The sequence below is a fragment of the Sus scrofa genome, unplaced genomic scaffold (assembly GCF_000003025.6).
Source record: "Sus scrofa isolate TJ Tabasco breed Duroc unplaced genomic scaffold, Sscrofa11.1 Contig77, whole genome shotgun sequence".
Taxonomy (NCBI): Eukaryota; Metazoa; Chordata; class Mammalia; order Artiodactyla; family Suidae; genus Sus; species Sus scrofa.
In genome coordinates this window covers 7442-79530 of record NW_018085307.1, presented here as the reverse complement: position 1 = coordinate 79530, position 72089 = coordinate 7442, and the positions used below count along the sequence as shown (strand labels likewise).

Genomic DNA, 72089 nt, shown 5'->3' with positions numbered 1-72089 from the left:
GCAAACCTACAAATAATGTATTTACTTTAACAACTTTATAGACATATATTTAACACTTAGAAATTGCATGTCGTGGAGTTCCCATTGTGGCGCAGTGGTTAATGAATCTGACTAGGAACCATGAGGTTGAGGGTTCGATCCCTGGCCTTGCTCAGTGGGTTAAGGATCCCGCATGGCTGTGAGCTGTGGTGTAGGTTGCAGATGGGCTCGGATCCCATGTTGCTGTGGCTGTGGCGAAGGCTGGTGGCTACAGGTCTGATTAGACTCCTAGCCTGGGAACCTCCATATGCCGTGGGAGTGGCCCTAGAAAAGACCAAAAAAAAAAAAAAAAAAAAAAAGACCTATCTTCTTAGACAACTTTCAAGTACACAGTAATGTTAACTCTTGTCACCAAGATTGTCGTTGGATTCTCCAGAACTTGTTCTACCAGAGTAACTGAAGCTTTGTACTTTTTGACCAATATCTCCCCATTCGCCCCACCCCATCCCAAACCCTGGCAACCATCATTTTACTCCCTACTTTTTTAAAAAAATCATTTATTTATATATATTTTTTTCTACTGTACGGCAAGGCTAACCTCAGCAAATTTAAGAGTATAGAAATTATTTAAAGTATCTTCTGTGACCACAATGGCATGAAACTAGAAATCAATCACAGGAAAAGAAGCGAGAAAAAACCTACTACATGGAGACTAAACAACATGTGACTAAAACACCAGGGGGTAGATACTCTCTACTTTTTAAAGTTTGACTTTTTAGGATTCCATGTATGGGTGAGGTCAGGCAGAATTTATTCTTCTGTGTCTGGCTTATTTTACTTTGCATAGCCCTCCATGTTCATCCATATTCTTGCAAATGACAAGATTTTTTCATTTTATGGCTGAATAATATTCCAGTGTCTATCATCTATCTATCTATCTATCTATCTATCTATCTATCTATCTATCTATCTATCTATCATCTATCTATCTATCTATCATCTATCTATCTATCTATCATCTATCTATCTATCTATCATCTATCTGTCTATCTATCTATCCTTCTATTTATCTATCTATTTATTTCAAGTTTTCTTTATCCATTCATCCTTCAGTGGACATTTAGGTTGTTTCCGTATCTTTACTACTGTGAATAATGCTGCAATGAACATAGTTAGTCCCAGTTTTAGTCTTTTTATGCATTTTATACAGTGACTTTTATAAAACCATTATATAATTAGAAAAATTCTAAGAATGCATGTGTAGGTATATAATATATATGTATACATACCGCATATATATTTTTCCCCTCTAGTTTTACTACCTAAAAGAATGGGTTGTTTTTATTATGGATTGAATTTTCTTCCTCAAAATGGAATATGTAAAATATAGCCTGTTGTATTTAGTTTCTTTTTTGATTCTCATATTAAAGTATATAAAATATAGGAAGAAATTCCTAAATTTATTGTAAACTTGGGTTTTAAAAATTTTTTTGTTTCTGTTTTTTTTCCTTTTTATGGCTGCACCTGTGGCATATGGAAGTTCCTAGCTAGGGGTCAAATTGGAGCTGCAGCTGCAAGCTTATGCCACAGCAACAGCAATGTTAGATCCAAGCCACATCTGCAAACTACACCACAGCTCATGGGAACGCCAGATCCCTGACCCACTGAGTGAGGCCAGGGATTGAACCTGCATCCTCATGGATACTAATCAGATTCATTTCCCCTGTGGCACAATGGGAACTCCGGGTTTATATTTTGAAGTTAAGAGATCTAAAAAGCTATAAGAAACCCAAAGTCCAAAGGAACCCTGAGACTCATCTGATTCAACCTTCCCATTTTTCAATTGAGAAAATGAGGATCCAAAGAGATGAAGTGAGTTTTTCACAGTCCTCTGGGGAGTTAGGAATGGAGCTGTGGGGAAAATTCAGATTACTGACTCCCACTCTCTTCTTTATGAGACTGATTCTCTTCTAGGGAACAAGTTATGCAGTGTGCAGATTTTAAATAGTGTCAAGAGATTATCAGAGGCTGAATCCCTCCCAGGAGACTGCCCAGCAGGTGGCTAAACTTGGTGTTAACTGTATGACCTTCTAGGAAATAACCACTCATAGAATAACAAAATCTGATTGAAAGATTGCCTCTTTCCTTTATGCAGGAAGCAGGTCTATGGCTGGAGGAAGGAATGACACAGTTGTGACAAAATTCATCCTCCTGGGATTTTCAGATCATCCGCAAATGAAGGTTTTCCTTTTTGTGTTATTCCTGGGGATTTACCTCCTGACCCTAGCCTGGAACCTGAGCCTCATTGCCCTCATCAGGATGGACTCCCACCTACACACGCCCATGTACTTCTTCCTCAGTAACCTGTCCTTCTTAGATATTGGCTATGTGTCCTCCACAGCCCCCAAAATGCTCTCTGACATCATCACAGAGCAGAAAAGCATTTCCTTTGTTGGCTGTGCCACGCAGTACTTTTTCTTCTGTGGAGCTGGGCTGACTGAGTGCTATCTTTTGGCAGCCATGGCATATGACCGGTATGCTGCAATTTGCAACCCATTGCTCTATACAGCCCTCATATCCCATACACTTTGTTTAAAGATGGTGGCTGGGGCCTATGTGGGTGGATTCCTCAGTTCTTTGATTGAAACATACTTACTCTATCGGCATGATTTCTGTGGGCCCAATACGATCAACCACTTCTTCTGTGACCTTCGTCCCATCCTAGTTCTGTCCTGCTCAGATACCTTCATCATCCAGGTGGTGATCTTCCTTGTAGCTGTTGTTGTTGGAGTGGTATCTGCCCTTGTGCTCCTCCTCTCTTATGGCTACATTGTTGCTACTGTCCTGAATATCAGCTCAGCTAAAGGCAGGAGCAAGGCCTTCAGTACCTGTACCTGCCATCTGACAGCTGTGACCCTCTTCTACGGTTCTGGTCTCTTCATGTACATGCGACCTAGTTCCAGCTACTCCCTGGACCGAGACAAGGTGGTGTCCGTATTCTATGCTCTGGTGATCCCTATGTTGAATCCCATCATCTACAGTCTTAGAAATAAGGAGATAAAAAGAGCCATGAGGAAAGTCATGGAAAGGGATTATGTACTTTCTCTTGGGTGCTGATTTTTTCCTACCCTGACGTAATGTTGACAATAAAGCTGTCCGTTGGGTCACTTGTTCAGACTTTCATGTAGGTTTGGACTAGTTGATTTGCATGATGATTTGTGCAGATCAACATTTTTTTTCTTTCCTCTTTCAATATTCCTCTAACCATTTTCTGTTGGTTACTGGAAAACAATTTGGCGGTTATTAGTTTCTAGAATGAATAGCATTGTGTAGATTTGAGATTATAAATGTTCCGTTGAGCAGAAAACTTCACCATGACAAAGACTGACCACCTGGAACATCACAGTAAGAGATTGTGTCTGGTGGGGAGGGATGGGCTGGGGGCTTGGGATTAGCATATGCATCCTGAGGTATATGGAAAGAGTGGCCAACAGGGACCTGCTGTGTAGCACAGGGAACTCTATCCAATATTCTGTGATGGTCCATGTGGGAAAAGAATCTGAAAAAGAATGGATGTGTGTACATCTAAAATGAAAAAAGGAAAAAAAAGAGAGTTTGTGTCTGTAGAAGAAAAATATTGAAAAAATGTTAGTCCAGCATTCAGCGTAGAGAATTAAAAAAATTTTTTTTAAAAGTTTTTTATTATTTAAAATATTTTAATTATAGTTGAGTTAACAATGTCCTGTCAATTTCTGATGTACCGCAAAGTGATCTAATTATACTTATATATACACATTCTTTTTCTCATATTATCTTCCATCATGTTCCATCACATGATTGGATAGAGTTCCCTGTGCTATACAGCAGGCTCTCATTGCTTATCCATTCCAATTGCAGTAGTTTGCGTCTACCAACCCCAAACTCCCAGTCCATCCCACTCTCTCCCTCTCCCCCTTGACAACCATAAGTCTGTTCTCCTTGTCCATGAGTTTGTTTCCTTTTTGTAGAGAGGTTCATTTGTGCCATATATTAGATTCCACATATAATGGAGAGTGGAGATTCTTAGGGTAGGTTAGGAATATATAGCATTATAATCTGGGGGGGGTACCTTTTCCTTAAAACAGTTGCCTTTCCTTCTTTTTTTTTTTTTTTTTTTTTTTTTTTTTTTTTTTTGTCTTTTTGCTATTCCTTGGGCCGCTCCCTCGGCATATGGAAGTTCCCAGGCTAAGGGTCCAATTGGAGGTGTAGCCACCAGCCTACGCCAGAGCTACAGCAACGCAGGATCCGAGCAGCTTCTGCAACCTACACCACAGCTCACGGCAACGCCGGATCGTTAACCCACTGAGCAAGGGCAGGGATCGAACCCACAACCTCATGGTTCCTAGTCGGATTCGTTAACCACTGCGCCACGATGGGAACTCCTGCCTTTCCTTCTTATGAGGTTAAACAAGTTAGAACACATGAGCACCACAAGGCAGACGCCCTGCCTTATTTGAGAATTGTGGCTGTTACACACCATGATTGATGGGGATATAGTACTGACTCTTTAGATGTTTAAGGCAGGAGAGAGATTAAAAACTTCCAATAGGATCTTAATGACTGAATAAATGGGACAACTTATGGCTAATTTAATCAAATATACAAAACGTAGTCACAGAGGTGATTTGAACAAAACCAGGGAATTGTCTTTTAAGTCCAAAGTAACAGTTTTCTAACCAACACTCCAAGATTCTTAGGAATCTATGTAAGAGGAGCTTACCTTCATCTGGGGTGAAATCTTTTCTTGTCTTTCTCTTCCTTCCTTCCTTCCTTCCTTCCTTCCTTCCTTCCTTCCTTCCTTCCTTCCTTTCTTTCTTTCTTTCTTTCTTTCTTTTTCTTTCTTTCTTTCTTTCTTTCTTTCTTTCTTTCTTTCTTTCTTTCTCTTTCCTTCCTTCTCTTTTCTCCTTACAAATTTTTTGATACGTTCTAGAAGAGAATTTGGCCAAAGAATTGAAGAGAGTGATTTTTCTCCTCCATATTTTCTGAACACATGTTTTGTGTCCTTGAACTGGCAGTAAGACTGGAATAAATTTTTCACCTGTGGCTTATTTTGGATAGGTCATAAATGAATAAATACTTACCTATGTGTCCTTGAACAAGATACTTGGGCCCTGTGTGCTTTAGTTTCTCATCTGTAAAACAGAGATAATAATAGTAATTATCCTATAGGCTTACTGTAAAGAATTAAATGAGTCCGTATATGTGAACTCTCATAATAGTGCCTGGTGTATAGCAAATGCTTAAGGGGTGATACTACTATTATTATGCTGTAATGATTTATCACCATCTGAGCCAAAGAATGGGAGATATTTCCTTAGTTTGGTAGGAAGTGTGATCTTTGTCATGGCTTTGCTGCTTTGGAAAGTGAGTCTGCGGAGACTCCAGCAAAGACTAGTTAAGAGTATTTTTAAGTGATTAGACCTGAGATTATTAACCTCATCTCTGCCATTTTGTAAGTGGTCTTATGCCAGTTGCTTACAAGCTCCATTTTTCTCACATGTAAAATGAGAATAATAATTGTATCTACCTCATAGAAATGGTGCGACAATTGAGACTATGCATGAAAAGGGCTTAACCTAGTGACCTATGCATATGGCAACAATAAATGTTAGCTCATAATATTATCCAATTCATTGATACTGTCAATCAACTTTGTATAAATCAGGAGAAATCCAGGTTAAGGTGCTAAAAACAGAAAAGGTAAATAGGTTTGTAATATCTACTCAATTGGGACAAAATAGTCTCAGTAAAAGTGTATGCCTACAAGATCTCACCTTTGCTACTTTTGTGTGCAGGAAGCAGTCCTTAGGGAAATAGAAACAACTCCAGTTCATAGAAATCCCCACAAGTGGAAACGCTACCACAGTGCCAACTCCGTCAGCTCCTAGAATACTTTCCTTTTTCCTTCTTCCCCTTTTCCTCCATCTTTCCTTATATGTACTTCAGTTCACTGAATTCCTATCCTTCATTTTACCTTTAGTAGTTTATCTTAAATTCTCCTCATGCCAGGAGTTCCCGTGGTGGCTCAGTGGTAATGAGCCCAACTAGTATCCATGAGGAGGCAGGTTTGATCCGTGGCCTTGTTCAGTGGGTTAAGGATCCAGTGTTGCCATGAGCTGTGATGTAGGTCACAGATGTGGCTTGGATCCCATGTTGCTGTGGGTGTGGCCTGCAGCTACAGCTCTGATTTGACCCCTAGCCTGGGAACTTCCACATGCCGTAGATATGGCCCCAAAGAGACCAAAAAAAAAAAAAAATTCTCCCTATGCCATTCTCCCTTCTCCCAGAAGCCATTGGGAAAAAAATAAGCCTTATGCTTTGGATTTACTGGGAGTGGTCACTGGATTATTATTATTTCTATTTTTTTTTCATGAGCAAAGATTCTTACTATAATGTCTTTATAAAAATCTCTTTTGTCTGGCTGCGTGTATGTTTGCTAGTACTGGAAACTTTCTCTTTTCATTGAGAAGATATAAGGTGCTTTTGCAGTTTGCCCAACTACCCAGGAGAAAGTAATGCTCATTCATTAATTATCATGAAATCTAGTGCTTAAAGTGGAGACGGGCACAAAGCCTGAATAAAGCTAAAATGATCTGGAGTTTATAGTAAAACACATGTTGAATGAAACCTCCCAAACAAGTGCATTTATTAAGGAGCATATACACAGAAGTACATCAAACAGAGTGTTTTTGGCACTCAGAGGATCAGGTATTTTACAGCTATTTGAAACAGGACGAGTTGTAGCTGTTTCCAGGGGGCGGCTAGGCCAGCTTGAAGATGAATTGATCTTAGTAAAATAACGGCCATCCAGGGTGTGGTGCTCATTTTGCCATGTCCGAGAATCTTTTCCAGATGGACTGAAGTTAACCAAGCTCAGAAGAGCTGGCTGCATAAACCAGAATGTCATTTTTAATTTTCAGTGAAGAACCAAGCCGCCAAGCGTGTACTTGTGCCAGTGGCACAATACTTTGTCTCGTTGAAGAAACCGCATGGAAAGGCAAATTTCAATCGAAAGTCTATTTGGAAAGAAAGGAATCAAAGCAAAGTGGATAATGTACACCTGTGCCAGATGGGCCTGGCTACAGGGTCCAGGCAGGCTGAGGCTCTGGGCCAGGACACCACTGAGTTTTCTCCCCAGGCACTCATTTTCCTCTCTTCCAAGTGACCATCTCCCCTGTTAATGAATATGCTCTTTACAGATCAACAGACAGCTTTCCCTTCTTCTGGTCTAAGAAATATTTTGTCTCTAAATGGCCTCTTTTAAACATTTTAATTATCTCTTATGATCTCATTTTGCGCTTTGATTTTTAGTGTTTACAGAAACTCAATTATTGTTCATATGGACCATCAACAGTCCCCTAATCTTTTGTAGATATATACGGTTACACACACACACACACACACACACACACACAAATTAGTGACTGATACATTAAACAAGCTTTTTTAAGCCTTTTTCTAAAGGTTAATAGTCTCACATTTCCAGTCTTAAATCTAGGCAAACCTAGAGTTGCCTCTTCTGTGATGATCCACATGAGTAAGGAAACATTTGCATTTCACTCCCCTGCATCCAGACAACTGATTTGGAGCACCCTGACCAACACATGAGCAGGGAGAGTCTGAATGTTTTGCATGGAAGGAGACAAACCATGAATCCCATCAGCTTGATCTAGGACTAGCTTCTCTGAATTCTTGGTGTTTCCTTGCCTGTAACATCTTCTGTATCATGAGGAAGAAAAACCAACTGCTTATATCGAAACTTTGCTGCATTTATTCCACTCTCACTCTTCATGCTTCTCTCTCCCTTTCTAATGCTGGCCAAAATCTCCTGTGTCCAATACTGCTTATGGTTCTGGTCAAAGATGAGAGTCCGTCCTTTCCTACAAGTAAAGAAATAGCCATAGCTGATGCCATCGTGGCTTGGAACTGATATAATGTGGATGTGGCAGTCTCTCTCATCAGTGTTGCCAGTCCAGAAGGCTGGCACCATCTGGTTGGAAGACAGACAAACCACATACTTTGGTGAGACGACACTCTAGAAATAAACAGACATCCGGGACCCAGGGAGACCTCATGAAAGAAAAGACATCTCATCATTCTCAAAACAAACTTCTTCTGAAATAGACTCATGATATCAGATGGGATGTATACACCAACATAAATAGAAAAACTGGCATGTGTGAAGTATCGTGTTGACATTGTGTGGCATGTTTTTGCTATTCTAATACAATCTTTATCTTTTCCTTATGCAAAAAGAAGCTGGGTTTTTTTCATTTTAAGAAATTCTTAAGGAGCCAAACCGACCTATATGGACCAGAGGGAGGAAGTCCGTGTGTCAGACACGCAGTGAAACTCATAGTTCCTTTTCCAACAACCTAGAGCTAAGGAAGTAGCCTCACGGGATCATCTTACCCCTCAATTTGAACCCAAGACTAGAACACAATTGGAAATAACACTCAATTTGGGGTTAAGATGCAGCTGGGTGGTATCCATGAGCCTAATCAAGAAGAGGTGGGTTCTGGAGATCCCGTTGTGGCTCAGCAGAAATGAATCTGACTAGTATCCATGAGCACTCAGGTTCAATCTTTGGCCTTGCTCAGTGGGTTAAGGATCTGGCATTGCTGTGAGCTATGGTATAGGTTGCAGATGCAGCTTGGATCTGACATTGCTGCAGCTGTGGTGTAGGCCAGCAGCTACAGCTCTGATTCGACCCCTAGTCTGGGAGCCTCCATATGCAGCAGGTGCAGCCCCAAAAAGACAAAAAAAAAAAAAAAAAAAGAAAAAAAAAGAAAAAAAAAGAAGTCCTGTATCTCTACACACCTTCCAGTCCAATAAGTATTAATTCATTAACTTATTTCATGCATGCTGTAACACATGCTGTTTATAATTTGCTGTATTTCTTTTTCTTTTTAGGTCTGTACTTGCAACATATGGAAGTTCCTAGGCTAGCAGGTCAATCAGAGCTGCAGCTGCTGGCCTACACCACAGCCTTAGCAATGCAGGATCCAAGTCTAGTCTGCCACCTACAACACAGCTCACAGCAACCTTGGATCCTTAACCCACTGAGCAAGACCAGGGATCAAACCTGTATCCACATGGATAATAGTCTGGTTTGTAACCTGCCGAGCCACAACGGGAACTCCTATAATTTTCTGTATTTTCTGCACTATCTGTCTGGGTGACACTCCTACCCACCCCCATGCAGTCCCTCTTTTTTCTAGAAGGCAAAGCAAGTATTTCTTCTTTCATGAACACTTTTGGTGTCAGTGGCTTTCAGATCTCTGAAGGTCCTGGAATTGTTTTTCATCATACATGCCATACCTAGTAGTTTTTCAACAGCACACCATACATGAGATGTTCCTGCTTTAGCTAGTATAAAAAGCTTTGATAAAGACCCTAGCCTTCTTTATTTACTTGATTTAATTTTATTTAACACTTACAATTAGATGTAACTCACCACGAAAGGGAAAATATCTGTTTGAAGGGAAAAAACCTTTTCTGTCCTCTGGCATCATTGCTTGAGTAGAATTAGTTTCAACCATGGCTTTCAAGGTTGAACCCTGATCAGTTTAAGACAATTAGAAAATATCCAACATGCAAATCAAACCCACAATGAAGTATCATCTCACACTAGTTAGAAAGGCTGTCATCAAAGGTCTACAAATAATAAATGCTAGAGGATGTGTGGAGAAAAGGGAACACTGTTACATTGTTGGGGGGGGCTTTAAACTGGTGCACCTTCTATGGAAAACTATGGAAGTTCCTTAAAAACTCAAAATGAGAACTACCATATGATCTGGCAATCCCATTCTTAGGGATGAAAACTAGACAAGACGAAAACTCTAATTTAAAAGATACCTGCACCCCAATGTTCATCGCAGCACTGTTTACAATAGCCAAGACACGGAAACGACCCAACTGCCCATTAACAGATGCTTGGTTTAAGAAGATGGAATGTTACTCAGCCATAAAAAACAATGAAATATTGCCATTTGGAGCAACATGGATGGACCTAGAGATGATCAAACTAAGTAAAGTAAGTCGGAGAAAGACAAATATCAAAAATATCATTTATATGTAGAGTCTAAAAATAACACAATGAATGTATATACAAAACAGAAATAGACTCACAGACATAGAAAACAAATTTATGGTTACCAAAGGGGGAAGGGGGAGATAAATTAGGAGCATGGGATTAGCAGATACGAACTACCGTACATAAAATGGATAAGCAATAAGGATTTACTGTATAGCACAGGGACCTATATTCAACATCACATAATAATTTATAATGGAAAATGATCTGAAAAACATAACTGAATCGCTTTGCTATACACAAGAAACTAACGCAATATCATAAATCAACTATACTTCAATTAAAAAAAGAAAATATCTGGGAGTCCCTGTTGTGGCTCAGAGGGTTAAGAACTCGGTATAGTGTCCATTAGGATGTGGATTCAATCCCTGGCCTTGCTCAGTGGGTTAGGGATCTGGCAGCTGTAAGCTGCTGTAGTTCACAGATGCATCTTGGCTGTGCTGCAGGCTGGCAGCTGCAGCACCTATTTAACCCCTAGCCTGGGAACTTCCACATGCTGCAGGAGCAGCCCTAAAAAAGGAAAAAAAAATTACAGAAATTTATAGCTTCAGACAAAAAGAGGTATTTATTATTTTATTCAGTTTCTGTGGGTCAGGAATTCAGGGGAATATTGGCTGTGTGGTTCTGGCTCAGGGTCTTTCACCAAGTAGCATTCATGTAGTTAATCAAAGCTCTAGTCTTCTGAAGCTACACTGAGGCTGGAGGATCCACTGTCAAAATGGATCTTTCACAGAGCTGGCAAGTTGATGGCAGAAGATGGGTATTTTTGGTTACATGGGTTGGCCTATTAAATCTAGTAGTGGTATGGGCATACATACGTCTACAGATCACTGGGGACCATTTTTTCTTTGTTTTACTTTTTAGGGCTGCACCCACAGCATTTGAAGTTCCCGGGGTGTGGGTCAAATCAGAGTTGTAGCTGCTGGCCAACACCACAGCCACAGCAACACAAGATCTGAGGCTTGTCGGTGACCTACACCCCAGCTCACAGCAACACCAGATCCTTAACCCACTTAGCAAGGCCAGGGATTGAACCTGCAACCCAAGGATAATAGGTTCATAACCTGTTGAGCCATAACGGGATCTCTCTGGGGACCATTTTGAAGGTTGCCTATCACACCGATAGTTAGAAATGCTTCAGAATAACTATATTAGAAAACATTCATTGAAAATTTGGGAACAATTTATATGCCATGTGAAAAAAACAGTTAAACACATTAAGGGAAATTCAGTTGATCTATGAGAATGTACTTGGAGGAAAATAATACCTATAATGAACTCAAAACATTTTGATAACCAATCCACAAATTTAGGGATTCAAGAAATAATGTTTATTATCTTTCCATAACACTACTTTTCCTTTGCCCTCTCCTTATTTCACTACTGGGAAAAAATTGGTCTATTCAAGGGTCTGTTGTTTTTCTCCTTGCATTTGTGTGTAAGTTCTAGAGGGTTTGGATGATGCCAGGGCAGTGGGAGGTCAGGTCCATGACCTTTCTCCATAGCAGCATCTCCTGGAATATCTATGGCTTCATCAGATCCCCAGCTGTCAAATCACAACTGGAATTCAGCTGCTGAATTTCATTTATCCCCATCACCAAGATTTGTTCGGTCTGATGACTACGCTGCTCATAAGCACTCTTGGTGAAGAGGAACCGTTCTACTTCTACCCTTGACTGTGATAGTCACGGAAACTTTGTAGAACCCAAGCCCTCACCGCCCAGTGGCTCTTTACCTGAACTGCTGTGGTCACATTCTCATATGTTTCCGCCTGCCAATGCAGACTCTAACCATCTTTTGGTGAGGGCGTCTCTGTTCTTGGTGTCTCTAAACTTAGTTGAGGGATGTATTTTTGCCCTTGGGATCTGTCTATAAGCCATCTGAAGACTTACTCGTATTGTTGACCCCATCAGCTCTGCTTCAAATTTCTTTTCCTGTCACCCCTCTTCTCTGAGGCTCAAGAAGCTGGCAACTTATCTGCTTGGAAGAAGGGAGTGGTCCCATACATGAGGAAGAAAAAATTAAGTAAAACATTTGAAAAATGTTTCAAAATATTGATTAGCTATTCCATGCAGCTAAGTGAAAAATTTAAAAAGTAGGTTGGATGTGCATAAAACAAGGGATTAAAGACATGTTGCAGAGCGTGAGCAGACCTCATCTTTAATATATTACAATTCATTCATTAGACATAGCTTAGCTTCTTATATCCCCTAAGATGTCCTTCCCATGTAGTGTTTAGGGGAAAAAAGTCAGACTTTGGGGACCAAAGGACAAGGGGTTAGTCCACTTTGCTGTCTTGGCTATAAGAGTTACTTCTCATATATTTGGAGGGAGAAGACAGCAAAGTGGTGTGAAGGGAGGTGGAAGAGTTCCTTCTCGGTGTGTGTTTTGGGGATATTAGTTTATTTACCTTTTCAAAGGTTCCTACCTACTTTGCCCAGTTCCCCCTTATCCCTCCTTGTCTCTACCCTTCTTTGTTCTCTTTCTCTTGTTCTCCCTTTCCTTCTATTTCACCTGTTTAAACCAAACAGCTGGAGCCACAGGAGACAAGAAGAGAGCTGTTTATGTTTCTTCTCCCCTATCCTAAATAGGGAAGGTCTTTCTGAACATTATCCATCTATAGAGTCCCATCTAAAAGTGAAAAACAACCCCCCCAAAAAACTGGTTCAAAATAAGGCAGCAGATAGTTGAGATTCCCTCTACTGCAGAGTCAGACTCAGCATTCCTGGAGGTTTCCTATTTCCTGGTGTTTTTCCCAGGCAGAGGTCTCTGATGACTGTTCCTATGCTTGGGTGACGTATTTTACAGATAACAAGGTTGGAAATGATCTCTAGATAAGCCCCATGTTTCTTCCAGGGTACCTTGCTATCGAAAAGTCCCAAAAGATTAACATCACGGAGGGAGATCTTATAATCTAAGCAAGGGACCAATTAACAGAGTTGGTCTTCCTCCATTACCCAGGAGATAGTTCATGTCTAGCTTGTATGGTTTTAATTGCTCCTTCTTCATAGTGGGTCATGCTCCCAAGTCCTCTCTTACCTGTGATGGAGAAAGCTCATAAGCACTTAGGGCTCTCTTCTTCCACAGCTGGATCATTTCTGAAGGAGGCCGAGTGAGTTGTTAACAAGAGGCCATGTGCTCATCCTAGGATATGGATGAGTGGGATAATATCCGAAGTCAGAAGTTGAAATGCATTTTGGGCATTTCTGAGTAGCTGGGCACACCACAAAAGGATCACAGGAGAATAAAGCTTCTCCGAAGTATCAGGTGAGTCACTAGGGGCTCTGATATGGAATGTCAATGGGCTAGGATCCAGGAAAGATTTCAGAGATTTACAAATAGCTCAGTATCATTGTCCATGAATCCTAAGTTTTATAAGGGGTCTTTGTCCCTGGCAGCTTGTGCTTCTGGAAAAGGAAATCTGTTGACGAATGACCTAAATATGTGGGCTGCGTCAATACATTTTCGCCAAAAGTGGGGAACAGAAACTCCTCTGACTCACTTGATTAGTGTTTAAAATGAGAGCGTCCAGACCCAAGGGGAAGGCTCATGCAATATTTTTGAGGAGCTTATAAAATCCTATTTGTTGCATTTAAAATGTCCACTTTGACATGATGGAAGATAGTATGAAAAAATGAATCTATGTATATGTATGACTGGGTCACTTTGCTGTGAAAGTGATAGAACATTGTAAATTAACTATACTTTAAATAACAAAATTAAAAAAAATAAAATGTCCACTTTGAGTTGTTTACAGAAGACTCTGTGGAAGGCATTATTCCTAAATTGAGTGAATCCAATGCAGCTTTGATTATTATGTCAGATTCTAGAGGACGGGAGGGACCACCAGTTAAGAATAAATTACTTGGTTTTCTGAGAATAATGTGTCCATATTGCCTTTGATAAACAAGCTCTTCAGGGTTTGTCTCCTGGCCTACAGATATGTTGAACTTTTATAAAGATGATAAGTAAATATCAGGAAGTGTTATCGATGAATTATCTTAAAGGATCATATTGAAGGGGCCACTCTTTCATATTCGCTTTCCATTTCCTTCTTTTTTTCATTTGCTGGGCAGGGTTGAATGGAGGTATATGGTTTGGGGGAGGGATGGTGGACTATGTTATCAAATGCGGTGTGAGAAAAAGTTGAAGGAAGACTGCCAAGATAAACTTTATTCCAAGAGAAATTTAACTCAAAACTAAAGAAGAAAGCTGAATATCCAGCACAAATGAACATCTCCACAGAAAAGAAAATCATGGACTTGGAAAATAGACTTGTGGCTGCCTGATGGGAGAGGGAGGGAGTGGGAGGGATCGGGAGCTTGGGCTTATCAGACACAACCTAGAATAGATTTACAAGGAGATCCTGCTGAGTAGCATTGAGAAATATGTCTAGATACTCATATTGCAACAGAACAAAGGGTGGGGAAAAATGTATACATGTAAGGATAACTTGATCCCCTTGCTGTACAGTGGGAGAAAAAAAAAAAAAAAGAAGAAGAAAGCTGAGGCGTTCCTGATAAAGAGGCAAGAAAAAGTAAGGTCAAATTAGAAATGATACAATCTGGGTGGCTGAGAAAAATGACTTGGCAACCACAAGGTACTCTGAGACTAACAACAGCATCACTGGTTTCACATTGTTCTCTCCGTACAGTAGGGTTCACTGTGGAAATTTAATCTCTTAGGCATCCGTGGACACAAGCTTTGCAGTGGTTACCACCTGAAGACTGAGATTTCCTTCTGTGTCAGCATTACATACCTATGTATTTCATCCTCATGAGAGAAGATAAATGCGTCTCCAGTTTGTCTCACTTACTTGGCAAACCATCTGCATTCATTACAGCGTTTCTGTTCATTTCCTGTATCTATGTGAAAAGATGTGGTGGTCATGTTATTGACCCCATGTTCAATTACATGGTCATTGCCCTGTCCATTTGTACAACAATGCCTCTGAAATAGTCTCTGCCATTCAAAGATCTTTCGTGAGGAATTCCTGTAAAGAACATGTAGGAACCTTCCCAGATTTCTAACTTCCTGCCCATATCTAGCTGAGGTTTGCCGACAAAATATTATATCTTTCTCATGCCACATAGTATTTCTTGTCTTGTATTATACCTATAAGAGCACATTTCTCATGTCTCTTCCTGAACCGTAAGTTCCTTATTAGGGCATTTACATCATCCAAACCACCAACTACAGTGCTTTGCATACTAAGGTTGTATAGAAATAAGATTAATGCAACAGTTAATATCATTTTAGTGAGCTACTGAATACAGATATTAAGATGTGGCTTTGATGTTAGAGAGCCTGAATTTAAATCCCAGTTTTATCCTTCATGGGTTGTGTAATGTTTGGTTATTTACTGCTCTGAACCACAATTTTCTCATTTGTAAAATGAGAATAAGAAGTACATATCTTATAAGGATGTTGGATAAATTAAAATGAGGTAAAATATAAAAAGATTCAAAATAGCACCTGGTTTTGTGCCCACTCAATCAATGATAGCCACTTAATAGCATGCCTTGATTTGGGGGTAAATTCAATCATAATAGAGTTAAAAAAAAAAGCAAATCAAATAGCTTGGGGTTCTACAAAAACTAGCCAGTTAAAGCTTGCGAAATCAAGGGTTTCATAGAAATAGTATTTGTAAAATTGTTTCTGGTAATCTGGTGGGCAGTAGATTCAATAATGTGAGGTAAAATCTAATATATATATTTTGACTGAGCCAGCAAGACAGCAAATACATTTCTCAAGGTAAAGAATTGACAAGAAAAAGCAAGAACCTTGGAGTGTGTTGCACTGAGGCCAGCATTTTCCCAGGTAGCATCTACCAATCCCTGATAGCCTAAGTCCTATGGTTTAATGGGCATGTATGAGGGATTGGAGAAACAGACATTGTGGGAGTTTGGATTAGAAGCAACATCCCCACATCAAGTCACTGAACAGGGACTCAGAAAGGGTGAAACTCTCAGAGAGCAAATTAGGAAAACCTACTCCACAAAATGAGACAGTGATGCACATACTCTCTCAGCTTTAGTTTGGGAGGTAGAGGAAAAGTAAATGCCTTCTCTGATAATTCTTTCTAAAAAATTATTTTTATTGAATAAACTTGATGTTAAACATTTGTGTAAGTTTAAGTTCAGTGTGTTGATTTGATATGTTTGCATATTGCCATATGCTTCTCATCCTACCATTTGCTAACACGTCTGTCACATCTCATTATCATTTCTTCTTTGTGATGGGAATAACTGTGATCTAGTCTTTTCAGAACTTTGAAGTTTATAAAAGGATATTGTTGTCTATAATCATTATACTATGCATTAGATCTCTAGGACTTAACTAGTAGCTACAGGTGTGTACCCTTAAACCATGTTGTTACAAATGGCAGGATTTCAGCTGAATAATATTCCATTGCAGATCGATCTGTCTGTCTGTCTGTCTGTCTGTCTATCTATCTATCTATCTATCTATCTATCTATCTATCTATCTATCTATCTATCTATCATCATCATCATCATCATTTCTTTTTAAGTCTTGTGTTCATTATCCATTCATCCCTTTTTCTTTTGTCTTTTTGCCATTTCTTGGGCTATTCCCACAGCATATGGAGGTTCCCAGGCTAGGGGTCGAATCGGAGCTGTAGCCACTGGCCTTTGCCAGAGCCACAGCAACACAGGATCTGAGCCGCGTCTGCAACCTACACCATAGCTCATGGCAACGCCGGATCCTTAACCCACTGAGCAAGGCCAGGGATCCAACCTGCATCCACATGGATACCAGTTGGGTTCGTTTCCAGTGAGCTACGATGGGAACTCCAAGATTTTGATTGTTACAGTTTTGTAATATTGTTTTCATTCAGGAAAAGTGGTGCTTTAAGTTTTGTTCTTTTTTTCTCAGGATTATATTGTCTATTTAGAGTCTTTTCTGGTTCCATAACATTTAGGATTTAAAAAAATTTCTATAAAAAATGCCATTGGAATTTTGAATGGGATTATGCTGTATCATTAGAGAGCCTTGGGTAAAATGAGCATTTTAGCAATAATAATTCTTCTTATCCATGAATACAGGCTATTTTTCCATTTGTGTTTTTTCAGTTTCTTTCATCAAGGTTTTGTAGTTTTCATTGTACAAATCTTTCACTTCCTTGGTTTTAAATCTTAAATATTTTGTTGTTTTTGATGCTAATGTGAATGGGGTAGATTTTTAAGTTCTTTTTCAGATGTTTCATTTTCATTGTAGAGAAATGCAACGCATGCTAATTTTATATCCTACAGGTTTACTGATCTCATGGGTTACTTTCGGCACTTTAGAATTAAATCTTTAGGATTTTCTACTTATAACTTCATATCATTTACAAATAATGACAATTCTCTCTCTCTCGCTCTCTCTTTTTTTTTTTTTTTGGCCTTTTGGCTTTTCTAGGGCCACACCCGCTGAATATGGAGGTTCCCAAGCTAGGGGTCCAATCGGAGCTGTAGCTGCCAACCTACGCCAGAGCCACAGCAACACAGGATCCGAGCCGCGTCTGTAACCTACACTACAGCTCACGACTATGCCAGATCCTTAACCCACTGAACAAGGCCAGGGATCAAACCCTCAACCTCATGGTTCCTATTCGTTAACCACTGAGCCATGACGGGAATTCCAAATAATGACAGTTTTAATTCTTCCTTTCCAATTTGGATATCTTTTCTTTCATTATCTTGCCCAATTGTTCTAGGTATCAGTACTATGTTGAAAAGTAATGAAAGTAAGTGCCCTTGTCTTGTTGCTGATAATAGAAGAAAAGCTTTCAAATTTTAATGACAAGATTAGCCGGGGACTTGTTTTACATGTTGCAATATGTTCATTCTATGTTCATTACACTAAGTGTTTAAATCATGAAATAATGTATTTTGTCAACTACTTTTTCTGCATTTGTTGAAATGTATTTATCACTACAAACTTCTTCTCTCTTAGAACTGCTTTGGTAGCATCTCGTTGGCTTTGATACATTATGTTTTTATTTTCATTTGTTTAGAGATATTTTGATTGCTCTTTTGAGTTCCCATTTGACCCATTGGTTATTCAGGAAAGTCTAGTTTTTCTCCCACATCCTTGTAGATTTTCCCACTTTCTTGTTTATTTCTTGCTTCATATCATTATGGTTGGAAAAAATGCTTGTTATTATTTTAATATTAACTTTTCTAAAACTTATTTAGACTATTGTATAATCTATCCTGGAAATGTTCCTGTGCACTGAGAAGAATGTGATTCTGCTTCTATTGGATGGAATGTTATGTGACTATCTATTAGGCCTATCTGCTGTAGACTATGGCTCAAGTTCAAAGTTTTCGTGGTTTTCTCTCTGGATGATAAATCAGTTGTTGAAAGTAGGGTATTGAAGAACCATAATGTCATTATATTGTTGTCTATCTTTTCCTTCAGATCTGTTAGTATTTGCTTATTGTGTTTAGGTGACCTGATTTGGTGCATATATACATATTTACTTTTATTATGTCCTCTTGATGAACTGGCCACTGTATCATTACATAATGACTTTTTTTCTTGTTTCTTTACTTGGCTTAATGTCTAATATAAGTATAACTATTCCCACTTTCTTTTGGTTTCCACTTGCATGGGCTATTTTTTTCCATTCTTTCACTTTGAGCCTATGTATGTTCTTAAAGCTGTTTTGAGTCTTTTGTAGGTATAATATAGTTGGATCCTTTTTTGAATTATTAGTGTATTTTTTGTTTTTGTTATTTTGTTTTGTTTTTTCCCTTTTGGCCACCCCGTGGCATATAGACTTCTCCGGGCAGGGATCAGATTCAAACTGCAGTTGCCACCCAAGCCACAGCTGCAGGCAACACTGGATCCTCAACCCACTATGCTGGATTGGGTATCAAACCTGCATCCCAAGACTCCCAAGATGCCACCAATCCCATTGCACCACCAGGAGAACTCTGGATCTCCAGATCTTTTTTTTTTTTTAATTGATTGAGTGCTCTGACTTTTTGATGGGTGAACTTAACACATTTGCATTTAAAGTTATCATAGATATGTAAGAACTAATGCCATTTTATCAACTGCTTTCTGGCTATTTTGTATTTCTACCATTTCTTTTTCTTTTTTTCTTCCTTCCTTCTTCCTTCCTTCCTCCCTTCCTTCCTCCCTCCCCCTCTTCTTTCTTCCTTCCCTCCTTCCTTCCTTCTTTTTTTGATATGCCTGTGACATATGGAAGTTCCTGGGCCAAGGATTGAACCCACACCACAGCAGCAACAACTCCTCCACTCTTTCTTTTTTCTTTTTTTCTTTTTGTATTTTCTAGGGCTGCACCTGTGGCATATGGAGGTTCCCAGGCTAGGGATCTAATCGGAGCTGTTGCTGCTGGCCTACACCACAGCCACAGCAACGTGGGATCTGAGCTGCGTCTGAGACCTACACCACAGCTCATGGCAATGCTGGATCCTTAACCCACTGAGTGAGGTCAGGGATCGAACATGTAACCTCATGATTTCTAATCAGGTTCATTAACCACTGAGCCATGACAGGAACTCCTTCACTGTTTCTTTCTTTCTTTTTTTTTTTTAAGCAAAGTATGCTTTATTTACTTATTTATTCATTTTTAATTTTAAAAAATTTTTTTATTTTTTAAAATTTTAACCTTGATATATTTTTTTAAATCACATCTGTAGTTGTATAGTGATCATAACAATCTGATTTCACAGGATTTCCATCCCACAGCCCAAGCACATCCCCCTGCCCCCCAGACTGTCTCCTCCGGAGACCATAAGTTTTTCAATGTCTGTGAGTCAGCATCTGTTCTGCAAAGAAGTTCAGTCTGTCCTTTTTTCAGATTCCACATGTCAGTGAAAGCATTGGATATTGGTGTCTCATTGTATGGCTGACTTCACTTAGCATGATAGTTTTTAGGTCCATCCATGCTGCTAAAAATGCTGGTATTTCGTTCTTTTTAATGGCTGAGTAATATTCCATTGTATATATGTACCACCTCTTCTTGATCCACTCCTCTGCCAATGGACATTTGGGTTGTTTCCATGTCTTTGCTATTGTAAATAGTGCTGCAATGAACACTGGAGTATATGTGCCTTTGCGAGTTGTGGTTTTCTCTGGATAGATGCTCAGGAGTGGGATGGCTGGATCAAATGGTAGTTCTATGTTTAGTTTTCTGAGGAATCTCCATACTGTTTTCCACAGAGGTTGCACCAATTTACAATCCCATCAACAGTGTAATAGTGTTCCTTTTTTTCCACACCCTCTCCAGCACTTATTGTTTGTAGACTTTTGGATGATGGCCATTCTGCTCCTTCACTGTTTCTTTTCCATCTGTTTCTACCTATCTTTCTACATCAGTGATTTTCTATGGCGTTATTTCTTCTGTGAATCTGCTTTAGGTTTTTATTATTTGTGAATCTACTCTTGGTTTTTTCTTTGTTGCTTAGAGTCTTATATAAACATATAAGTCTCATAGATAAAACCATCCATTTTAAGCTGATATTCAACTTAATTTCGTCTACAAAAACAGCACATTTTTACTCTCACCTTGTATAACTATTTACCTATTCTATGTTGTTTATTTACATAAATTATAGTAGATATAGTTATTATTATTATTTTTTGGTCTTTTTAGGGCCACGCTGGCAGCATATGGAAGTTCCCAGGCTAGGGGTTAATCTGAGATGCAGCTGCCAGCCTATGCCACAGCCAGGTATAGTTATTTTTAAAAACTGTTTGTTTTTATCCTTTATACTATAGTTAAGTGGTTAAACAATACCCTATTACTGAATTAGCATATTTAAAGTCTTTTTACTTTTATTCCTAAGTTGTTTGCATACTTTCTTATCTTTTCATGTTGCTGAAGTGTCTTTACATATCAGCTTGGAAAACTCCTTTTAGTATTTCTTGTAAGGCAGGTCTAGTGGTGATGAATACATCAGATTTTGTGTTTCTGAGAAAGTCTTCATTTCTCTTTCTCTTTTTTTTTTTTAAGGGCCACACCCCATAGCATATGGAAGTTCCCAGACTAGCAGTTGAATTGGAGCTGTAGCTGCTGACCTGCGCCATAGCCACAGCAATGTCAGATTCGAGCTGAGTGTCTGCGACCTACACCACAGCTCATGGCAATGCTGGATCCTTAACACACTGAGAAAGGCCAGGGATTGAACCTGTGTCCTCATGGATACTAGTCAGTTTCCTTTCCACTGATCCATGATGGGAAATCCCTTCATTTCTCTTTCATATCTCAAGTATAAATTTGCCAGCTACAGTGTTAGTATTCTTGGCTAGGAGTTTTCACTTTCAGCACTGGCTACAGCATTCCACCTGTATTTTTGAACTTTCCACCTGTCTTGATTACAGAATAATGAATGTTAGTTCTCATGTAGATTTTCAAGAATACAGACTCCACCATCCTCACTTTATAGACGAAGCCTAGCATGATTCGGGGATTTCTTCAAGCCTTGAGTTAATATCAAAGTTACTCTTATCAGAATCATTATTTTTACCATATAGAGAGATGACAGATTTTCTTAATTTGGTCCATTTTAAATTCTCATATATTTGTAAAATCTGGAATGGGAAAGCATGAAACTAAGGCATTTAATCAATATATACTAATGATGTTCATTTACTGTCTTTAGGACCCCCAAGAGAATTACAATATATATATTCAAGATAATTTTTCATTTAAGATTGGTGATTATACATGGAAAGGACAGGTTAACTCAACATTGATGATTCAAGGTTGTATATTAATCAGCTGCATGACTGAAAAAAAAAAAGAAGAGTGTTTTGTTTGTAGAATAAAAGCATTTCCTTCTCATGTTTTTCTCAGCAGATGGCACCAAACAAGTCCATGGATGGGGATAAAAATCTAACTTTCGTGGCCACGTTTGTTTTCCTGGGACTCTCAGATGAAAAAGAGCTGCAACTTATCCTCTTTCCAATCTTCCTAGGGATCTATCTTGTAACTCTAACCTGGAATCTGGGTCTTATCTGCCTCATCAGAATGGATTCCCACCTCCACATACCTATGTACTTTTTTTTCAGTTTCTTGTCTTTTATTGATATCTCTTACTCGTCTTCTGTCAGCCCAAGGATGCTTTCAGATTTCTTAAAGATTGAAAAAACAATCTCCTTCATAGCCTGTGCCACCCAGTATTTTGTTGGGTCCTGGATGGGTCAGGCTGAGTGCTGCCTCTTGGCTGCCATGGCCTATGACAGATATGTTGCTATTGGTAGCCCCCTGCACTACTCAGCCATCATGGCTCCTGGCCTCTGTGAGAACATGATTGCTGGGGCTTTTGGGAGTGGTTTCCTTGGTAGCTTAGTTCAAACGGTCCCTTGCTTTCACCTCTACTACTGTGGGCCAAATGTGATTCATCATTTCTTCTGTGACCTTCCTCAGATTATTTCCTTGTCTTGCTCCAATCCCTTCACCAGCCAAATGATACTTTCTTTAGTAGCTATTCTTTTTGGGTTGGGTTCTTTGCTTGTTATCCTCTTATCCTATGGTTTCATAGCAGTTTCCATTCTGAAAATATCCTCCATCAAAGGTAGTGCCAAGGCGTTCAATACCTGTGCCTCCCACCTGGCAGTTGTGACACTCTTCTATGGCACAGGTCTCTCCGTGTACCTGCTTCCTAGCTCTGGCCACCCCAAGAAGCAGGACAAGGTCCTGTCAGTGTTCTATGTTGTCCTTATTCCCATGTTAAACCCTCTTATATATAGTTTGAGGAACAATGAGATCAAAGAAGCCCTCAGGAGAATGATAAAGAGGGAAACACATTTACCTCAGTAAGAATAATATTTGGGAGGAGGGGTGGGGTGGAGGGAGTGGGATGGATTGGGAACATGGGGTTAATAGATGCGGATTATTGCCTTTGGAATGGATAAGCAATGAGTTCCTGCTGTGTAGCACTAGGAACTACATCTAGTCACTTATGATGGAGCATGATAATGTGAGAAAAAAAACCTATACATATGTGTGTACCTGGGTTACCATGCTGTACAGTAGAAAATTGACAGATCACTCTAAACTAGCTATAAAGAAAAAAATAAAAATCATTATAAAAAAATAAAAATCTGTGAATGAAAAAAAAGAATAACATTTGGGTTGGTATTATTACCCGTATAAGGAAGACAGGGGTAAGAATATGCAAGAGATACTTTGTAGAACACAAGAATAGCGAGGTCTTCCTTGTTTTCTGGTGCCATGAATTTCTTTTTAATTTTATCATCTGTCTGTCTGTCTATCTGTCTATCTATCATCTATCTATCTATCTATCATCTATCTATCTATCTATCTATCTATCTATCTATCTATCATCTATGTTATAGTTAATGTACAATATTTTATACATTTCAGGTGTACAACATAATGACTCACAATTTTTAAACTTGTTATTCCATTTATAGTTATTGTAAAATTTTGCCTATATTCCCGTATTGGACAGTTTATTCTCATAGTTTATTTAATTTGCACTTAGTAGTTTGTATCGCTTAATCTCCTACCCTTATCATTCCCTTCCCCCTTCCCTCTCCCACTGGGAACAACTAATTTGTTCTCTATTTTGTGAGTCTGTTTCTGATCTCTTATATTCATTAGCTTGTTTTATTTTTAGGTTCTACATTTAAGTGATATCATACACTATTTTCCTTCTCTGTATGACCTATTTTCTTAGCATAGTCCCACTAAGTCCATTCATGTTGCTGCAAATGGAAAATTTTTATTCTTTTTTATGACTGAGTAGTATTACATTGCATGTGTGTGTGTGTATTCCCCCATTTTTTTTTTTTTTGTCTTTTTGTCTTTTTGCTATTTCTTGGGCTGCTCCCGTGGCATATGGAAGTTCCCAGGCTAGGGGTCGAATCGGAGCTGTAGCCACTGGCCTACGCCAGAGCCACAGCAACGCGGGATCCGAGCCGCATCTGCAACCTACAGCACAGCTCACGGCAATGCCGGATCGTAAACCCACCGAGAAAGGGCAGGGACCGAACCTGCAACCTCATGGTTCCTAGTCGGATTCGTTAACCACTGTGCCACAATGGGAACTCCACTCCCCCATTCTTTATCCATTCTTCTCTCTTTTTTGGGGGGGGGGCACTACAGTGGCATGTGGAAGTTCCCAGGCCAGGGATCGATTCCATGCCACAGTAGTGACCCAAGACACAGTAGTGATAATGCCAGGTCCTTAACCACTGAGCCACCAGGGAACTCCACATCCACTCACCCTTGATGGACACGTAGGTTGCTTTCATATCTTGGCAATTGTAAATATTACTGCTATGAACATTGAGACTCATGTATCTTTTCTATTTAGCGCTTTCATTTTTTTTCAGATATAAGCTCATGGGTAGAATGGCTGGATCATATGGTATTTCTATATATGGTTTTTTGAAAACTCTTCAACTCTTTCCATACTGGCTACTAGCATCATTATGTTTAACTGCCACCACCAAGTGATCTGTCTGAGGCAGTGCCAGCTGCATTGAATTCAGTTTAAAAAGTCTGTTTCCCTGATTAGACCCAGGTAGACAAAACCCTATATTTTGATAACAGAGATTCTGATAGATGTTACATATAGTGAAATGACAAGAACCCAGGAAGCCATACACACTAGGCTTTTCTTCACTGATTTTTCTTTATAAAATTAGGTGTTTATTTATACATCAATAAACTAAAAATAAAAAGAAATAAAAAATTAAATATGTGAGAATTAAAAATAGTTTAAAAATGAGCAATTCCTAATCTTAATTTTGAACAGAGATTGTGTGTGTGTGTGTTTGTGTGTGTTTGAGAGAGAGACAGACATACACACAGAACAAGAGAGCAGGAGAGAGAGAGACACAGAGAGACAGAGAGAGAGAGATGGGGGAGAGGAAAAAAAGAAAGCAAAGGAGATGCCAGGAGATGATGGGAGTGGAGAGGGACAAAGGTAGGTCTAGCTTTATTACCAAATAACCTTGTCCCCTAACTTGTCCTCTGAGCCTTTTTTGTGAAGTGTATTGTGAAAAAGAGAAGGGAGAGAGGAATGGTAGAAAGAAAAGACACCTTTAAGGCTCAGAGGATTAAAAAGAAGTCAAAGTCATCAATTCCTGGGCATATGTTGGACTGGTTGCAGCATGCTCTCTGGTAGCTTCCCTGAGACCAGGAAAGACCTCAGAAATAAAGGCTTTTGTTGTGTGTCTAGTGGAGTTGGACATGAACTCCAGTGATATGCATCCCTCGGAGGATCCAGGACTTAAGTTTGACCAGGGAGCAATAGAGCCACCTGACATGGAGTTACCATGGAAACTCAGAGTCCAATCAAGAAAATTTTAAAAAGAGGTTTCTTTTTTCAGACAGAAGATTATGGGCTAAGTTTCAAACATATCATATTAGTGTTTATACTACATTTTATATTTCATAGAGTTACACTGCAAAGATGTGACTTCTTTCTATTAACGTACGGGGTTTGCAGGTTCGAATTACCCCTTTTATAGTTAGAATTTTTAGACATATTGAAATCTGCCATATTCTTCTTAGTGTAGCAAAAGTTCATCTTTAATTTCACAAAATGCGGTTTGTGGAACTAAATGGTTCTTTCTAACTGACCAGAAACATATCCTCTACCGCTTGCCTGTGAAGCACCAATTCTATGTTTTGGTCTGATATCTGCAACACTGTTTTAAGAATCTTTTCCGTTTTACAGATTAAATTATTATAGTTTTTTACCAGAGGAACATGTAAGTACCAGCCTATTAGCAGGAGTTAAATCATGTAATTCACTCATTGTCCACACACACTTGTTTCTCCCTGGCAGTAAGATTAGCTGAAGTTGATCCAATCAAGAATGAGACCTTCCTGAAACACCCCAATATCCATAGTAATGGCAAGGTACCTGATCTCAATTTAAAAAGGACTAAAAATTGACAAACAATTCTTGGAATGATCTTAGACATTTTAAATGAAGAATTAGTAATGCTGCAGAATATGTTGGATTGAACTCCAATTCAGAACACATAAATTACACTTGGTATTAATAGAAGGCAAAGTGTGTATATTCTGACAATAGCTTAAAAAGGGATCTGAAATTCAATGCCCTTGTCGGTCCTATTTTATAGGTGACAATACCAAGGTTTAGAGAAGTGCATTTGGTCAAGATCATAGAATCCTCAAGTGGAAGAGATGCTACTCAATCCAGATTTTCTGACACGAAAGTGTGTGGTTGTAACCACAATTGTGGCCTTCTCATGAATAGTTTTACTGTAGTCCTTATTGCCTTGATTTGTTCACGTAGCATAGGAAGAAATGCCATGTTTGCCTCATGGCTGCAGTGATGATTGATTTAGGTCAGGTATTTAAGAAGATATGTGTACGGCAATGGAATGCTACTCAGTCATAAAAAGAACAAAATAATGCCACTTGCAACAACATGGATGGAACAAGAGACTCTCGTCCTAAGTGAAGTAAGTTAGAAAGAGCAAGACACACTATGATATCACTTATATCTCAATCTAGTATATGGCACAAATGAATCTTTCCACAGAAAAGAAACTCATGGGCTTGGAGAACAGACTTGTGGTTGCCAAGGGGGAGGGGGAGGGAGTGGGATGAACTGGGAGCTTGGGGTTCATAGATGCAAACTATTGCATTTGGAGAGGAGAAGCAATATGATCCTGCTGTATAGCATAGTGAACTATATCTAGTCACTTGTGAAGGAACATGATGGAGGATATGTGAGAAAAAGAATATGTGTGCATGTGTGAGACTGGGTCACTTTGCTATATGGTAGAAAACAGACAGAACACTGTAAACCAACTATAATGGAAAAAATAAAAATCATTAAAACATTAAAAAAGGAGATATGTGTATGGATATATATAAATGAAGGTGCTTTGTAAGCAGGGTGTGTCCACATATCTGATTTAGTATATTCACACTATCACCAGCTAGCTGTGTCATCTTGGGCAAGTCTCTGTTTAAGTCCACTGACCTCAGGTCTCCACCTGGAAATTGAAGGTATTGGCCTAGGTGATCACTATGTCCCTTCCAGCTCAAATGACTCCCAGGGTGTTAAAGGAAAAGCTCTAATTATGAGACCTTGATAGGACCACAGGGGAGTAGAGAACTGAATCAGGAGGGACATGGCAAAGTGGGACATGAAATTAGAAGGGACAAAATCTCCATGACAACCCTGACTCCAGAGAGCAAGTACCTGGAGAGCGTTCTTGCCCAACTGTCTTTTTCCGTTCACTCTGCCCTTGATGACACATAGAAGAGGCTCTCATGTGGGCATCTCTCTGGCTGAGTGGACAGCCAAGTCCATGGTCCAAAGTCTCCATACTGAAGTGCAGCATGCCCACCTGGAAAATCTCTTTGCAAAAGACATCCACAATTTTACCCTTTGTCAAGAACTCTGCCTTCCTGGGCCCTGAGTCAAGGTGAGAGGGCAAGATTCATAGAGATAGTGGATTCTGTGCTATCTCTATAGCCATGTGATTCTTCCAGCTGGAATTTCATGGAGCCAGGTTTGTCATCCTCAGTCTCTTTGTCCTTCTTCCACTATCCCTTCTCCCTTATGTCCACACCCTCCACTTTGGGCTCTTCCTGGAGTTTTCTGTCTCCCACTTTCCTGGAAACTATGAATCTGTGACCTGAAATGTCAGGTGTCACTCTGGAGTGAGGGACACATGTTGACGTCTGGTTCTGCAGTGTCTTGGGGATGTAATCTTGACCTCTGCAGCCTTCTGTTTTCCACCTGTAAAATGGGGGTAAGGAATCATTTAGAATCGAAGGACATGTCTGTATAGCTTAATGTATGGTAAAAGCTAACTGAATGTTAAGATAAAGAATTTACTGAATTTCAGGAGAATAAACCAAATTGTGCTTATTTACACTGTTCATCTTTATTCAACCCAAGGACACTTATAATTCAATATGTTTAGTTGCAGATCTGTTTTTATGTACTAATCATTCATCTGATTTCCATTTAAACATACAGCTTTGATTCATAATTTCTGTACAGCTAAGTCAAGCAGGTTGCTGATAAAGATATGAACAAATATGTAGAATTTCATTGACCTCTTAAAGAAATTATCTTTGGAGAACGTGGGTGTCTGGAGACTATAGGGTGGGTAACACAGATATCAGAGAAGCCCCCTTCTGAGCCCAGGTAGTGTTGGTCTAACCGTCCCTTTAAATCTTCTTTTACCTAATATTGTTTATTTTCATCCAGCAACATTCCTGGCTTTCTTGAGCTGATTTTGTGCCCTGCACGACCTCACAAGTGACCATGTCCTTAGTAGGTCCGATTTGGAAAAGGTTTTGCTAAGGTCTTTCGGTCATTGAGTCCCTGAAACACCACCCCCCTGTGTGGTAGTAAATCTTTGTTTTTTCAGGACTGCAGTTGTGGCATATGGAACATCCTGGTCTAGGGGAATGGAGCTGCAGATGTCAGCCTACACCACAGCAATGGCATGTCTGTGACATACACTGCAGCTCTTGGCAACACAGGATCCTTAACCACTGAGAAGGGCCAAGGATCGAACCCACATCCTCATGGATACCCACATCCTCATGGGTGTGTTATCACTGAGTCTCAGCAGGAACTCCGAGGTGGTAAATCCTATTACGCCTATTGATAAATGAGGCAACGAAGGCACAGAAATGTGAATAACTTGCTAAGGGTCACAGAGCCAGGAGGTAGAAGTCAGGAAGCTTAATGCCTCCAGCTGTGTTCTCTTTCTCAGGATTATTTTGTCTGTTTAGGGTATTTGTGATTCCATGACAATATTTGGATTGTTTAATCTGACAGGTTTTGAGTGGAGTCTTTAAGACTGTCTATATTAAAAAATCATATCATCTGCAAGCAGGAGAAATTTCAATTCTGATGCCATCTATCCCTTCCTTCCTTCCTTCCTTCCTTCCTTCCTTCCTTCCTTCCTTCTTGCTGGATTGGTCTGGCTTGGACTTCTAGTACAATGTTGTGTAGGAATGTGCACAGTGGTCACCCTTGTCTTATCTCCTGTCTTAGGAAGAAAAGCTTTCAATCATTTACCACTGAGTGTGGTGTTAGATGCAGGCATGTTCTCATGGCCTTTACTATGCTGAGGTAAATTCCTCCTACCTCACTTGTTGAGAGTTTTGGTCATGATTGCAAGTTGAATTTGTCCAAAGCTTTTAGTGCATTTATTGAGAGGATTTTATGATTTTCTATATTTCATTCTCTTGATGTAATGTGTCACATTTATTGCTTTGTGTATGTTGACCCATTCTTGCATCCCAAGAACGAACCCTACCTGGTCATGGTATGATCCTTTGTATGTGCTGCTGAATTTTGTTTGCTAGTATTTCGTTGAGACTTTAAAAATCTGTAGTAACCAAGGATAATGACCCGTAGTTTTCTTCCCTGGTAGTGTCCTTAGCTTGCTTTGCCGTCAAAGTAATATTGGCTTTGTAAAATGCCTTTGGAAAGGTTCCTTTCTCTTCAGTTTTTTTGGAAGAGTTTGAAAAGGATTGGCATTAATTCTTCCTTAAATGTTGGGTGCAATTTACGATGAAGCCTTCTTGTCCAGGGCTTTTCTTTGTGGGGAGGTTTCTGATTACTGATTCAGTCTCCTTGCTAGTTATTGTTCTGTTCAGACTTTCTGTTCTGTTTTTTTTTTTTTTCTGATTCAGTTTTCCTAGGTTGTATGTGTCTAGAAATGTATCTGCTTCTTCTGTGCTGTCCAATCTGGTGGAAAACCATGGGCACTGAGGGGCCACTCTGGTGGAGCCCTGAAGCAGCAGAGGGGAGGGGCAGTGAGGTCAGAGTGTAGCTGCTCCTCTATTCTTTTCATGTGGTCCTTCGTGGACTCTGTGGCCCAGGGGGGATGCTCTACCTTCATCCTTTGTTTTAGAATTTTAACATTCTTATCTTGCCTATGAATAGTTACTAGTTTTTTTTTTTTTAATTTTCTGGTGAGGAGGACTGAATTCAGGAATAATCTATCTTGCTATATTGATTATGACAGTGAGAACTTAAAATCCACGCTCTTAACCCTTAACCAGAGTTTGATGCTGCTTCCTAAAATGAAAAATTCCTGCAATTAGGACAAAAGTTGGGGCCAATAGTGATTTGTACTGGCTTCCCTTTGGGATAATTTGTATGAAGTCTTCCCTAAGAAGATGTTTTTCATAACTTATTGGGGCAGACAGTCTGTGTCCCTCCAAAATACTATCAGGATTCGAAATCACGGTGTAAATTCCTAGGCCACGTAGGAGCTGTTTGATTGAATATATTTTCAAAACTCTTGGTAAGGTATAATGAACAGTGCAATTTTTCTTATGAGTAAAAGAAGAGAATATAAGACTATATCTAGATGGTCATTTGGGAGAGAAGAGCTCTTTCAAAATTATTGTGAAATGATGCTACTTATGCAGTACTTTTATAATGCAGCAGTTATCCCCTGAATTATCAGAGGTCATTAAAAACCTCTTAATTATTTAATATTATCATATATTTGAGGTATAATGTGCCAATTTCTGCTGTAAAGCACAGTGACTCTGTCATATGTATGTATGTATATATGTATATACACACTCTTTTTTGAAACCTATAATTTTAATCAATGATAGTCTTTTACATGATAATCACGGAATTCATATTGCTTTCTTAAAACTTTTCAGTCAAACTTTAAAATCTCTTTATAAATGATCATGAGACCTCATGAAATAACGGAGAAGGTTCTTGCTGACAATTCAAGATGAAAACCTGAGGTCTTGACCTGAAGACAGTGAAGCATTTTCTTCTTTTCCAGTTCTCCATGGAGGGAATGCATGGTATGTATTAGCTTTGTAAAGTTACCCTTTCACCTGAGTCAGCAGTGCATTCTCTTGTCTCTTTTCTGACTTCAGGAGTACAAAGCCAATGACAAGGGGAGACAATACTACGAATATCACCGATTTTGTCCTCTTGGGATTCTCAGATTTTCCCCATATCAGAGCAGCCCTCTTTGTGGTGTTCCTGGTGATATATATTTTGACTCTGACTTGGAATCTGTGTCTCATTGTCTTGATAAGGCTGGATTCCCACCTCCACACACCCATGTACTTCTTCCTCAGTAATCTGTCCTTTATAGACATCTGCTATGTGAGCTCTACAGCCCCCAAGATGCTCTACGACTTCTTCCAGGCAAAGCCAACTATCACCGTTGTGGGTTGTGCCATTCAATACTTTGTGTTTTCAACCATGGGACTGAGCGAGTGTGGTCTCATGACAGTCATGGCTTATGACCGCTATGCTGCCATTTGTAACCCACTCCTCTATTCATCCATCATGTCACCCTCTCTCTGTGGTCGGATGGTGCTGGGGTCCTATATGGCTGGACTCTCTGCTACTCTGTCCCAAGTGTGTGCCGTGCTTCAGCTCCACTTCTGTGGGCCTAATGTCATCCACCACTTCTTCTGTGACATGCCCTTGATGTTAGGTCTTTCCTGCTCTGACACGTTCTTTGTTCAAGTCTTGACTGCTATATTTACAGTGATCTTTGGGATAATAAATGCCCTGATTATCATGATGTCCTATGTCTACGTTGTCATCTCCATCATGAAGATCACTTCCGCAAAAGGCCGGACCAAGGCTTTCAACACCTGTGCTTCTCACTTGACAGCAGTTACCCTCTTCTACACCTCAGGTATGTTTGTCTATTTGAGTTCCAGCTCTGGTGGGTCCTCTGGCCTTGACAGATTTGCTGCAGTGTTCTACACTCTGGTGATTCCCATGCTGAACCCTTTGATATACAGTCTGAGGAACAAAGACATCAAAGATGCCTTGAAGCGACTGAAAAAGAGGAAAGAGTGTTGCTGAGGTAACAGATTGTGATGTCTGACAGGTTTGTCCTGTTAGAATCACTTTACCATGCAATGATATTCACATGAGTGGAGAATATCAAAATTCACACTGCCTTGGACAAAAAGGTTGAATTTGACACAGATAATATACCAAAATGGACCCACAGCGGAATCACAGTGCACAATCAAAACATCTTTCAGTCCTTGAGGCCCATTATTTTCATTCTATTTGTGGTGTGGCTTCAACATTTACTCATCTGTCAGCAGGTGTTCATGAGTCATTACGATTTAGAACTTTGTTGCTTCCTTTTTACCCCAAAGATGACGTCTGTTCAATCTTAGATATGACCTTAAAGGAGAGCCACGTGACAGAAGTCCCAGGATTGGAGAAGACTTTCCTCCCAAATACTGTGATGCAGCATAACCTAGACATGACTGTGACCAATGTTCATTCTGTGTTTCTGACCAGAATGAGAATGAACCCAGAGAGGGAGTGTACCATTGGACAGAAACAAAGTGTTCAATTGGCCTGATCGTGCCTCCGGTGGAGGTTCCTCTGAGCTAGCCTACATTTGTGTTAAGGGCTCTTTCAGTGGTTATTGTCTGCTAAGTCTCTGGTCACCTCCGAATCTCCACCAGCTGCAGTCTGAGGAAGGAGGAGGAGGTGATCTGAATCATGACGAGGAATGGAATGATATATGCAGTCCCTTCAGGGGTATTTACTTATGAGTTCGCCGGTGTAATTTTTTGCCTCTAGTGTCCCGTGGGGATTTCTGTTGGAGATGGTATCCAAATACCTATGTCACAGTCCCTGGTAATCTCTCATATTGTGGGATTCAAGCCTCGCTCCCATTAAATTTGGAATATTTACCGCTGGGGAACATACCCAACAGGAGCATCCTACCAAATGGCTTTGGCCCCTTCAAACATTAACATTTTTCATGTGATGAGATTTGCGTGAGAATTCATGGCCACATGGAGTTATTTCCTTATAGTCCATGTTGCAGAGAAAGAGCTAAGATGGAAAACTAATGCACTTTCCTTCCTAGAGAATGTGGCCAACGTTTTATGTCCTAGAAATTTATGGTGGTATGGGAGTTATATAATGGTTGGAGTAGAATGGTTAGAGATATTGGAATGCTGATACTTTCCAGGTAACCTGAAGGGGTAGGAGAGGAAACAGACTGTGGGCTCAGCAGTGTTGTCAAGGCTCGCCAATTTTTGTCTTCAGAAAGAGGATGTAAATTTGTGGTCCTTGCTGTTTGGTTAAAAAACAGAGTAAGGTGTGTTCCTGACTGCTGAGTTTCCAGATTTCCCAACTTTGACCCACTGATTCAAGCATATTATTAGCTTACATATTACCCTTTGAGAGCCATTGGATTCTTAGAGTTGTTTGGGGGTCTCAGTTTCAAGGTCACATGAATCATTCTGTTGAGCAACTGTAACTGGAGAGACATTTGAAGCCTTTTTCAAATTCTCCATGAGTTTGCACGGGGACACAGTTGAGAGAAGAGGAATTGTTGAACACCTGGGAGCGTGTGTGAGGGGTTAGTACCTGCCAAAGAAATAGTGCAATGGGAATGAAAGTCGTGTGCCCACCTCACCCCCACCCAGGTATAGGTACATCTTCTTAAGCATTGCTCTTTAACAATGTGTGAGAACGTGTGTGTGTGTGTGTGTGTAAGAAGCTCTTTGCAGGAAGCGGCCCTCAGCAGGAAGCCCCTTTGTTTCTTCCTTGTAGCAGAGATTTATTATAAGTAACCTTAAAGCAGGCCCCTTCCCGTTCTACTCATCTCAGCCCCAAGCACACCTTTCACATCTTTTGATCAAGCAATACCTTGCCTAGCCTGTAGTTTCTTTCCATAGATCAAAGAGGTAGAACTGAAGAAGAAGAACTTAGAAGATGATCAGATCTCTTCCTTAGCTTCCACACTGCAGCAATCTCACGAATCAGCTGTGCGAACGAGATCACATCTAAGGAAAGATCACAAGATGTTGACAAGCCTGAAGGTCAGGAGATGCATGCAGTGGGAGATGGTGAGGAGTCTGGTCTCTGGAGTTCCCTTGTGGTGCAGCAGGTTAAGGATCCAGTGTTGTCACTGCAGTGGCTTGGGTCGCTGCTGTGGTGAGGGTTCAATCCATGGCCAGGGAATGTCCACGTGCCACATGTGTGGCCCTCCCGTGAACTAAAGGAGTCTGATTCCGTATCTGAAGGATTAACTGAGATTACTTCCCTTTTTCCCTTTAAAACCTTTCATGGCCAAGCAGAGTCGACAGATCTGGTTTTTGGACACACCCAAATCACCATCTCCCTAAGATGGCTGGCATTCTGAATAAAAGCAGCTACCCTTGGAGTTCCCATCTTGGCTCAGCGGTTAATGAATTTGACTAGGAACCATGAGGTTGAGGGTTCAATCCCTGGCCTTGCTCAGTGGGTTAAGGGTCTGGCGTTGCCTCGGCTCGGATCTGGCGTTGCTGGGGCTGTGGTGTAGGCCGGCAACTACAGCTCCCATTAGACCCCTAGCCTGGGAACCTCCACATGCAATGGAACACTACTCAGACATAAAAAGACCAAAATTGTGCCACTTGCAGCACCATGGATGGAACGAGAGACTCTCATCCTAAGTGAGGCAAGGCAGAAGGTGTAAAACAAATACCGTATGATATCGCTTATATCTGGGATCTCATATACGACACAAATGAATCTTTCCACCGAAAGGAAACTCATGGACTTGGAGACCAGACTTGTGGTTGCCAAGGGGGAAGGGAAGGGAGTGGGATGGACTGGGAGCTTGGGGTTCATAGATGCAAACACCTGCATTTGGAGAGGACAAGCAATATGATCCTGCGGTATAGCATAGGAAACAATATTAGTCACCTGTGATGGAACATGATGGAAGAAAATGTGAGAAAAAGAAAAGAATATATATATATATATATATATATATATATGAGCATGTGTGAGATTGGTTCAATTGCTGTACAGTAGGAATTTGACGGAACACTGTAAACCAAGTATAATGGGAAAAAATAAAAATCAATAAAACATTAAAAAAAGGAGATATGTGTATGGATATATCTAAAATGAAGGTGCCTTGTAAGCAGGGTGTGTCCACATATCTGATTTAGTATATTCACACTATTCCCAGCTAGCTGTTTCATCTTGGGCAAGTCTCTTAACTCCACTGGCTTCAGGTCTCCATCTGGAAATTGAAGGTATTGGCCTAGGTGATCACTATGTCCCTTCCAGCTCAAATGACTCTCAGGGTGTTAAAGGAAAAGCTCTAATTATCAGATCTTGATAGGACCACAGGGGAAGTGGGGAAGTGAATCAGGAGGGACATGGCAAAGTGGGACATGAAATTAGAAGGGACAAAATCTCCATGACAACCCTGACTCCAGAGAGCAAGTACCTGGAGAGTGTTCTTGCCGAACTGTTTTTTCTGTTCACTCTGCCCTTGATGACACATAGAAGAGGCTCTCATGTGGGCATCTCTCTGGCTGAGTGGACAGCCAAGTCCATGGTCCAAAGTCTCCATACTGAAGTGCAGCATGCCCACCTGGAAAATCTGTTTGCAAAAGACATCCACAATTTTACCCTTTGTCAAGAACTCTGCCTTCCTGGGCCCTGAGTCAAGGTGAGAGGGCAAGATTCATAGAGATAGTGGATTCTGTGCTATCTCTGTAGCCATGTGATTCTTCCAGCTGGAATTTCATGGAGCCAGGTTTGTCGTCCTCAGTCTCTTTCTCCTTCTTCCACTATCCCTTCTCCCTTATGTCCACACCCTCCACTTCGGGCTCTTCCTGGAGTTTTCTGTCTCCCACTTTCCTGGAAAATAAGAATCTGTGACCTGAAATGTCAGGTATCACTCTGGAGTGAGGTTCACATGTTGACGTCTGGTTCTGCAGTGTCTTGGGGAATTAATCTTGACCTCCGCAGCCTTCTGTTTTCCACCTGTAAAATGGGGGTAAAATCATTTAGAATCGAAGGACATGTCTGTATAGCTTAATGTATGGTAAAAGCTAACTGAATGTTAAGATAAAGAATTTACTGAATTTCAGGAGAATAAACCAAATCATGCTTATTTACACTGTTCATCTTTATTCAACCCAAGGACACTTATAATTCAATATGTTTAGTTGCAGATCTGTTTTTATGTACTAATCATTAATCTGATTTTCATTTAAACATACAGCTGTGATTCATAATTTCTGTACAGGTAAGTCAAGCAGGTTGCTGATAAAGATATGAACAAATATCATATATAATTCCATTGGCCCTTTACAGTAATCATCCTTAGAGAACGTGGGTGTCTGGAGACTCTAAGGTGGGTGTCAGAGATATCAGAGATACCCCCGTCCGAGCCCAGGTAGTGTTGGTCTAAGTGTCCCATTTAATCTTCTTTTGCTTAACATTGTTAGTTTTCATCCAGCAACTTTTATGGTTTTTCTGACCTGATTTTGTGCCCTGCACGACCTCACAAGTGACCATGTCCTTAGTAGGTCCGATTTGGAAAAGGTTTTGCTAAGGTCTTTCGGTCATTGAGTCCCTGAAACACCACCCCCCTGTGTGGTAGTAAATCTTTGTTTTTTTAGGACTGCAGTTGTGGCATATGGAACATCCTGGTCAAGGGCATTGGAGCTGCAGATGTCAGCCTACACCACAGCAATGGCATGTCTGTGACATACACTGCAGCTCTTGGCAACACAGGATCCTTAGCCACTGAGAAGGGCCAAGGATCGAACCCACATCCTCATGGATACCCACATCCTCATGGGTGTGTTATCACTGAGTCTCAGCAGGAACTCCGAGGTGGTAAATCCTATTACGCCTATTGATAAATGAGGCAACGAAGGCACAGAAATGTGAATAACTTGCTAAGGTCACAGAGCCAGGAGGTAGAAGTCAGGAAGCTTAATGCCTCCAGCTGTTTCTCTTTCTCAGGATTATTTAGTCTGTTTATGGTATTTGTGATTCCATGACAATATTTGGCTTGTTTAATCTGACAGGTTTTGAGTGGAGTCTTTAAGACTGTCTATATTAAAAAATCATATCATCTGCAAGCAGGAGAAATTTCAATTCTGATGCCATCTATCCCTTCCTTCCTTCCTTCCTTCCTTCCTTCCTTCCTTCCTTCCTTCCTTCCTTCCTTCCTTCCTTCTTGCCGGATTGGCCTGGCTTGGACTTCTAGTACAATGTTGTGTAGGAATGTGTACAGTGGTCACCCTTGTCTTATCTCCTGTCTTCGGAGAAAAGCTTTCAATCATTTACCACTGAGTGTGGTGTTAGATGCAGGCATGTTCTCACGGCCTTTACTATGTTGAGGTAAATTCCTCCTACCTCACTGCTGAGAGTTTTGATCATGATTGCAAGTTGAATTTGTCCAAAGTTTTAGTGCATTTATTGAGAGGATTTTATGATTTTCTATATTTCATTCTGTTGATGTAATGTGTCACATTTATTGCTTTGTGTATGTTGACCCATTCTTGCATCCCAAGAACGAACCCTACCTGGTCATGGTATGATCCTTTGTATGTGCTGCTGAATTTTGTTTGCTAGTATTTCGTTGAGACTTTAAAAATCTGTGTAACCCAGGATAACGACCCGTAGTTTTCTTCCCTGGTAGTGTCCTTAGCTTGCTTTGCCGTCAAAGTAATATTGGCTTTGTAAAATGCCTTTGGAAAGGTTCCTTTCTCTTCAGTTTTTTGGGAAGAGTTTGAAAAGGATTGGCATTAATTCTTCCTTAAATGTTGGGTGCAATTTACGATGAAGCCTTCTTGTCCAGGGCTTTTCTTTGTGGGGAGGTTTCTGATTACTGATTCAGTCTCCTTGCTAGTTATTGTTCTGTTCAGACTGTCTATTCTGTTTTTCTGATTCAGTTTTCCTAGGTTGTATGTGTCTAGAAATGTATCTGCTTCTTCTGTGCTGTCCAATGTGATGGAAAACCTTGGGCACTGAGGGGCCACTCTGGTGGAGCCCTGAAGCAGCAGAGGGGAGGGGCAGTGAGGTCAGAGTGTAGCTGCTCCTCTATTCTTTTCATGTGGTCCTTCATGGTCTCTGTGGCCCAGGGGGGATGCTCTACCTTCATCCTTTGTTTTAGAATTTTAACATTGGTATCTTGCCTATGAATAGTTACTAGTTTTTTTAAAATTTTCTGGTGAGTTGGACAGAAGTCAGGAGAAATCTATGTTGCTATATTGATTATGACACTCTGAACTAAAAACCTAAATGCTTAACCCTTAACCAGAGTTTGATGCTGCTTCCTAAAATGAAAAATTCCTGCCATTAGGACAAAAGTTGGGGCCAGTAGTGAGTCATACTCACTTCTCTTTGGGATATTTTGTATGAAGTCTTCCCTAAGAGGACTGTTTCTTAACTTATGGGGCAGACAGACTGTGTCCCTCCAAAATATTATCAGGATTCTAAATCATGGTGTAATTTCCTAGGCCACGTAGAAGCTGTTTGATTGAATATATTTGCAAGAATCTTGAGAAGTTAGTATAAACAGAGTAATTTTTCTTATGAGTAAAAGAAGAGAATATAAGACTATATCTAGATGGTCATTTGGGAGGGAAGAGCTCTTTCAAATTATTCTGCAATGATGCTATTTAAGAAAGAGTGTTTTAAAGCAGCAGATATACCTTGAATTTTCATTAAAAAACCTGTTCTTTTATTTTTTTACTTTTAACATAGAGTTGATTAATTATGTTGTGCGAAATTCTGCTGTACAGCAAAGTGACTCAGTCATGATATAGGCACATTCCTTTTTTCAACCTGTAATTTTAATCAGTGATACAGCCTTTTATGTAATAATCACAGAATTGATATTGCTTTCTTAAAACTTTTCAGTCAAACTTTAAAATATCTTTATAAATTATCATGAGACTTCATGACATAACTGAGAACCTGAAGCACTGAGAAGGTTCTTGCTGACAATTCAAGATGAAAAGCTGAGATATTACCCCAAGACCGTGAAACACTTTTCCTTTTCCAGTGTTCAGTGGAGGAAAAATGTGGCATGCATTAGCATTGTAACACTACCATTTCACCTGAGTCAGCAGTGCATTCTCTTGTCTCTTTTCCGACTTCAGGAGTACAAAGCCAATGACCAGGGGAGAAAATACTACGAATATCACCGATTTTGTCCTCTTGGGATTCTCAGATTTTCCCCACATCAGAGCAGCCCTCTTTGTGGTGTTCCTGCTGATATATATTTTGACTCTGACTTGGAATCTGTGTCTCATTGTCCTGATAAGGATGGATTCCCACCTCCACACACCCATGTACTTCTTCCTCAGTAATCTGTCCTTTATAGACATCTGCTATGTGAGCTCTACAGCCCCCAAGATGCTCTACGACTTCTTCCAGGCAAAGCCAACTATCACCGTTGTGGGTTGTGCCATTCAATACTTTGTGTGTTCAACCATGGGACTGAGCGAGTGTTGTCTCATGACAGTCATGGCTTATGACCGCTATGCTGCCATTTGTAACCCACTCCTCTATTCATCCATCATGTCACCCTCTCTCTGTGGTCGGATGGTGCTGGGGTCCTATATGGCTGGACTCTCTGCTTCTCTGTCCAAGTGTGTGCCATGCTTCAGCTCCACTTCTGTGGGCCTAATGTCATCCACCACTTCTTCTGTGACATGCCTCAGCTATTGGTTCTTTCCTGCTCTGACACGTTCTTCTTACAACTCTTGACTCTTGTATTAACAGTGATCTTTGGGATACTAAATGCCCTGGTTATCATGATGTCCTATGTCTACATTGTCATCTCTGTCACGAAGGTCACTTCCGCAAAAGGCTGGTCCAAGGCTTTCAACACCTGTGCTTCTCACTTGACAGCAGTTACCCTCTTCTACACCTCAATTATCTTTGTCTATTTGAGTTCCAGCTCTGGTGGTTCCTCTGGCCTTGACAGATTTGCCGCAGTCTTCTACACTGTGGTGATTCCTATGTTGAACCCTTTGATATACAGTCTGAGGAACAAAGACATCAAAGATGCCTGGAAGAGACTGAAAAAGAGGAAAGAGTGTTGCTGAGGTAACAGATTGTGATGTCTGACAGGTTTGTCCTGCTAGAACCACTTTACCATGCAATGATATTCATATGAGTGGAGAATATCAAAATTCACACTGCCTTGGAGAAAAAGTTTGAATTTGACACAGATAATATACCAAAATGGACCCACAGCGGAATCACAGTGCACAATCAAAACATCTTTCAGTCCTTGAGGCCCATTATTTTCATTCTATTTGTGGTGTGGCTTCAACATTTACTCATCTGTCAGCAAGTATTCATGAGTCATTACGATTTAGAACTTTGTTGCTTCCTTTTTACCCCCAAGATGACGTCTGTTCAATCTTAGATATGACCTTAAAGAGAGCCACGTGACAGAAGTCCCAGGATTGTAGAAGACTTTCCTCCAAATACTGTGATGCAGCATAACCTAGACATGACTGTGACCAATGTTCATTCTGTGTTTCTGACCAGAATGAGAATGAACCCAGAGAGGGAGTGTACCATTGGACAGAAACAAAGTGTTCAATTGGCCTGATCGTGCCTCCGGTGGAGGTTCCTCTGAGACAGCCTACATTTGTGTTAAGGCTCTTTCAGTGGTTATTGTCTGCTAAGTCTCTGGTCACCTCCGAATCTCCACCAGCTGCAGTCTGAGGAAGGAGGAGGAGGTGATCTGAATCATGACGAGGAATGGAATGATATATGCAGTCCCTTCAGGGGTATTACTTATGAGTTCGCCGGAGTAATTTTTTGTATCTAGTGTCCAGTGGGGATTTCTGTTGGAGATGGTATCCAAATACCCATGTCACAGTCCCTGGTAATCTCTCATGTTGTGGGATTCAAGCCTCGCTCCCATTAAATTTGGAATATTTACCGCTGGGGAACATACCCAACAGGAGCATCCTACCAAATTTCTTTGGCCTCTTCAAACGTTAACCTTTTCATGTGATGAGATTTGCGTGAGAATTCATGGCCACATGGAGTTCTTTACTTATAGTCCATGTTGCAGAGAAGAGCTAAGATGGAAAACTAATGCACTTTCCTTCCTAGAGAATGTGGCCAACGTTTTATGTCCTAGAAATTTACGGTGGTATGGGCGTTATATAATGGCTTGAGTAGAATGGTTAGAGATATTGGAATGCTGATACTTTCCAGGTAACCTGAAGGGGTAGGAGAGGAAACAGACTGTGGGCTCAGCAGTGTTGTCAAGGCTCGCCAATTTTTGTCTTCAGAAAGAGGATGTAAATTTGTGGTCCTTGCTGTTTGGTTAAGAAACAGAGTAAGGTGTGTTCCTGACTGCTGAGTTTCCAGATTTCCCAACTTTGACCCACTGATTCAAGCATATTATTAGCTTACATATTACCCTTTGAGAGCCATTGGATTCTTAGAGTTGTTTGGGGGTCTCAGTTTCAAGGTCACATGAATCATTCTGTTGAGCAACTGTAACTGGAGAGACAGTTGAAGCCTTTTTCAAATTCTCCATGAGTTTGCACGGGGACACAGTTGAGAGAAGAGGAATTGTTGAACACCTGGGAGAGTGTGTGAGGGGTTAGTACCTGCCAAAGAAATAGTGCAATGTGAATGAAAGTCGTGTGCCCACCTCACCCCCACCCAGGTATAGGTACATCTTCTTAAGCATTGCTCTTTAACAGTGTGTGAGAATGTGTGTGTGTGTGTGTGTGTGTGTGTGTGTGTGTGTGTAAGAAGCTCTTTGCAGGAAGCGGCCCTCAGCAGGAAGCCCCTTTGTTTCATCCTTGTAGCAGAGATGTATTATAAGTAACCTTAAAGCAGGCCCCTTCCCGTTCTACTCATCTCAGGCCCAAGCACACCTTTCACATCTTTTGATCAAGCAATACCTTGCCTAGCCTGTAGTTTCTTTCCATAGATCAAAGAGGTAGAACTGAAGAAGAAGAACTTAGAAGATGATCAGATCCCTTCCTTAGCTTCCACACTGCAGCAATCTCACGAATCAGCTGTGCGAACGAGATCACATCGAAGGAAAGATCACAAGATGTTGACAAGCCTGAAGGTCAGGAGATGCATGCAGTGGGAGATGGTGAGGAGTCTGGTCTCTGGAGTTCCCTTGTGGTGCAGCAGATTAAGGATCCAGTGTTGTCACTACAGTGGCTTGGGTCGCCGCTGTGGTGAGGGTTCAATCCATGGCCAGGGAACGTCTACGTGCCACATGTGTGGCCCTCCCCTGAACCAAAGGAGTCTGATTCCGTATCTGAAGGATTAACTGAGATTACTTCCCTTTTTCCCTTTAAAACCTTTCATGGCCAAGCAGAGTCTACAGAGCTGGGTTTTGGACACACCCAAATCACCATCTCCCTAAGATGGATGGCATTCTGATTAAAAGTAGCTACCCTTGGAGTTCCCATCGTGGCTCAGCGGTGAATGAATTTGACTAGGAACCATGAGGTTGAGGGTTCAATCCCTGGCCTTGCTGAGTGGGTTAAGGGTCTGGCGTTGCCACGGCTCGGATCTGGCGTTGCTGGGGCTGTGGCGTAGGCTGGCAACTACAGCTCCTATTAGACCCCTAGCCTGGGAACCTCCACATGCAATGGAACACTACTCAGCTGTAAAAAGACCAAAATAGTGCCACTTGCAGCACCATGGATGGAACGAGAGACTCTCATCCTAAGTGAAGCAAGTCAGAAAGAGCAAGACAAATACCATATGATATCGCTTATATGTGGGTTCTCATATACGACACAAATGAATCTTTCCACAGAAAAGAAACTCATGGGCTTGGAGAATAGACTTGTGGATGCCAAGGGGGAAGGGAAGAGAGTGGGATGGACTGGGAGCTTGGGGTTCATAGATGCAAACACCTGCATTTGGAGAGGACAAGGAATATGATCCTGCGGTATAGCATAGGAAACAATATTAGTCACCTGTGATGGAACATGATGGAAGAAAATGTGAGAAAAAGACAAAGAATATATATATATATATATATATATATATATATATATATATATATATATATATGAGCATGTGTGAGATTGGTTCAACTTGCTGTACAGTAGGAACTTGACGGAACAGTGTAAACCAAGTATAATGGGAAAAAAACAAAAGTCAATAAAACATTAAAAAAAGGAGATATGTGTATGAATATATCTAAAATGAAGGTGCTTTGTAAGCAGGGTGTGTCCACATATCTGATTTAGTATATTCACACTATCACCAGCTAGCTGTTTCACCTTGGGCAAGTCTCTTAACTCCACTGGCTTCAGGTCTCCACCTGGAAATTGAAGGTATTGGCCTAGGTGATCACTATGTCCCTTCCAGCTCAAATGACTCTCAGGGTGTTAAAGGAAAAGCTCTAATTATGAGACCTTGATAGGACCACAGGGGAAGTGGGGAACTGAATCAGGAGGGACATGGCAAAGTGGGACATGAAATTAGAAGGGACAAAATCTCCATGACAACCCTGACTCCAGAGAGCAAGTACCTGGAGAGCGTTCTTGCCCAACTGTTTTTTTCCGTTCACTCTGCCCTTGATGACACATAGAAGAGGCTCTCATATGGGCATCTCTCTGGCTGAGTGGACAGCCAAGTCCATGGTCCAAAGTCTCCATACTGAAGTGCAGCATGCCCACCTGGAAAATCTCTTTGCAAAAGACATCCACAATTTTACCCTTTGTCAAGAACTCTGCCTTCCTGGGCCCTGAGTCAAGGTGAGAGGGCAAGATTCATAGAGATAGTGGATTCTGTGCTCTCTCTGTAGCCATGTGATTCTTCCAGCTGGACCTTCATGGAGCCAGGTTTGTCGTCCTCAGTCTCTTTCTCCTTCTTCCACTATCCCTTCTCCCTTATGTCCACACCCTCCACTTCGGGCTCTTCCTGGAGTTTTCTGTCTCCCACTTTCCTGGAAAATATGAATCTGTGACCTGAAATGTCAGGTATCACTCTGGAGTGAGGGACACCTGTTGACTTCTGGTTCTGCCATGTCTTGGGGATGTAATCTTGACCTCTGCAGCCTTCTGTTTTCCACCTGTGAATTGGGGGTAAGTCATCATTTAGAATCGAAGGACATGTCTGTATAGCTTAATGTATGGTAAAAGCTAACTGAATGTTAAGATTAAGAATTTATGAATTTCAGGAGAATAAACCAAATCATGCTTATTTACACTGTTCATCTTTATTCAACCCAAGGACTCTTATAATTCAATGTTTAGTTGCAGATCTGTTTTTATGTACTAATCATTCATCTGATTTCCATTTATACATACAGCTTTGATTCATAATTTCTGTACAGCTAAGACACACAGGTTGCTGATAAAAATATGAACAAATATGTAGAATTTCATTGACCTCTTAAAGAAATTACCTTTGGAGAACGTGGGTGTCTGGAAACTCTACCGTGGGTAACACAGATATCAGAGAAGCCCCCTTCTGAGCCCAGGTAGTGTTGGTCTAACTGTCCCTTTAAATCTTCTTTTACCTAATATTGTTTATTTCATCCAGCAACATTCCTGGCTTTCTTGAGCTGATTTTGTGCCCTGCATGACCTCACAAGTGACCATGTCCTTAGTAGGTCCGATTTGGAAAAGGTTTTGCTAAGGTCTTTTGGTCATTGAGTCCCTGAAACACCACCCCCTAATGTGGTAGTAAATCTTTGATTTTTTAGGACTGCAGTTGTGGCATATGGAACATCCTGGTCTAGGGCATTGGAGCTGCAGCTGTCAGCCTACACCACAGCAATGGCATGTCTGTGACATACACTGCAGCTCTTGGCAACACAGGATCCTTAACCACTGAGAAGGGCCAAGGATCGAACCCACATCCTCATGGATACCCACATCCTCATGGGTGTGTTATCACTGAGTCTCAACAGGAACTCCGAGGTGGTAAATCCTATTAGCCCTATTGATAAATGAGGCAACGATGGCACAGAAATGTGAATAACTTGCTAAGGGTCACAGAGCCAGGAGGTAGAAGTCAGGAAGCTTAATGCCTCCAGCTGTGTTCTCTTTCTCAGGATTATTTAGTCTGTTTAGGGTATTTGTGATTCCATGACAATATTTGGATTGTTTAATCTGATAGGTTTTGAGTGGAGTCTTTAAGACTGTCTATATTAAAAAATCATATCATCTGCAAGCAGGAGAAATTTCAATTCTGATGCCATCGATCCCTTCCTTCCTTCCTTCCTTCCTTCCTTCCTTCCTTCCTTCCTTCCTTCCTCCCTCCCTCCCTCCCTCCCTCCCTTCCTCCCTTCTTTCCTTCCTTCCTTCCTTCCTTCCTTCCTTCCTTCCTTCCTTCTTGCTGGATTGGCCTGGTTTGGACTTCTAGTACAATGTTGTGTAGGAATGTGCACAGTGGTCACCCTTGTCTTATTTCTGGTCTTAGGAGAAAAGCTTTCAATCATTTACCACTGAGTGTGATGTTAGATGCAGGCATGTTCTCACGGCCTTTACTATGTTGAGGTAAATTCCTCCTACCTCACTTGTTGAGAGTTTTGATCATGATTGCAAGTTGAATTTGTCCAAAGCTTTTAGTGCATTTATTGAGAGGATTTTATGATTTTTTATATTTCATTCTGTTGATGTAATGTGTCACATTTATTGCTTTGCGTATGTTGACCCATTCTTGCATCCCAAGAACGAACCCTACCTGGTCATGGTATGATCCTTTGTATGTGCTGCTGAATTTTGTTTGCTAGTATTTCGTTGAGACTTTAAAAATCTCTAGTAACCAAGGATAACGACCCATAGTTTTCTTCCCTGGTAGTGTCCTTATCTTGCTTTGCCGTCAAAGTAATATTGACTTTGTAAAATGCCTTTGGAAAGGTTCCTTTCTCTTCAGTTTTTTGGGAAGAGTTTGAAAAGGATTGGCATTAATTCTTCCTTAAATGTTGGGTGCAATTTACGATGAAGCCTTCTTGTCCAGGGCTTTTCTTTGTGGGGAGGTTTCTGATTACTGATTCAGTCTCCTTGCTAGTTATTGTTCTGTTCAGACTTTCTGTTCTGTTTTTTTTTTTTTTCTGATTCAGTTTTCCTAGGTTGTATGTGTCTAGAAATGTATCTGCTTCTTCTGTGCTGTGCAATGTGATGGAAAACCTTGGGCACTGAGGGGCCACTCTGGTGGAGCCCTGAAGCAGCAGAGGGGAGGGGCAGTGAGGTCAGAGTGTAGCTGCTCCTCTATTCTTTTCATGTGGTCCTTCGTGGACTCTGTGGCCCAGGGGGGATGCTCTACCTTCATCCTTTGTTTTAGAATTTTAACATTGGTATCTTGCCTATGAATAGTTACTAGTTTTTTTTTTTAATTTTCTGGTGAGTTGGACTGACGTCAGGAGAAATCTATGTTGCTGTATTGATTATGACACTCTGAACTAAAAACCTAAATGCTTAACCCTTAACCAGAGTTTGATGCTGCTTCGTAAAATGAAAAATTCCTGCCATTAGGACAAAAGTTGGGGTCAATAGTGATTTGTACTGGCTTCCCTTTGGGATAATTTGTATGAAGTCTTCCCTAAGAAGATGTTCTTCATAACTTATTGGGGCAGACAGACTGTGTCCCTCCAAAATATTATCAGGATTCTAAATCATGGTGTAAATTCCTAGGCCACGTAGGAGCTGTTTGATTGAATATATTTTCAAAACTCTTGGTAAGTTATAATGAACAGTGCAATTTTTCTTATGAGTAAAAGAAGAGAATATAAGACTATATCTAGATGGTCATTTGGGAGGGAAGAGCTCTTTCAAAATTATTGTGAAATGATGCTATTTATGGAGTACTTTTATAATGCAGCAGTTATCCCCTGAATTATCAGAGGTCATTAAAAACCTCTTAATTAGTTAATATTATCATATATTTGAGGTATAATGTGCCAATTTCTGCTGTACAGCACAGTGACTCTGTCATATGTATGTATGTATATATATATATATACACACTCTTTTTTGAAACCTATAATTTTAATCAATGATATAGTTTTTTATATAATAATCACAGAATTCATATTGCTTTCTTAAAACTTTTCTGTCAAACTTTATAATCTCGTTATAAATGATCATGAGACCTCATGAAATAACGGAGAACCCGAAGCACTGAGAAGGTTCTTGCTGACAATTCAAGATAAAAACCTGAAGTCTTGACCTGAAGACCGTGAAGCATTTTCTTCTTTTCCAGTTCTCCATGGAGGGAATGCATGGTATGCATTAGCTTTGTAAAGTTACCCTTTCACCTGAGTCAGCAGTGCATTCTCTTGTCTCTTTTCTGACTTCAGGAGTACAAAGCCAATGACAAGGGGAGACAATACTACGAATATCACTGCTTTTGTCCTCTTGGGATTCTCAGATTTTCCCCATATCAGAGCAGCCCTCTTTGTGGTGTTCCTGCTGATATATATTTTGACTCTGACTTGGAATCTGTGTCTCATTGTCCTGATAAGGATGGATTCCCACCTCCACACACCCATGTACTTCTTCCTCAGTAATCTGTCCTTTATAGACATCTGCTATGTGAGCTCTACAGCCCCCAAGATGCTCCACGACTTCTTCCAGGCAAAGCCAACTATCACCGTTGTGGGTTGTGCCATTCAATACTTTGTGTTTTCAACCATGGGACTGAGCGAGTGTTGTCTCATGACAGTCATGGCTTATGACCGCTATGCTGCCATTTGTAACCCACTCCTCTATTCATCAATCATGTCACCCTCTCTCTGTGGTTGGATGGTGCTGGGGTCCTATATGGCTGGACTCTCTGCTACTCTGTCCCAAGTGTGTGCCGTGCTTCAGCTCCACTTCTGTGGGCCTAATGTCATCCACCACTTCTTCTGTGACATGTCCTTGATGTTAGGTCTTTCCTGCTCTGACACGTTCTTTGTTCGAGTCTTGACTGCTATATTTACAGTGATCTTTGGGATAATAAATGCCCTGGTTATCATGATGTCCTATGTCTACATTGTCATCTCCATCATGAAGATCACTTCCGCAAAAGGCTGGTCCAAGGCTTTCAACACCTGTGCTTCTCACTTGACAGCAGTTACCCTCTTCTACACCTCAGGTATCTTTGTCAATTTGAGTTCCAGCTCTGGTGGGTCCTCTGGCCTTGACAGATTTGCTGCAGTGTTCTACACTGTGGTGATTCCCATGCTGAACCCTTTGATATACAGTCTGAGGAACAAAGACATCAAAGATGCCTGGAAGAGACTGAAAAAGAGGAAAGAGTGTTGCTGAGGTAACAGATTGTGATGTCTGACAGGTTTGTCCTGTTAGAATCACTTTACCATGCAATGATATTCACATGAGTGGAGAATATCAAAATTCACACTGCCTTGGACAAAAAGGTTGAATTTGACACAGATAATATACCAAAATGGACCCACAGCGGAATCACAGTGCACAATCAAAACATCTTTCAGTCCTTGAGGCCCATTATTTTCATTCTATTTGTGGTGTGGCTTCAACATTTACTCATCTGTCAGCAAGTGTTCATGAGTCATTACGATTTAGAACTTTGTTGCTTCTTTTTTACCTCCAAGATGACGTCTGTTCAATCTTAGATATGACCTTAAAGAGAGCCACGTGACAGAAGTCCCAGGATTGTAGAAGACTTTTCTCCCAAATACTGTGATGCAGCATAACCTAGATATGACTGTGACCAATGTTCATTCTGTGTTTCTGACCAGAATGAGAATGAACCCAGAGAGGGAGTATACCATTGGACAGAAACAAAGTGTTCAATTGGCCTGATCGTGCCTCCGGTGGAGGTTCCTCTGAGATAGCCTACATTTGTGTTAAGGGCTCTTTCAGTGGTTATTGTCTGCTAAGTTTCTGGTCACCTCCGAATCTCCACCAGCTGCAGTCTGAGGAAGGAGGAGGAGGTGATCTGAATCATGACGAGGAATGGAATGATATATGCAGTCCCTTCAGGGGTATTTACTTATGAGTTCGCCGGTGTAATTTTTTGCCTCTAGTGTCCAGTGGGGATTTCTGTTGGAGATGGTATCCAAATACCCATGTCACAGTCCCTGGTAATCTCTCATATTGTGGGATTCAAGCCTCGCTCCCATTAAATTTGGAATATTTACCGCTGGGGAACATACCCAACAGTAGCATCCTACCAAATTGCTTTGGCCTCTTCAAACATTAACATTTTTCATGTGATGAGATTTGCATGAGAATTCATGGCCACATGGAGTTCTTTACTTATAGTCCATGTTGCAGAGAAAGAGCTAAGATGGAAAACTAATGCACTTTCCTTCCTAGAGAATGTGGCCAACGTTTTATGTCCTAGAAATTTACAGTGGTATGGGCGTTATATAATGGCTTGAGTAGAATGGTTAGAGATATTGGAATGCTGATGCTTTCCAGGTAACCTGAAGGGGTAGGAGAGGAAACAGACTGTGGGCTCAGCAGTGTTGTCAAGGCTCGCCAATTTTTGTCTTCAGAAAGAGGATGTAAATTTGTGGTCCTTGCTGTTTGGTTAAGAAACAGAGTAAGGTGTGTTCCTGACTGCTGAGTTTCCAGATTTCCCAACTTTGACCCACTGATTCAAGCATATTATTAGCTTACATATTACCCTTTGAGAGCCATTGGATTCTTAGAGTTGTTTGGGGGTCTCAGTTTCAAGGTCACATGAATCATTCTGTTGAGCAACTGTAACTGGAGAGACAGTTGAAGCCTTTTTCAAATTCTCCATGAGTTTGCACGGGGACACAGTTGAGAGAAGAGGAATTGTTGAACACCTGGGAGAGTGTGTGAGGGGTTAGTACCTGCCAAAGAAATAGTGCAATGGGAATGAAAGTCGTGTGCCCACCTCACCCCCACCCAGGTATAGGTACATCTTCTTAAGCATTGCTCTTTAACAATGTGTGAGAATGTGTGTGTGTGTGTGTGTGTGTGTGAGTGTGTGTGTAAGAAGCTCTTCCTGCTTCTTTGCAGGAAGCGGCCCTCAGCAGGAAGCCCCTTTGTTTCATCCTTGTAGCAGAGATGTATTATAAGTAACCTTAAAGCAGGCCCCTTCCCGTTCTACTCATCTCAGGCCCAAGCACACCTTTCACATCTTTTGATCAAGCAATACCTTGCCTAGCCTGTAGTTTCTTTCCATAGATCAAAGAGGTAGAACTGAAGAAGAAGAACTTAGAAGATGATCAGATCTCTTCCTTAGCTTCCACACTGCAGCAATCTCACGAATCAGCTGTGCGAACGAGATCACATCTAAGGAAAGATCACAAGATGTTGACAAGCCTGAAGGTCAGGAGATGCATGCAGTGGGAGATGGTGAGGAGTCTGGTCTCTGGAGTTCCCTTGTGGTGCAGCAGGTTAAGGATCCAGTGTTGTCACTGCAGTGGCTTGGGTTGCTGCTGTGGTGAGGGTTCAATCCATGGCCAGGGAACGTCCACGTGCCACATGTGTGGCCCTCCCCTGAACCAAAGGAGTCTGATTCCGTATCTGAAGGATTAACTGAGATTACTTCCCTTTTTCCCTTTAAAACCTTTCATGGCCAAGCAGAGTCTACAGATCTGGTTTTTGGACACACCCAAATCACCATCTCCCTAAGATGGCTGGCATTCTGATTAAAAGCAGGTACCCTTGGTGTTCCCATCGTGGCTCAGCGGTTAATGAATTTGACTAGGAACCATGAGGTTGGGGGTTCAATCCCTGGCCTTGCTGAGTGGGTTAAGGGTCTGGCGTTGCCACGGCTCGGATCTGCCGTTGCTGGGGCTGTGGTGTAGGCCGGCGACTACAGCTCCTATTAGACCCCTAGCCTGGGAACCTCTACATGCCACGGTGTGGCCCTAGAATAGACAACAACAACAACATCAGAAAGAGCAGCTATCCCTGCAGCGGGGAGCCAGATCCGATTTTGGCAACATCAGAAATCTGTTTCTAACAGGCTCCGAGTGCTTCAGTTTGGAGAGAATCCTCTGCCGTGTTTTTATAACACCATCTAGTTTGTGATAACTCCTATGCTATGCATTAGACCTCCAGAACTTATTCATCTTCTAATTGCAAGTTTATACCCTTTAACCTCATCGCCACATGTCTCAACCTTCAAGGTTGAGGTTAGGGGAAATGTTCAGAGGGTTAGAAAGACGTCAAAGTCATCAATTCTTGGGCATACGTTGGACCGGTTGGAGCATGCTCTCTGGTAGCTTCCCAGAGACCAGGCAAGCCCTCGGAAATAAAGGCTCTTGTGGTGTGTCTCGTGGGGTTGGGCCTGAAGTCCAGTGATCTGCATCCCTCAGAGGATCCAGGACTTAAGTCTGACCAGGAGGAATAGAGCCACCTGACATGCAGTTACCGTGGAATCTCAGATATCAATCAAGAGAGTTAAAAAAAGAGTTTTAAAGAGAGCTTTCTTTTTTTTCAGATAGGATATTATGGACTAGATTTCATACATATCGTATTGGTATTTATACTACATTTTGTATTTCATAGAGTTACATTGGAAAGATGTGACTTCTTTCTATTAACATACGGGGTTGGCAGGTTCAAATTATGCCTTTTACAGATAGAACTTTTAGGCATATTGAAGTCTGCCATATTCTTCTTCGTGTAGCAACAGCTCGTCTTCAATTTCACAAAATGTGATTTGTGGAACTAAATGTTTTTTTCGAACTTACCAGAAACATATCCTCTATGGCTTGCCTGTGAAGCACCACTTCTATGTTTTGGTCTGATATCTGCAACACTATTTTAAGAATCTTTTCCGTTTAACAGATGAAAGTATTATAGTTTTTATCAGAAGAACATGTAAGTACCAGCCTATTAGCCGGAGTTAAATCATGTAATTCACTCATTGTCCACACACACTTGTTTCTCCCTGGCAGTAAGTTTAGCTGAGGTTGATCCAATCAAGAATGAGACCTTCCTGAAACATCTCAATATCCATAGTAATGGCGGGGTACCTGAGCCCAATTTAAAAAGGACCCCCCAAAATGACAATTTTTGGAATGATCTTAGACATTTTTAATGGAGAATTAGTAATGCTGCAGAATATGTTGGATTGAACTCCAATTCAGAACACATAAATTACACTTGGTATTAATAGAAGGCAAGGCGTGGACTGCATATTCTGACAATAGCCTAAAAAGGGATCTGAAATTCAACCCCATTATCGGTGCTATTTTATAGGTGACCATACCAAGGTTTAGAGAAGTGCATTTGGTCAAGCTCAGAATCCTCAAGTGGAAGAGATACTATTCAATCCAGTTTTTCTGACACAAAAGCACATGGATGTAAGCACAATAAATTGTGGCCTTCTCATGAATAGTTTCACTGTAGTCCTTATTGCCTTGATTTGTTCACATAGCATAGGAAGTAACGCCATGTTTGCCTCGTGGCTGCAGTGATGATTGATTTAGGTCAGGTATTTAAGAAGATACGTGTATGGCAATGGAACACTACTCAGCCATAAAAAGACCAAAATAGTGCCACTTGCAGCACCATGGATGGAACAAGAGACTCTCATCCTAAGTGAAGCAAGTCAGAAAGAGCAAGAAAATTACCATATGATATCGCTTATATCTGGGATCTCATATACGACACAAATGAATCTTTCCACAGAAAAGAAACTCATGGGCTTGGAGAACAGACTTGTGGTTGTCAAGGGGGAAGGGAAGGGAGTGGGATGGACTGGGAGCTTGGGGTTCATAGATGCAAACTACTGCATTTGGAGAGGAGAAGCAATATGATCCTGCTGCATAGCATAGGAAACTATATTAGTCACCTGTGATGGAACATGATGGAAGAAAATGTGAGAAAAAGAAAATATATTAGCGTGTGTGTGAGATTGGTTCAATTTGCTGTACAGTAGGAACTTGACAGAACACTGTAAACCAAGTATAATGGGAAAAATTAAAAATCAATAGAACATTAAAAAAGGAGATATGTGTATGAATATATATAAAATGAAGGTGCCGTGTAAGCAGGGTGTGTCCACATATCTGATTTAGTATATTCACACTATCACCAGCTAGCTGTTTCATCTTGGGCAAGTCTCTTAACTCCACTGGCTTCAGGTCTCCACCTGGAAATTGAAGGTATTGGCCTAAGTCATCACTATGTCCCTTCCAGCTCAAATGACTCCCAGGGTGTTAAAGGAAAAGCTCTAATTATCAGATCTTGATAGGACCACAGGGGAGTGGGGAACTCAATCAGGAGGGACATGGCAAAGTGGGACATGAAATTAGAAGGGACAAAATCTCCATGACAACCCTGACTCCAGAGAGCAAGTACCTGGAGAGCGTTCTTGCCCAACTGTTTTTTTCCTTTCACTCTGCCCTTGATGACACATAGAAGAGGCTCTCATGTGGGCATCTCTCTGGCTGAGTGGACAGCCAAGTCCATGGTCAAAAGTCTCCATACTGAAGTGCAGCAGGCCCACCTGGAAAATCTGTTTGCAAAAGACATCCACAATTTTACCCTTTGTCAAGAACTCTGCCTTCCTGGGCCCCGAGTCAAGGTGAGAGGGCAAGATTCATAGAGATAGTGGATTCTGTGCTATCTCTATAGCCATGTGATTCTTCCAGCTGGACCTTCATGGAGCCAGGTTTGTCATCCTCAGTCTCTTTCTCCTTCTTCCACTATCCCTTCTCCCTTATGTCCACACCCTCCACTTCGGGCTCTTCCTGGAGTTTTCTGTCTGGAAAATATGAATCTGTGACCTGAAATGTCAGGTGTCACTCTGGAGTGAGGGACACCTGTTGACTTCTGGTTCTGCCATGTCTTGGGGATGTAATCTTGACCTCTGCAGCCTTCTGTTCTCCACCTGTGAATTGGGGGTAAGTCATCATTTAGAATCGAAGGACATGTCTGTATAGCTTAATGTATGGTAAAAGCTAACTGAATGTTAAGATTAAGAATTTATGAATTTCAGGAGAATAAACCAAATCATGCTTATTTACACTGTTCATCTTTATTCAACCCAAGGACACTTATAATTCAATATGTTTTGTTGCAGATCTGTTTTTATGTACTAATCATTCATCTGATTTCCATTTAAACATACAGCTTTGATTCATAATTTCTGTACAGCTAAGCCATGCAGGTTGCTGATAAAGATATGAACAAATATGTAGAATTTCATTGACCTCTTAAAGAAATTATCTTTGGAGAACGTGGGTGTCTAGAGACTCTAAGGTGGGTGTCAGAGGTATCAGAGATGCCCCCGTCCGAGCTCAGGGAGTGTTGGTCTGAGTGTCCCATTTAATCTTCTTTTGCTTAACATTGTTAGTCTTCATCCAGCAACTTTTATGGTTTTCCTGACCTGATTTTTTGTTCCGCACGACCTCACAAGTGACCATGTCCTTAGTAGGTCCGATTTGGAAAAGGTTTGGATAAGCTCTTTAGGTCATTGAGTCCCTGAAACACCACCCCCCATGTGGTGGTAAATCTTTGTTTTTTAGGAATGCAGCTGTGGCATATGGAACATCCTGGTCTAGGGCATTGGAGCTGCAGATGTCAGCCTACACCACAGCAATGGCATGTCTGTGACATACACTGCAGCTCTTGGCAACACAGGATCCTTAACCACTGAGAAGGGCCAAGGATCGAACCCACATCCTCGTGGATACCCACATCCTCATGGGTGTGTTATCACTGAGTCTCAGCAGGAACTCAGAGGTGGTAAATCCTATTACGCCTATTGATAAATGAGGCAACGAAGGCACAGAAATGTGAATAACTTGCTAAGGGTCACAGAGCCAGGAGGTAGAAGTCAGGAAGCTTAATGCCTCCAGCTGTGTTCTCTTTCTCAGGATTATTTAGTCTGTTTAGGGTATTTGTGATTCCATGACAATATTTGGATTGTTTAATCTGACAGGTTTTGAGTGGAGTCTTTAAGACTGTCTATATTAAAAAATCATATCATCTGCAAGCAGGAGAAATTTCAATTCTGATGCCATCTATCCCTTCCTTCCTTCCTTCCTTCCTTCCTTCCTTCCTTCCTTCCTTCCTTCCTTCCTTCCTTCCTTCCTTCCTTCTTTCCTTCCTTCCTTCCTTCCTTCCTTCCTTCCTTCTTGCTGGATTGGCCTGGCTTGGACTTCTAGTACAATGTTGTGTAGGAATGTGTACATGGTCACCCTTGTCTTATTTCTGGTCTTAGGAGAAAAGCTTTCAATCATTTACCACTGAGTGTGATGTTAGATGCAGGCATGTTCTCCCGGCCTTTACTAGGCTGAGGTAAATTCCTCCTACCCCACTTGTTGAGAGTTTTGATCATGATTGCAAGTTGAATTTGTCCAAAGCTTTTAGTGCATTTATTGAGAGGATTTTATGATTTTTTACATTTCATTCTGTTGATGTAATGTGTCACATTTATTGCTTTATGTATGTTGACCCATTCTTGCATCCCAAGAACGAACCCTACCTGGTCATTGTATGATCCTTTGCATGTGGTGCTGAATTTTGTTTGCTAGTATTTTGTTGAGACTTTAAAAATCTCCAGTAGCCAAGTATAACGACCTGTAGTTTTCTTCCCTGGTAGTGTCCTTAGCTTGCTTTGCCGTCAAGGTAATATTGGCTCTGTAAAATGCCTTTTGAAAGGCTCCTTTCTCTTCAGTTTTTTTGGAAGAGTTTGAAAAGGATTGGCATTAATTCTTCTTTAAATTTTTGATTCAATTTACCATGAAGCCATCTGTTCCTGGAATTTTTTTGTTGGTAGATTTCTGATTACTAATTCAGTCTCCTTGCTAGTTATTGTTCTGTTCAGACTGTCTATTCTGTTTTTCTGACTCAGTTTTTCTAGGTTGTATGTGTCTAGCAATTTATCTGCTTCTTCTGTGCTGTCCAATGTGGTGGAAAACCATGGGCACCGAGGGGCCATTGTGGTGGGGTGCTGAAGCAGCAGAGGGGAGGGGCAGTGAGGTCAGAGTGTAGCTGCTCTTCTATTCTTTTCATGTGGTCCTTCATGGTCTCTGTGGCCCAGGGGGGATGCTCTACCTTCATCCTTTGTTTTAGAATTTTAACATTGGTATCTTGCCTATGAATAGTTACTATTTTTTTTTTTAATTTTCTGGTGAGTTGGACTGAAGTCAGGAGAAATCTATGTTGCTGTATTGATTATGACACTCTGAACTAAAAACCTAAATGCTTAACCCTTAACCAGAGTTTGATGCTGCTTCCTAAAATGAAAAATTCCTGCAATTAGGACAAAAGTTGGGGCCAGTAGTGAGTCATACTGGCTTCCCTTTGGGATATTTTGTATGAAGTCTTCCCTAAGAGGACTGTTTCGTAACTTAATGGGGCAGACAGACTTTGTCCCTCAAAATATTATCAGGATTCTAAATCATGGTGTAATTTCCTAAGCCACATAGAAGCTGTTTGATTGAATATATTTGCAAGAATCTTGAGAAGTTAGTATAAACAGAGTAATTTTTCTTATGAGTAAAAGAAGAGAATATAAGACTATATCTAGATGGTTATTTGGGAGGGAAGAGCTCTTTCAAATTATTCTGCAATGATGCTATTTAAGAAACAGTGTTTTAAAGCAGCAGATATACCTTGAATTTTCATTAAAAAACCTGTTCTTTTATTTTTTTACTTTTAACATAGGGTTGATTAATTATGTTGTGCGAATTTCTGCTGTACAGCAAAGTGACTCAGTCATGATATAGGCACATTCCTTTTTTCAACCTGTAATTTTAATCAGTGATACAGCCTTTTATGTAATAATCACAGAATTGATATTGCTTTCTTAAAACTTTTCAGTCAAACTTTAAACTATCTTTATAAATTATCATGAGACCGCATGACATAACTGAGAACCTGAAGCACTGAGAAGGTTCTTGCTGACAATTCAAGATGAAAAGCTGAGATATTACCCCAAGACCGTGAAGCACTTTCCCTTTTCCAGGGTTCAGTGGAGGAAAAATGTGGCATGCATTAGCATTGTAACACTACCATTTCACCTGAGTCAGCAATGCATTCTCCTGTCTCTTTTCTGACTTCAGGAGTACAAAGCCAATGACCGGGGGAGACAATATTACAGATAACACCGATTTTGTCCTCTTGGGATTCTCAGATTTTCCCCACATCAGACCAGCCCTCTTTGTGGTGTTCCTGCTGATATATATTTTGACATTGACTTGGAATCTGTGTCTCATTGTCCTGATAGGGATGGATTCCCACCTCCACATACCCATGTACTTCTTCCTCAGTAATCTGTCCTTTATAGACATCTGCTATGTGAGCTCTACAGCCCCCAAGATGCTCTACGACTTCTTCCAGGCAAAGCCAACTATCACCGTTGTGGGTTGTGCCATTCAATACTTTGTGTTTTCAACCATGGGACTGAGCGAGTGTTGTCTCATGACAGTCATGGCTTATGACCGCTATGCTGCCATTTGTAACCCACTCCTCTATTCATCCATCATGTCACCCTCTCTCTGTGGTCGGATGGTGCTGGGGTCCTATATGGCTGGACTCTCTGCTTCTCTGTCCCAAGTGTGTGCCATGCTTCAGCTCCACTTCTGTGGGCCCAATGTCATCCACCACTTCTTCTGTGACATGCCCCTGCTGTTAGTTCTTTCCTGCACTGACACGTTCTTTGTACGACTCTTGGCTGCTATTTTAGCACTGATCTTTGGGATAATAAATGCCCTGGTTATCATGATGTCCTATGTCTACATTGTCATCTCCATCATGAAGATCACTTCCGCAAAAGGCTGGTCCAAGGCTTTCAACACCTGTGCTTCTCACATGACAGCAGTTACCCTCTTCTACACCTCAAGTATGTTTGTCTATTTGAGTTCCAGCTCTGGTGGTTCCTCCAGCTTTGACAGATTTGCCTCAGTCTTCTACACTGTGGTGATTCCCATGCTGAACCCTTTGATATACAGTCTGAGGAACAAAGACATCAAAGATGCCTGGAAGCGACTGAAAAAGAGGAAAGAGTGTTGCTGAGGTAACAGATTGTGATGTCTGACAGGTTTGTCCTGCTAGAACCACTTTACCACACAATAATATTCACATGAATGGAGAATAACTATATTCATGCTCCCTTGCACAGTAAAGGTTAAATTTGACTCAGATAATATGTCAAAATGGACCAACAGCTGAATCCCACCACAGAATCCATGATTCTCTAAGTCCATGTGGCCCATTATTTTCATTCTATTTGTGGTGTGTCTTCAACTTTTATTCATCTATCAGCAAGTGTTCGTGAAACTTTATTTCCTTCCTTCCTTCCTTCCTTCCTTCCTTCCTTCCTTCCTTCCTTTCTTTCTTTCTTCCTTCCTTCCTTCCTTCCTTCCTTCCTTCCTTCCTTCCTTTCTTTTTTTCTTTCTTTCTTTCTTTCTTTCTTTCTTTCTTTCTTTCTTTCTTTCTTTCTTTCTTTCTTTCTTTCTTTCTTTCTTTCTTTCTTTCTTTCTTTTTCTTTCTTTCTTTCTTTCTTTCTTTCTTTCTTTCTTTCTTTCTTTCTTTCTTTCTTTCTTTCTTTCTTTCTTTCTTTCTTTCTTTCTTTCTTTCTTTCTTTCTTTCTTTCTTCCCACTGTACAGCATGGGCATTAGGTTGCTCTTACATGTATACCTTTTTTCCTGACCATTTGTTCTGTTGCAATAAGAGTATCTAGACATAGTTCTCAATGCTACTTAGAAGAATCTCCTTGTAAATCTATTCTAAGTTGTATCTGATAAGCCCAAGCTCCCGATCCCTCCCACTCCCTCCCTCTCTTGTTGGGCAGCCACAAGTCTATTTTCCAAGTCCATGATTTTCTTTTCCGTGGAGTCGTTCATTTGTGCTGTATGTTAGATTCCAGTTATAAGTGATATCATATGGTATTTGTCTGTGTCTTTGTGGCTGATTTCACTCAGTATGAGAGTCTCTAGTTCCATCCATGTTGCTACAAATGGCATTATGTCATTCTTTTTATGGCTGAGTAGTATTCCATTGTGTATATATACCACATCTTCCAAATCCAATCATCTGTCGATGGACATTTGGATTGTTTCCATGTCCTGGCTATTGTGAATAGTGCTGCAATGAACATGCGGTGCATGTGTCTTTTTTAAGTAGAGTTTTGTCTGGATATATACCCAAGAGTGGGATTGCAGGGTCATATGGAAGTTCTATGTATAGATTTCTAAGGTCTCTCCAAACTGTTCTCCATAGTGGCTGTACCAGTGTACATTCCCACCAGCAGTGCAGGAGGGTTCCCTTTTCTCCACAGCCCCTCCAGCACTTGTTATTTGTGGACTTCTGAATGATGGCCATTCTGACTGGTGTGAGGTGGTATCTCATGGTAGTTTTGATTTGCATTTCTCTTATAATCAGCGATATTGAGCATTTTTTCATGTGTTTGCTGGCCATCTGTATATCTTCCTTGGAGAACAGTCTATTCAGGTCTTTTGCCCATTTTTCCATTGATTGGTTGGTTTTTTTGCTGTTGTGTTGTATAAGTTGCTTATATATTCTAGAGATTAAGCCCTTGTCGGTTGCCTCATTTGAAACTATTTTCTCCCATTCTGTAAGTTGTCTTTTTGTTTTCTTTTTGGTTTCCTTTGCTGTGCAAAAGCTTTTCAGTTTGATGAGGTCCCATGGGTTTATTTTTGCTCTAATTTCTGTTGCTTTGGGAGGCTGACCTGAGAAAACATTCATGATGTTGATGTCAGAGAGTGTTTTGCCTATGTTTTCTTCTAGTAGTTTGATGGTGTCCTGTCGTATATTTAAGTCTTTCAGCCATTTGGAGTTTATTTTTGTTTATGGTGTGAGGGTGTGTTCTAGTTTCATTGCTTTGCATGCAGCTGTCCAGGTTTCCCAGCAATGCTTGCTGAGTAGACTTTCTTTTTCCCATTTTATGTTCTTGCCCCCTTTGTCAAAGATTAATTGATCATAGGTGTCAGGGTTTATTTCTGGATTCTCTATTCTATTCCATTGGTCTGTCTGTCTGTTTTGGTACCAGTACCACACTGTTTTGATGTCTGTGGCTTTGTAATATTTCTTGAAGTCTGGGAGAGTTATGCCTCCTGCTTGTTTTTTGTTTCTCAGTATTGCTTTGGCAATTCTGGGTCTTTTGTTGTTCCATATAAATTTTTTGATTGTTTGTTCTAGTTTTGTGGAAAGTGTTGTGGGTAATTTGATAGGGATTTCATTGAATCTGTAGATTGCTTTGGGAAGTATGGCCATTTTTACAATGTTGATTTTTCCAATCCAGGAACATGGAATATCTTTCCATTTCTTTACGTCTTCTTTGATTTCTTTGATTAACATTTTTTAGTTCTTGGCATATAAGTCCTTTACCTCCTTGGTCAGGTGTATTCCGAGGTGTTTGATTTTTTGAGGTGCATTTTTAAAAGGTATTGTCTTTCTGTATTCCTTTTCTAAAATTTCATTGTTGGTATACAGAAATGCGACTGATTTCTGAATGTTCATCTTATATCCTGCTACCTTGCTGAATTTATTAATCGGTTCAAGCAATTTTTGGGTTGAGTCCTTAGGGTTTTCTAGGTATAATATCATGACGTCTGCATACAGTGACAGTTTTATCTCTTGTCTTCCTATATTGGATGCCTTTTATTTCTTTTGTTTGTCTAATTGCTATGGCTAGGTCTTCCAAAACTATGTTGAAGAGCAGTGGTGAGAGTGGGCATCCCTATATTGTTCCAGATTTGAGTGAGAAGGCTTTCAGTTTTGCTCCATTGAGTATTATATTTGCTGTGGGTTTGTCATAAATGGCTTTGATTATGTTCAGGAATGTTCCCTCTATACCCACTTGGCGAGGGTCTTGATCATGTATGGATGCTGGACTTTGTCAAATGCTTTTTCTGCATCTATTGAGATGATCATATGGTTTTTGACTTTTCTTTTGTTAATGTGGTGTGTGACATTGCTTGATTTTTGTATGTTGAACCATCCTTGTGAACCTGGGATGAACTCTACCTGGCCATGGTGTATGATCTTTTTGATACGTTGTTGGATTCTGTTGGCTAAGATTTTGTTGAGAATTTTTGCATCTATATTCATCAAAGATATTGGCCAATAGTTTTCTTTTTTGGTGGTACCTTTGCCTGGTTTTGGAATGAGGGTGATGGTGGCATCATAGAATGTCTTTGGCAGTGTTCCTTCTTCTTCAAACTTTTGAAAAAGTTTAAGGCAGATGGGCACCAGATCCTCTTTATATGTTTGGTAGACTTCTCTTGTGAGGCCATCAGGTCCTGGAGTTTTATTTGTAGGGAGTGTTTTTATGACATCTTCAATTTCATTTGTAGTGATCGGTCTGTTCCTTTGTGATTCAGTTCTGGCAGGTTGTAAGATTCTAGAAAATTGTCCATTTCTTCCAGATTGTCAAATTTGTTGCCATATAGTTGTTCATAGTATTCTCTTATGGTTTTTTGTATTTCTGCAGTATCTGTTGTGATTTCTCCTTTTTCATCTCTAATTTTGGTTATTTGGGTTCTTTCTCTCCTCTTTTTAGTGAGTCTGGCTAGGGGTTTGTCAATTTTGTTTACCTTTTCAAAGAACCAGCTCTTGGTTTTATTAATTTTCTCTATTGTTTTTGAATCTCTATTTTATTGATTTCTTCTTTGATGTTTATAATTTCCTTCCTTCTGCTGACTTTAGGTCTTTTTTGTTCTTCTTTTTCTAATTCGTATAGGTGAAGGGTTACGTTGTCAGTTTGGGATCTTTCTTCTTTTTTGAGAAAGGCCTGTATTGCTATAAATTTCCCTCTGAGCACTGCTTTTGCAGCATCCCATAGATTTTGAGAGGCTGTGTCTTCATTATCATTTGTCTCAAGGTATTTTTAAATTTCCTTCTTGATTTCCTCATTAACCCATTGGTTTTTTTAGTAGCATGTTGTTTAGTCTCCACATAGTAGGTTTTTTTCTCATTTCTTTTCCTGTGGTTGATTTCTAGTTTCATGGCATTGTGGTCAGAGAAGATAGTTGAAATAATTTCTATGCTCCTAAATTTGTTGAGGTTAGCTTTGTGTCCCAATATGTGGTCGATTCTTGAGAATGTTCCATGTGCAGTTGGGAAGAATGTGTATTCTGATTTTTTTGGATGTAGCAAAACTACAACATTTAGAACTTTGATGCTTTCTTTGTGCCTCCACGATGAAGTCTGTTCAATATTACACTTATAACCCTAAAGGAGGAACACATGACAAAAAGTCCCAGGATTGTAGGAAACTTGTCTCTGAAATACACTGATGCAGCATAATCTAGACCCGGTGGTGACATTTGTTTGTTCTGTGTTTCTCCCCAGAATGAGGGTGAACCCAGAGAGGGAATATACCTTTGGACAGAAACAAGGTACACCACTGGACTAGTGGTGCCTCCTGTGGAGATCTGACTGTGATATCTTATGTTTGTGTAAGGCCTCTTTCAATGTTTATTATCTGAGAAGTCTCTGGCCACATCCAAATCTCCACCAGTTGTAGTGTGAGGAGGGAGGAGGTGATTTGAATCATGAATAGGAATGGAATGATATATGCAGTCCCTTCAGGGCTATCTACTTATGAATCTGATGGTGTAATGTTTTGCATCCAGTGTCCAGTGGGGATTTCGGTTGGAGATGGTATCCAAAAATCCATGTCATGGTCGATAGCAATGTCTTATATTGTGGGATTCAAACCTCTCTCCCATTATGTGTGGAACATTGACCCTTGGTAAACATAGCCAACATGAATAGCTATCAAGTAGTTTCTGCTCGTTCAAACATATGAACATGTTTGGTGTGATGAGAATTGTGTGAGAATTTATGGTAATATTGGAGTTATTTACTTATATTTAATATTTATTGGTATGGAAAACTAATAAACTTTCCCGTGTTTCTCGGCCATCTGTATGTCTTCTTTGGAGAACTCTCTGTTTAGGTCTTCTGCCCATTTTTTGATGGGGTTGTTTGTTTGTTTGGTCTGGAGCTGCAGAAGGTGTTTATAAATTTTGGAGATTAATCCCTTGTCAGTTGATTCACTTGCAAAGATTTTCTCCCATTCCGTGGGTTGTCTTTTTGTGTTGTTTAGGGTTTCCTTTGCTGTGCAGAAACTTTGAAGTTTGATTAGGTCCTATTTGTTTATTTTTGCTTTTGTTGTCAATACTCTGAGAGGTGGATCTGAGAAGATGTTGCTGTCGTTTATGTCAGAGAGTGTTTGACTTATGTTTTCCTCTAAGAGTTTTATAGTGTCTGGTCTTGTATCTAGGTCTTTATTCCATTTGGAGTTTATTTTGGTATATGGTGTTAGGGATGTGATCTAATTTCATTCTTTTCCATGTGGCTGCCCAGTTTTCCCAGCACCACTTATTGAACAAGCTGTCCTTTCTCCATTGTATATTCTTGCCTCCTTTGTCATAGATGAGTTGGCTGTAGGTGCATGGGTTTACTTCTGGGCTTTCTATCCTGTTCCACTGATCTATGTTTCTGTCTTTGTGCCAGTACCATGCGGTTTTGATGACTGTTGCTTAGTAGTATAGTCTGAAGTCAGGGAGCCTGATTCTTCCATCTCCATTTTTCTTTTTCAGGATGTCTTTGACTATCCTGGGTCTTTTGTGCTTCCAAACAAACTTTAAAATATTTTGTTCAAGTTCTGTGAAAAATGTCCTTGGTAGTTTGATAGGGATTGCACTGAGTCTGTAGATTGCCTTAGGTAGTATAGTCATTTTGATAATATTAACTCTTGCAATCCACGAGCATGGTATATCTTTCCATCTATTGGTGTCATCTTTGATTTCTTTCATCAGTGGCTTATAGTTTTCAGAGTACAGGTCTTTTGTCTCTTTAGGTAGGTTTACTCCTAGGCATTTTATTCTTTTGGATGTGGTGGTAAACGGGATTGCCTCCCTAATTTCCTTTTCTGCTCTTTCATGTTTAGTGTATAGACATGCTGTCAAATGCTGTGTATTGATTTTGTATCCTGCAAATTGCCAAATTCATAGATGAGCTCTAACAGTTTTTCTCATAGCATCTTTAGGATTCTCTAGGTGTAGCACCATGTCCTCTGCAAACAGGGATAGTTGTACTTCTTCCTTTCCAATTTGGATTCCTTTTATCTCTTTTGCTTCTCTGATTGCTGTGGCTAGGACTTCCAAAGCTATGTTGAAACAGCGGTGGCGAGAGCAGACATCCTTGTACAGGGGTTCCACTATCTCCACATCTTCACCAATTCTTGCACTTTCTTTTTCCCTGGGAGATCATCATTCTAACTGTTATGAGGTGATATCTCATTGTGGTTTTGATTTACATTTCCGTGCAACTTGAATACCAAGAGGACCATGCTGAGACATATTACAAGTAAAATGTCAAATGTTAAAGACAAGGACACAATCTTAAAAGCCGCAAGAGAACAGCCGTTTCTTACAAACAAGGAAAGTTCCTTAAAGGTATCAGTGCATTTTCTCCAGAATATTTCCAGCCCAAGCAAGTGGCAGGATCTATTTGAAGTGCTGAAAGAAGAACTTGCAACCAAGTTGGAGAAGTTGTCCTTCACAATTGAAGGAGAGATGAATAGTTTTTCAGAAAAGCAAATCTGATGGATTTGTCACCACTGGATTGACTTTACAATAAGGGTTTTTAAAAAACAATTTCTTTTCTTTTCTTTTTTCCCCCAATACACTATTTTTTCCCCTACTGTACAGCAAGGTGACCCAGTTGCACGTGCATGTATACGTTCTCTTTTCTCCCATTATCATGCTTCATCATAAGTGACTAGACCTAGTTCCCAGTGCCACACAGCAGGATCTTGTTGCTAATCCATGCCAAAGGCAATAGTCTGCGTCTATTAACCCCAAGCTCCAATGCATCCCCTCCCTCCGCCTCCCCCTTGGCAAACACAAGTCTATTCTCCAAGTCCAAGATTTTCTCTTCTGTGGAAAGATTCATTTGTGCTGTATATTAGATTCCAGATAGAAGTGATATCATGTGGCATTTGTCTTTCTCTTTCTGACTTACTTCAGTCAGGATGAGAGTCTCTCGTTCCATCCATGCTGCTGCAAATGACATTATTTTGTTCTTTTTTATGGCTGAGTAGTATTCCATAGTGTATTTGTACCACATCTAGTCCAATCATCTTTTGGTGGACATTTGCTTTGTTTCCATGTCGTGGCTATTGTGAATAGTGCTGCAATGAACATGCAGGTGTAAGTGTCTTTTTCCACGAAAGATTTTTCTGGATATATGCAAACAAGAGTGAGATTGCTGGGTCATATGGTATTCTACATAGAGTTTTCTAAGGTACCTCCATACTGTTCTCCATAGTGGTTGTACGAGCTTACATTCCCACCAACAGTGCAGGAGGGTTCCCTTTTCTCCACATTTCCTCCAGCATTTGTTATTTGTGGACTTATGAATGATGGCCATTGTGACTGGTGGTATCTCATGGTAGTTTTGACTTGCATTTCTCTAATTATCAGTGAAGTTGAGCATTCATGATACAAATTATTACTAAAGTTGGTAGAGAGGGAACATACCTTAACATATAAAAGCCATTTATGACAAACCCACAGCAAATATAATACTCAACGGTGAAAGACTGAAAGCCTTCCCACTAAAATCTGCAAGAAGACGCGGATGCCCCCTCTCACCACAGAGAGTGTTAAAGAAAAGTTTTCAAGCCGAAACTACAGGTCACTAATTAATAACAAGAAACATATGAAAATATAAATGATTAGTAGGGGTAAATATTGTTAAATTCAGAACATTCTACTGTAGTAATCATGCTGATATATCACTAATAAATCTAGTATAAATATTAAAAGACAAAATAGATCACAATAACTACCACTACAATAATTTTAGTGGAAGCATAAGGTAGGAAAATGTGGATTGTTATATCAAACCATAAAATGTGGGAGAGGAGGGTAAAATATAGTCTTTGAGTGTATTTGAACTTATCATCTAAATATAGACCCTTGTTCATTTAGGATGTTTTTAAAAAAATGAAAGCATAGGTAATTTACAATGATTTGTTAGTTTTGAATGTATACCAAAGTGATTCAGTGATATGTGTGTATTTCTTTTCAAATACTTTTCTATTACATGTTGTTATAAGGTATTGATTATAATTCCCTGTGCTACACAGCAGGTCATTGTTGTTTGTCTCTCTTATGTTTACTCATGTGTACCTTTGAACCCCAAACTCCTAATTTGTCTCTCATCCACTTTCCCCTTTGGTAACCATAAGTTTGTTTTCTCTGTCTGTTTTGTAAATAAATTCATTTGTATCATTTTCAGGTTCCACATATAAGTGACAACATATGACATTTGCATTTCTCCGTCTGACTTACTTCACTAGTACTATAATCTCTATGTTCATCGATATAAGATATTCATGAAACCTTAGAGTTAGCACAAAACCAAAATCTGTAGTAAATTCACACAAGGTAAGAGAAATGAAGCTAAGCATACCACTACCCCAAATCAACAAATTATATAGGAAGAAGGCAAGAGAAGAAAGCAATGATGGAGTTAAAAAAACAGCCAGAAAAAGATTCACTAATCAGTGATTATAAGTCTATATCTATCAATAACACTTTAATGTAATCACCCTAACATTTCCAGTCAAGCCACTCTTGAGTAGTGAATGGGTAAAAAAAGCCATGCCTGACTGTACGCTGCCTTGAAAAGGCTCGTTACAGCTTTAAGGACACACATGGCATAAAAGTGAGGGATAGACAAAAAAGAAAATTCATGTTCCATGGAAACCAAAAGAGAGCTGAGGTAGGTGTACTTATCTCAGAAAAAAAATAAACTTGAAGACAAAATGCATAATATGAGACAAACCCAAGTTCATTCCATGAAAGGGAGAAAGGTGTCAATTCTGTTGGTCGTGAACTCTAAACAGGAGTCACTGTCTTCTAGAAAGAAGGCTGAAGGAGTAGAGCCAATGCTTATTGATGCAGGTGGGGTGAGAAAATGTTCACTATCTTAAGAACAGGCTTTAGAAGTATGAAAAATCTCTGAGATGGGATGTTTATCCTTGAATTCTCACATTTGAGTCTAATAATGGTTTACGGTTCAACTATTATTGCTCTTCACCTCAAGTTGAGGCATCTGTATTTCAAGAGGTTCAGAGTCGCACCTCTCACTCACGCCTCTCAAGGAATTCAGGTGCCTTTCCCTATAGGCAGCCTCTTCTGACCTTTAGCAGGACACCTACATCACTGACTGCATCTATGTAGGAATCAGAACTCTGCACATTCCTTGAGGATGGACCATTGTAACCCTGGGGACCACTGACAGCATCTGGTACTTTGCGAGGGATCAATGATCCATATATTTTTTCTGTTTTTTTGTTGAAGTAAAATCTACCTCTTGAAAAAAAGAAGAAATCTGTTTGGTTTCAATGATTATATGATTAGCTTTTATCATGGGAATATATATAAACTACTAAGCGTATTAGCAAGAATAAAAGAATGTATTTAGCTCTTTGCCCCACCCACCCATTTTCCCTGGAATTAAGATTGGCTGAAGTAGATGAAATCAAGAGTAGGACCCTTCTAAAACATTCCTGGTAATGGCAGGATAGATGAGCCCCACTAAATTTTTTTTTTAAAGCAACAGAAAATTTTATGGAAAAGAATAGATATTTTAATGAAATAAATAGTAATGCAGCATAACATGTTGAAGAAGTCCAATTCAGAAAATCTCACACCTACTATTAATTAGAAGGCATGCTGTGTAATAGATACTCTACATAACGATTTATGAGCAATTCCCTAATTTGATCTGTCTAGGAAGAGCTATATTCAATGAAAGAGCTCCTACTGTCAGCTCCATTTTTATGCAAACCTGAAGTGATAATTTTGAGGCTTAGGGAGGTTCATTTGCTCAGGTCACACAGCACTCAAGTGGAAAAAGCCAGAACTCCAACCCCAATTATTGATAACCAATGCCCATTGTTGCAACCCTTTTTAATTTTTTCCTGTCACAAAGTAGTTTTTTTTTTTATTTTTGTATGCCTTCTGCCTCAATTTCCTTACTTTAACATGGGAAATCATGTCATGTCTGCCTCATAGGGCTACTGTGATGATCTGATTCAGGTAAGATATTTGAGAAAATGTCTGTATGTATATATATGATATTTTTTTTTGTTTTTTTTTTTGCCATTTCTTGGGGCACTCTTGCCGGCATATGGAGGTTCCTAGGCTAGAGGTCAAATCAGAGCTGTAGCCAGTAACCTACCACCACAGCCACAGCAACAGAGGGATCCAAGCCACATCTGCAACCTACACCACAGCCCACAGCAACACCAGATCCCTAACCCAGTGAGCAAGGCCAGGGGATCAAACCCGCAACCTCATGGTTCCTAGTCAGATTCGTTAACCACTGAGCCACGACGGGAACTCCTATTCCCATTTAATTTTTCTTTTAATTATTTATTTATTATTTTAATTACTTAATTTATTTATTTTTAGAAACCACACCCATGGCATATGGCAGTTCCCAGGCTAGGGGTAGGAATCTAAGTTCTAGCTGCAGGCCTATGCCACAGCCACAGTAACACAGGATCCTACCGCATTCTGTGAACCCATGCCACAGCTTGAGGCGGCAGGATCATTAACCCACTGGCAAGATGAGCAAGCGAACCTGTATCCTCATGGATACTAGTCGGCTTCTTAACCACTGAGGCACAATGGGAACACATATGTAGTATGTGTGTATATGCATGTAGTGTGTATGCGTGTGTATATATACATATATATTTAGTGTGTGTGTATGCATATACGTGTAATGCAAGAACTTTGTAAACAGGAAGTGCACAGCTTAACATAGGGTTTTCAAGTTATTCTTACCAACTTGCTTTGTCATCTTGACAAATCCCTTAGCTCTTACAGGCTTCAGGTCATCACCTGGAAAATGATGGTATTGGATTAAAAAATCCCTGGGTCTTTCTAGCTCTAATGACTTCAAGTTCATTAAAAGAAAAGCTATAATCCTAAGATTATGATTGGACTATTGGGAAGTAGGGAATGGATCCAGAAGGACATGGCAAAACTGGAGCATGAAATTAGCAGGGACAAATGCTCCATGACAACCTGACTCCAGAGAGCAAGTACCTGGAGAGGTTCCTCTCCCTAATTGTCCTTCTCCTTTCACCTCTGCCTGTAGTACCACATTTAAGAGTAACCCCCTGTGAGCATCCTCTCTGGCTGTGAGTGGACAGCCCAGCTCGTGGACACAGTTCCCACCTTGAAGGGTCACAGGCTCACTTGAAAACTTTAAGGGGAAGAATGAATTACCACAATGTCAACCCTTTGGCAAGAACTCTGTCCTCTTGGGAATGGAGGCAAGGTGAGAGGGTGAGCTTTACAGAGAACCGTGGGTTCTGTGCTATCTCCATAGCCATGTGATTCTTTTAGGAGGACGTTCACGGAGCAAAGTTTATAGTCCTGTTTCTTTCATTCTTCAACTCTTCCCCCCTCCTCGTGTCCATACCCCCCTCTTAGGGCTCTTCCTCAGGTTCTCTTTCATCCTTACTCCTAATCTCTGACTTTCAGTGAAAGGACGATTCACTACCCTAAAATTCAGGTCCTCACTCTGCTGTGGGAGACAAATGTTGAGGACTAGTTGTGCGGTTTCTCAGAATGTAATCTTGAACTCTGTTACCTTCCATTTTTCCCCCTGAAAACGAAGGGGCGGTATGATCCTGTAAAATCAAATGAAATCCTGTCTATGAAGCCCAACACCTTGTGCAAGTGAAATCGAGTGCTGACTTAAAAACGAATTTACTTCAATTCAGGGAAATTTCCCAAATGAAAATGCTTGTCTGTGTTTCCAAACTTTACCTCCATGGACCCTTTCAATTTACTTTTTCCTGAGATGCTCCTTTTAAAAATAATTAATTTGATTTCCTTTCAATATACAGCTTGGATTCATAGTTTCTCCATAATGGATGACGAAGTCCTCAAGTACCACGCACTGGCCTTCAGAAATTTCAAATATCTCTCCCCTCTCGGATGGATACCTTGGGGTCTGGTGGCCGCAGCACAGTGACACAGTTATCAGAGATGCCAAGTCCCAGCACAGGTAGTGTTGGTTTAGCTGTCACTTGAACTGTCTTTTAGATAACTGTTCTTCATCCAGCACCATTCCTGGCTTTCTTCATTTTAGTTTGTACCCTACACAGCCTGACAAATGACCATGTCTTTTGTTAGATCTGATTTGGAAAAGTTTTCATTAGCTCTCTCTCCGTAGTGAAATCTCCAAGCAATATTGACCTCGGCCATTTTGTCCTCTAAATATTGTCTTAAGAAATGATGGACACATGCTAAGAACTATTAATTGAAAAAGTGAATATGCTCAGAATGCATTTGCTTTTCCTCTAGTTTTCCAAATTTAACAGTATCAATTTTTATGATAATTTTTTTCGTGACTAAGTAAAGCAATGCACAACTCCTTCTTTTCTGGAATGCTGGGTTACACGGAGTACCTAGTTGTGCTGAGTCTGATTCAAAAGGTATTAAGACTGTAAGAATTTTTCAGCAAGTTACTGGAAAAGTCTTGACTGATTAATCACATAGATATTTGAGGATGTGTGTGAGCATTTTTATTTTCAAATATTTTCATTGATTCCTACTCATCTGGGAACATATTAGCAGCACCCTATTCTAAGAGTAAACAGAAACATTTTAAACTTAATAAACCCATACATTGAAATGAACAAATATATTTTTAGGTCATGTCAAAGTGAGTAGAAGAACCATTCTTAAATTCAACATATCTTTGTTTAATTATATAAATTAGTATACGAGACGCTTATCATTAAATAGCAAAGCATCTCCACTAGTCCACATGTTTTGTAGTGAGGTACCATCAGCTCAACAGTGGTTGGTGTTTTGGATCATAAAAGCAGCATGGAGTTTGCAATTTGCTAAATGGGAAAATGAAATAGCACAGAAATAAATGCAGTCATTCTAACAATATTCTGAGTTTAGGCTTAAGACCATCTAATTTAGGAACTCATTTTAAAAAAACTTATTGACAGTTGACTGAGAAGTTGTGTGAGTTTCAGGTGTGCAGCAAGGTGAATCAGTTGTACGCATACCTATGTCCATTCAGATTCTTTGCCCATGTACGTTATTGCACAGTACTGAGCAGATTTCCCTGTGCTGTACAGTAGTTCTTGCTACCTATTTTACATACAGTAGTGTATATCTGTCAATCCCAACCCCTAATTTACCCTCCCCATATGTTTCCCCTTTGTAAACATAATTTTTTTTCAAGATCTTTGAGCCTCTTTTGTTTTGTAAGTTTTATTTTTTTCTGGCTGCACAAGCAGCATATGTTAGTTCCTGAGCCAGAGATCCATTTGAACCACAACTGTGATCCATGCCCCAACTGTGGCAATGCCAGATCTTTACCCATTTGTGCTGGGTCAGGATTGATCCTGCACCACCTCAGAGACAATGCCAGATCCTTAACCTGCTGTGCCACCACAGGCATTCCATTTCTTTTGTAAATTATTTGGTATCATTTTAAATTAGATTCCACATATTAGTTTCTCATATGATATTTATTTTCTTTGTGGATGTACTTCACTGAGTATGATAATTGTACGTCCATCCATGTTGCTGCAAATAGCATTTCATTCTTTTTGTGGCTGAGTAACGTTCCATCGTATGTATGTACCACATCTTCTTATCAAATGCTCTGTTGATGGACATTCAGGTTGATTCTATGTCTTGATATTGTAAACAGTGGTGCAGTGAACATTGGGGTGAATGTAGTATTGCAAATTATGGATTTCTGCAGATAATGTCTAAGAGTTGGATTTGCTGGACCATAGGGTAGTTGGAAGAACTCCTGGGTCCTTTTTTTAGTTCTGCCTTAGTTTTGTTTACAGTGAGGAATGATCATGGGAATGACAACTACCAACATTTATTGATCGCTCACTGTTTTAAGGCCTTTATGTCCTTCATCCCTGAAACCACTGTATGAGGTGGTAAGTTTTATGCCCCATTTATAGTGAGCCATCTGAAGGATTACTAACTTTCCAAGGGTCACACATCCAGTAGTAAAAGTCAGGAAAGCCTGAGTCTGTTCTCCCGTCATTCTCTACCTTTCATTCTCTCCTTTCATTCACTACATTTCATTCATTTCCCTCTTCTTTATCTCTCCTTCTTAACTAGTATGTGGGATTAAAATTTAATGTATCTTATCAACTGTTATTATTATAAATATAGAGTTGTGGGTAATCAAAGAAAACCAAAAGTGTGAACAAGAAAATCAAAATCATACCAACTATTACT

The 72089-nt window shown here is 40.3% G+C and overlaps 5 protein-coding genes and 1 pseudogene across 5 annotated transcripts; all 6 read left to right on the top strand.

Moving 5' to 3' along the window:
• Positions 1–2145: 2145 nt before the first annotated feature.
• Positions 2146–3096, top strand: LOC100522850 (olfactory receptor 5A2-like). The gene has a single exon (XM_013994281.2). The coding sequence runs from the start codon at positions 2146–2148 to the stop codon at positions 3094–3096; it is 951 nt and encodes a 316-aa protein (XP_013849735.2).
• An 18857-nt stretch (positions 3097–21953) lies between these two features.
• On the top strand, positions 21954–22916 carry LOC106509341 (olfactory receptor 1440-like). The gene has a single exon (XM_013994282.2). It carries the CDS (start codon positions 21954–21956, stop codon positions 22914–22916), a length of 963 nt encoding a protein of 320 aa, XP_013849736.2.
• An 8092-nt stretch (positions 22917–31008) lies between these two features.
• Positions 31009–31947, top strand: LOC110259084 (olfactory receptor 5AN1-like). The gene has a single exon (XM_021082386.1). The coding sequence runs from the start codon at positions 31009–31011 to the stop codon at positions 31945–31947; it is 939 nt and encodes a 312-aa protein (XP_020938045.1).
• A 7089-nt stretch (positions 31948–39036) lies between these two features.
• On the top strand, positions 39037–39974 carry LOC110259086 (annotated as a pseudogene).
• A 7224-nt stretch (positions 39975–47198) lies between these two features.
• LOC110259085 (olfactory receptor 5AN1-like) lies at positions 47199–48137 on the top strand. Its single transcript, XM_021082388.1, has one exon. The coding sequence runs from the start codon at positions 47199–47201 to the stop codon at positions 48135–48137; it is 939 nt and encodes a 312-aa protein (XP_020938047.1).
• Positions 48138–56870: 8733 nt separating this feature from the next.
• Positions 56871–57809, top strand: LOC100523422 (olfactory receptor 5AN1-like). Its single transcript, XM_021082387.1, has one exon. It carries the CDS (start codon positions 56871–56873, stop codon positions 57807–57809), a length of 939 nt encoding a protein of 312 aa, XP_020938046.1.
• Positions 57810–72089: the final 14280 nt, after the last annotated feature.

Bases quoted from the DNA above. Each gene is read 5' to 3' on its own strand.
- LOC110259084 (XM_021082386.1), top strand. From the start codon at position 31,009: ATGACAAGGGGAGACAATACTACGAATATCACCGATTTTGTCCTCTTG.
- LOC100523422 (XM_021082387.1), top strand. From the start codon at position 56,871: ATGACCGGGGGAGACAATATTACAGATAACACCGATTTTGTCCTCTTG.
- LOC100522850 (XM_013994281.2), top strand. From the start codon at position 2,146: ATGGCTGGAGGAAGGAATGACACAGTTGTGACAAAATTCATCCTCCTG.
- LOC106509341 (XM_013994282.2), top strand. From the start codon at position 21,954: ATGGCACCAAACAAGTCCATGGATGGGGATAAAAATCTAACTTTCGTG.
- LOC110259085 (XM_021082388.1), top strand. From the start codon at position 47,199: ATGACAAGGGGAGACAATACTACGAATATCACTGCTTTTGTCCTCTTG.